This window comes from Zonotrichia leucophrys, chromosome 12, assembly GCF_028769735.1.
Source record: "Zonotrichia leucophrys gambelii isolate GWCS_2022_RI chromosome 12, RI_Zleu_2.0, whole genome shotgun sequence".
NCBI lineage: Eukaryota > Metazoa > Chordata > Aves > Passeriformes > Passerellidae > Zonotrichia > Zonotrichia leucophrys.
Window position 1 is genome coordinate 15,252,536 of NC_088182.1, and position 68,868 is coordinate 15,321,403.

The 68,868-nt window shown below is 47.4% G+C and overlaps 3 protein-coding genes across 5 annotated transcripts; 2 read left to right on the forward strand and 1 right to left on the reverse strand.

Annotated features, from left to right (window-relative positions):
* The first annotated feature begins 1,927 nt into the window (after positions 1-1,927).
* On the forward strand, positions 1,928-10,895 carry LOC135453192 (high mobility group protein HMGI-C-like). The gene is made up of 5 exons (XM_064723981.1): positions 1,928-2,134; positions 2,694-2,810; positions 3,239-3,286; positions 5,054-5,144; positions 8,104-10,895. Exons 1-5 carry the CDS (start codon positions 2,045-2,047, stop codon positions 8,187-8,189), a joined length of 432 nt encoding a protein of 143 aa, XP_064580051.1. The 5' UTR covers positions 1,928-2,044; the 3' UTR covers positions 8,190-10,895.
* An 865-nt stretch (positions 10,896-11,760) lies between these two features.
* Positions 11,761-22,400, reverse strand: C12H3orf18 (chromosome 12 C3orf18 homolog). 2 transcript variants are annotated; one of them, XM_064723637.1, is made up of 5 exons: positions 22,286-22,400; positions 18,580-18,974; positions 17,210-17,235; positions 15,666-15,795; positions 11,761-14,310 (listed from the first exon to the last, which is right to left on the reverse strand). In XM_064723637.1, exons 2-5 carry the CDS (start codon positions 18,811-18,813, stop codon positions 14,230-14,232), a joined length of 471 nt encoding a protein of 156 aa, XP_064579707.1. In that variant the 5' UTR covers positions 18,814-18,974; positions 22,286-22,400; the 3' UTR covers positions 11,761-14,229. The 2 variants fall into 2 exon arrangements, with proteins under 2 accessions (XP_064579707.1, XP_064579708.1); XM_064723638.1 differs by lacking the exon at positions 22,286-22,400 and adding an exon at positions 21,503-21,603.
* Positions 22,401-22,407: 7 nt separating this feature from the next.
* HEMK1 (HemK methyltransferase family member 1) lies at positions 22,408-50,462 on the forward strand. 2 transcript variants are annotated; one of them, XM_064723636.1, is made up of 11 exons: positions 22,408-22,705; positions 25,675-26,101; positions 26,564-26,649; positions 27,672-27,765; positions 39,209-39,358; positions 41,376-41,440; positions 43,304-43,353; positions 44,550-44,655; positions 45,352-45,447; positions 47,168-47,281; positions 47,620-50,462. In XM_064723636.1, exons 2-11 carry the CDS (start codon positions 25,841-25,843, stop codon positions 47,654-47,656), a joined length of 1,059 nt encoding a protein of 352 aa, XP_064579706.1. In that variant the 5' UTR covers positions 22,408-22,705; positions 25,675-25,840; the 3' UTR covers positions 47,657-50,462. The 2 variants fall into 2 exon arrangements, with proteins under 2 accessions (XP_064579706.1, XP_064579705.1); XM_064723635.1 differs by having other exon boundaries at positions 26,558-26,649; positions 47,620-50,459.
* Positions 50,463-68,868: the final 18,406 nt, after the last annotated feature.

Here is a 68,868-nt window from a genome sequence, read left to right on the forward strand (position 1 = left end):
AAGGTCCTCTCTTCTTTGCAGCTTGAACATCTGATCTGACTACAAAACTGTGTCTGTAAAAGCACAGCTCTTCTCTGAGAGAGACTGCAAGTGTTTCATGCTTGTCTCTCAGGGACTTGGTGGCAACTGTGCATGGCTTGCCAGTAGAAAGGAACTTTTTTTTTATTCCCCTAACTGCCTCTCCTCCAGATGCAGCCTGAACTCAGAGACCTGAGCTGTAGTCTTTTCATCACCCTCTAATCAGAGGGTTTGATAGAAAAGCTGAGTGTGCAGCAGCACCTGTGAGCTGGGGCCCAACTGTGTGCACAAAGGGACATCCAGGGAGTTCTCTTGGTAGGGCTGCTCATGCATGAGCTGGAACTGAGCCCAGCTGCTGCCCTCCAGCATTATTTTGAACAAAAAAGTCACACTCTTCTACATGGTGCAGCTGTGCCTTTACTGCTGCCTTTATTGCCTCGGGTAGAGCCTGCTGGAGGGACCTGGGGACTCAGCAGTGCTCAAGGCCAGTGGGGCAAAGAGCTCTTTATGCTTGCTGTTGTTATCTTTCATTTAGCAGGTGGAAAAGAAGTAGTAAAACAGGTAAAGTGAACAGTTGCAAAAAAAAAAAAATTCTCAGGTGATGGTTTAGCAGAGAATGTAGAAATTAGTGATTCATCTAGATACTCCTGCTTTCCTAAGCAATAAATGGTGCTGCTTTTCTAACTGCACTATTCTCAGCTGTGTGTTTTGTGATAACTACTGACAAAGGAGGATTCAGCCAGCACTGCTGGCCTCTGTCCACCTGAGCTCAGCCTCCTCATCCTCTCCCATCTCCTTGAGCCCTCCCTTGTGTGCAAGAAGGAAAGGAAGGCCAGGGTCTGGAAGTGCTGTAAGTGGACTCAGATCCTTGGCTAGGTTTTGACTCCACACACAAGCAAAACTTCAGTGACTCCCACATGTCCTAATGTGCCTGGGATTGAGGTTTCTGCTGAGGTTCTGGTCAAGGTCTCCCTTCCTCTTCCTTCTTTGGGATGTGAGGCTGTCCAGGCTTGCAGTCAGACCTCCACCTTCTCTGGCAGATGTGCTAGAGGAGAAACCTCCAGCAGAAGCAGGGAAGGTCACTGGTTTCCTGTGTACTCTCAACAGCTCAGGATCTTGGTTATTTCTTAGAGCAAACAATTTGGATCAGGGCTCATTCCAGCCACAGCAGGCACTAAGCAGAGCTTGGGGCCAGGGAGGAGGCTGACAAGCCTGCTGATTCAGACTTCCAGCAGATAAGCCAGCGCTCAAATCCTACCAATACCCAGGTCTAGGGGCTTGTGTTGTCCTGTAGAAAACAGTGAGCTTCATGTAAGACCAAGGGCTGAGTGCAGTGAATGGGGTCAGGCCATCTCTCCAGACAGTGCCTGTTCAATCAGTGACTAAGAACAAACTCTTGAGGGGCAGCTCCAGAGCCAGACTTCTTAGAATAGACTTCTTAGAATTTGTACCCTGGGACTTGTTCTCTTAAGCATTCTCATGTAAGGCTCTGTTAGCTGTAGATTTTGGTCTCAGGATTAGCTTTGATATTTGACGGTATAGGAGCTCCAAAGGAAGCTTTGCCCTTGACTGGTGCATTTATAACTCACCACCACTTTATCTCCTACCTCCTTCCTTTTTGGAGGAAGCCTCCAAAGAGTGGAGTTTAGAGAGCTGCAGACATTGTCTCTTTTGATTCAGATTAAACAGGGAAAGGTAGATGCAGGTACCAGCATAGTCCATGCCTGGAGCAATTCAGTTCCTTTGGATAAAAGTCTCAGAAAGCTGAGGAATAGGCTAGGTAAGAGAATGTGCTCTGTAGATATTCTAGAACCAGTTATGCTCCCAGATGTCTGCTGGGTCATGAACTCTTGCAGCTGATGAAAACAATAGCAAGCTTCCATGCCTGATTCTTTCTCATTTCAGCCTTGCAGGTAGAGGAGAATCCATAACAAGATAAAGCAAAAAAGAGGAGACAAGTTTTCTTTCCCAGTCCAGGAAAAAGAACCTGTTGGATTATAATCTGCTAACAGTGGAGAGTGCCAGCATGAGCAGCGAGGGGGCAGAGAATCCCATCTCATCCACACTGACCCAGGGCCTGAAGAGAAAGAGGGGGAGACCAAAGAAGCAGCCACAGGTGAGAGAACATCATCTCAAGAGGATGCCATGGCAGTAGCCCGATGGGATCTGCAGGCAGCCCTGGGAAGCTGCTTGCTCACAAGGACAAGGGGAGGAGAGGTGTTCTGGGGTAAATGCTGGGGCTACCCAGGACAGCAGCAGGATCTGCACCCTGGGAAATCTCAGCTCCTGGCCTCAGAGGCAACTCTGATGTGACAGGCAGTGACAGTTCAGCCAGGACATGTGTGAGAGGGGCTGGCCAGGTCTCTGTTCTAGCCTGGAGACTTTCATGTGTCATCACCCTCTGTTTCTGTGCCAGTAATTGGATAGAACAGGCAAAGCCCCTTGGCCAGAGTTCTTGGAACTTACTCATTTCCCCAGCCCAAAAGACATAAAGAGGTAGGAGTATTGCTGATCATCTTCTAATGCACCTCCCAGCTGGAAAAGCAGAGACAACCAGCTATTTAGGGGTCTGGGTGCTCCTAGTGGTGTAAGACAGTCCAAGACCAACCAGAATGAGAGAAGATAAGCAGGATGATCCCTGAAACAGTTTAAATGGTTTTCTCCTTTTATCCCAGGAGGATGGTGGAAACACAGCTATTATCCCACAGGATGCTGAGGAACCACAGCCAGTGAAGAAACCACGAGGAAGGCCAAAAGGAAGCAAGAAAATGACTGCTCTAACTGGAGGAACGGTGAGAGGAAATGGCTTATACTCATTTACAGAGGAGAGAAGCACTGCCAGAGACCAGCAGGGATGTTTCTCTTAGCTTAAAAATAGTGCAAGTTGCCCCTAATTCAGCTCAGCTTTAATTACCACAGTTGGACTAATCAGTTATTGTGGTTTTAGTCCTCACTCACCTCCCTGCCTTCCTGTGTTGCCACTGCCTGTTCAGCAGTTTCCTCCCAGTGTTTCTCCTCCACCACTGCCCAATAATCACCACCAGTGCAGTCAGACAGGTGTTTCCTCCTCAACTGTCTTCTATCCCCAGCTTTTGCTTTTTCTGCTACTTGTGAGACAAGACCTTTTATACAGAGGTCACCTTGGCCATGTTCAGTGGTTTACTCACAATACCCAGCAAATCTGAGAGCTGACAATATTCCCCCTTTGTTTTCAATAAAGGCAGAACCTCCTGCTGGCAAGAGGCGAAGAGGGAGGCCCCGCAAGTGGGTGAGTACAGTGTTCAGTCCTTTCCCTCTTCTCCAGGCACAGATCCTGGGGAACTTGCTGCTGTGTTTGCCCTTCTCAGACTCTGTGTCTGTCACAACATTCTTTGAGCTTTGGTAGCCTGGAAATAATTAGGGAAGCTCTGACTGTCTTCCTGCTGGCCTCCAAGATTCAGCTACTGAAGAATTCTGAGAGCCCAGGGGAGATGCTGTACTTAATTCAATACATACCAGACTTCCACAGTATAGCACTTTCCTAGGCTTGGAATGTCAGGCCAGAGATTCCGTCCTTTCTTAGAGAGAGGGGTTGTTTTCCCAGGAGACTTGAAAGACTGAAGTGATTGCTTAGCATGTCAATTTGTCTCAAAAGAAGAAACTTGACTTTTAGCTAAAAGAGAAATTTCATGAGTGGAAAAACTTTGAGTCCTGTCAGCAGGAGACTCTTTTATGCAACAAAGGATTAGTAAGAATCATTAGCTAAGAAGAAAACATTTCAGGTGTAAAAACAAGACAAAAGCTTTTAATCAATAAGGATATTCAGTCCTGTGAACTACTCATGGTATGTTACCTGTCATTAGGAGTGATTAAAAACCTCCACAACAGCCACAAACCATTATTTAGTGTGCGTCATAAAAATTGCTAGATCCAAACCCAAGCTGTGCACTTGCTGCAGGAATCCATAGGTTTGTTGTACAGCTGTGGTGGCACAGGGGTGCTCAGGAGGGAAAGGAACACTTCTGGCTCAGCAGAACCAGAGGGACAGAGCAGCCTGAGAGGGCCATGCAGAAGGCTTGGAGGGAAATGTTCACCAGCCAGGAAGTGCCAGGATATGGGAGAGATCACAAGTGTTTTCTGATGTGGCAGTGACCTTGCATGCAGATATTTCCTGGATAGGGGGAAGCTGTTTGCTAACCCTGTGCAGAACGTCCCAGACAAGGGAACTGTTGCATTTGTTCATTCTCTGCAGTCCAGGTGAGAAGGTAACAGTCTAGTTTAGCACACTGCACTTGCTCAAAGCCCATTGCTTTCCCCAAGCCCATTTATCTTATGTAATTTAAATGCACTGATTGGGGAAGCCTGTGTTACCAGTGCTTAAAGCAACCAGCTGTGCAAACTGGGATCCTCAAGCTCTATGGAAAATAATCAGAGGCAGAAGTGGCTGTGTCTTACAGAGCAAAACCTTACCCAGTAAGTTCTGCTGGTGTCATTTGTGGCCTGACAGATCTCAAAGACAAGCAGGAGCTTTTAACATTTCAAAATGTGTCATTTTAACTTTGGTTAGTGAAGGATTCTGATGTTTCAGTTCAGAATTAAACAGCTGAAGAATTTTTGGGGGGCAAAATGAAAGCAGAAGAAATGAACAATAATTTTGGTTTTAACTGTCAATAGAAAAAATGTTTAGCTGGTCAAGACAGGGACAGAACCTGGAATATAGAAAATATTCTTGATGAAAAAAGATCTCCACAACTGCATAATGGGCAGATTTTTTCAAAGTGTTGGGCTGTGTCTCACAAGGCTGATACTGGGGTTGTTTACTGTGGATTCTGACAAGTATTCAGAGACTTGTGAATGTGTGTGGACACTGCATGCCCTGGTGTGTATTCTTGCCTATGGTTGCATGTAGGAGTTGGTGGCAAATGGATGTGCTGTCAGGGCTGCAGAGTCTTGTTTAAATAATAATCCACCTACTTTGCATATTTGCAGTTTTGTCTTTCCATACCTAATTTTGCATGGGGGGGGCTTGTTTATTTTTGGTGTTTTTTCTTTGTAGCCTCAAGCAGTGGTCCAAGAGGGAGAGTCTCAGGAAGGAAATCCTCTGGAAAGCAATGACTTGAATTTGAACTCGGCACCAGCCACACAAGGTTTGAAATTAGATAATCGTAATTACATGAGACTAAACAGTAGAGCCATGCTCTGGCAAACCATGCACTTACCCACAAAGCTCTGGCTGTAGTCTTCCTGGTAAATCCTATAAACAGAGGAGCAGTTGGAAGGCTTCCAGGCACATTCCTTCCATCTAATTCAGTTGTGACTAATTCAGCAGAAGTGGAGGTAGAAGAAAAGGAAGGGAAGAAAATCTGTCTGTCTTTCCAAGAACTCACATATCTGAGGTTCTGATCACTGCTACAGGTACAGCTCAGTGAAATTGTCTGGTTGGTGTGTAAAAAGTGAAAATAGTTTATTGTTCATGTCTTGCTTTGCTTGAGAAACTTTATGAATAGAAGATTCCTTGGTATTTGGGACATTTTAGTACCCTGGATTAACTCCAGAATGTTTCCTGGATGTTCTTTCTCTCCTTCCTGGCTTGTACTGTAAGGCAGAGCTCTCTGGCAGTGGCTGGCACTGGCAGAGGTGCCTCAGCAGCACAGACAGTGATGGCACCGGCCAGTTTCTGTGGAAGGCTCCAGTTTATCTCATCTCTGAGATGAGATGCCAGATAACTGTTATTGCTGTTGTAAGAATGTACAGATGCACCACCCAGAGCCCAAACCGCACTTGAGCCCTGCAAAAATACAAAATCTGACTCTATACCATTCAGGACTGTTTCTGAGGTAGATTCCAGGAAAACTTGAGTGCATCTGTGTCCTGCCTTCAGAGAGCCTTGTAGGAAGCTCTTGATGAAATGTTTTCCCTGGGGGGAGAAGGGGCCAGGAGCCCAGGGGAGGCAGATGTTGCCTGCTTTGCCATGTGGCAGCACAGCTGCTCCCTCCTGCCTTTGGTGTGCAGCCCAGCCCAGCCCGGGTTCTTAGAAAGTCCCTGGAAATGCCGCATGCTGAAATGCCAGAGGAGTTAACCTCAGTTGCTCAATTCAGTTTCCTCTGGGGCTCTGTTCCCGTATCGCTTCCTGCCACGGAGCCGAGCGCTGACATCAGCGGGGCCGCAGCTCAGGGGGATGAGCTCACCTCCGGCGGGCCCGGCCGCCTCTGGGACAGTGAAACCTCGCCCCAAACCGCAGCCGGCGGGGCCGTTCCTGCTGCTGCCGGTGCGAGCGGGGCCCGCGGCAGCGCAGGAGAATCCGCTTCCCTGCTGCGGCAGGGAGGCAGCGGCAGCTGGGACAGGAGCAGCGGATGCTGCGGTCGCTGGAGGGGCCGTGCAGGGATGATAGTGCAGCCCAGCCGACAGGGGACTTCTGCTCGTGGGGAGCGTCTGCACTTCTGGGAGAACAAAAACGGCCAGGAAATCACTGAGGATAAGCGTGTACAGTATGAAACCAGGCAATCCTCTGGAAAAGGTCTTAAGTTGTTATTTGCTCAGGAGCTTGAGATGGAGTGGTAATCCTGGCTTAAAACTTCTGACTGGAAAGGAGAATGCTGTTCTGGCTTACTGGAAACTGTGGATCCTGGGGCTTGTGTGCAAGCACAGTGCAGCTGTAGCAGCAGCTTACACACAGGTAGCTTCTGGATTAACCCATTCTGTGGGGTATTATATCCCTGCAAGATTTTGTGCTACTCATGCAGGAGGCTACTGCTCTGAGACTTGTTAGCAGCAGCCTGTGATCTCATAATGATCTTCTATAGACACAGCCAGAGCTTTGGCCACTGAGGGCTTTGGTGGGGTTTTCTTTTCCCCCTTCTAGGTGAGGATTTTTGAGGTGCTGCACCAGGGAGGGGATGGGAGGGTCCAAGTGCTTGCCCATCCTGCAGGTTGTACACTGCACAAAACTCCATATGGGAAAGAGATCTGCCCTGAGCTTTGTGTCTGCTGCATTCATCTGAATTGCTGAAATAAACACTGACTCTGTCTCTCAGTCTGTTATGGAGAAAATCAAGATATGCAGCAAGAGGTGCATTAGAAATATGCAAGCTTTGCAAGCCTCCACTGGGGCAGAGAACTGCTTTAAAGCCTGCTGGTTTTTATTCCCATGGCTTTTGCCTGGGGATCTAGCTCTGCTTTTCCCAAGGCACTGCTTTATGGGGCGCTCCAGGTTATCCAAGAGCAGGCAGGGGTTTGTTCATGGATCAGGCTCAGTTGTGTTGCTGCCTGTAGATGCTGCCAGTCACAACTCCAGCATAAACATTTCTGTTTTTCTGGGTCAAGAAGCATTTGGGTTTTTTTCTGTGAGTACCATTACTGAAGGATTGATGAATCTCATTTCATAGGCTCCTAAGCCACAGTGGCAGATGTGGTTTGTCTTAATAACTTGTTCTTGGCTAATGGACTCTAGGTGTGAGGGAAAAAGAGGTTGCTTTATGGTAGAATTTCCAGGAGCCAGTGCAAAGCCCAGAAGCAGCCTTGGAATCTTGCTCCTTTTTGTATATTTTGCTATCCCTGCTTTTTTTTTCACACAAGCTTTGTCTCCTTTGTTTCCTCTGTTGCCCCAGTGGTCAGCTCAGGTCTCCTGAAAGCCAGGGGTGAGGCACAGATCACAGCAAGCCTGTGTAGCCAAAAATACTCCCCACTCACACCATTTCCAGACATTGTGCACATCTACTTCCCTGGTGTTTATACTGGGTAGGGCACTTGGGTACTTGGTGTCTCATGAGGATTCAAGGAAATACATAATTGCTGTCAGCAGAGGTGGTTGATGAGTGTTTGCAGAGCAGAAACCAGACCATTTGACACAGACTGTCACTTCTGGGCCCTCAGTAGCCTCATGCTGAGCTCTGCTGCCAGGGAAGCCATTTGTGTCAGGAGCTCCATTCAGCCTGGAGCTGGTACAAGAGCAATGGGAATGTTGTTGTGAAAACTTCTGGTTGTTGGGGAGTGGGTCCTTGTCACCTCTCAGCCTTGTAAGAGGCACCAAATCTGTAAGGGGCACTGGGCAGCAGGGCTCCTGGACCCAAAGCTCTAACCCTCTGTCTCCTGTGATCTTTCCTTTAGACATCACTGGAAAAGACGGCTCCAGGCCTGGCAAAACCACTGGTCTCAGGAGATGTCTGAGTAACATCCCTGCTGCAGCTCAGTAGTGTCCCACCTGTTTGTGTCTTGCTGAAGCCAGAGGAGTGGAAAGCAAACAGGACTTTTAATGTTGTATTTCAGATTCTTCATTTGTGATAATTGTAGCCAAGCTCTCTCCTGTTGCCTGTGGACTTGCTTACCCCAAACATCCAAACAAGGATTTAGGGGAAGAAATGGCAAATTGCCTTGTTGGAGAGATGCCTTTTAGAGTTTGTAGTGTATCTTCTGCGAGTATAATAATTTCTCTTTTAAATACTTGGATAACCCTGTGCCTTGCCCTGCCACAGAGAACAGTACTTCAACAGAAGTTGACTCAGCAATTCAGATACAGGAAAGGAAATCTATTTACACAGCTAATGGCTGAGCTTGTCTGCCATATCACCTCTGGCAGGCTGATGGAGCAGTGCCAGGAGTTAAGTTTTGCTGTGTTTCCCATAGGGACTGTATCTGAAAGACAGCCTTTGAGTCCTTTCTTGACTATTTCAGAACAAAAAACCTTCATGGCATTTCCAGCTTGCCCTGCACTGCTGTTCCAGTGGCCATACATTCCATGCTTTAGAGGAAAGTTTGCACCCTGATATCTTGGGGATTGATTCTGAAATTTTTATCTTAAAGTGATCAGCTCAGGGCCTTCTCCTATAACTTCTTCTGGCCTGGTGGCTCTCCCCCCATGTTTGATAGCAGCTCCAAGTGCACAGTGCTTACAAGCTTAGTCACAGCCACTGGATTTCATCTCTTCAAAGGAGTGTCTGTAAAGAGCCAGTTAAAAAGTTGCTTCCTTGCAGAGCCTGGGGATTCAATTTAAATTAGTTTAAATTCAGTCCCTAACATGCGTGTGTGGGGTCCTCTAGTGTCACAACTATGCAAATAAAAGCTGCTGATAGTTCAGTTTTGGGAGACAGCAGTAGCCAGTTGGTTTGAGATTGTTACTGGCTGCTCTGTTTCACACTGTTTGCAGATTTGTGCTTTTGGTGTCAGAGCTGTTAAATTCTGAGGAATTGAGGGTATTTCCAATATCCAGTTGCAAATAGTGAAATCCCGGTGGTATTTTCCATCTCCTGGATGTTCTGCCTGCCTATTAAAGGGACAAAGTGGGTATTTCAATTATCTCTGACAGGATGTAAAATTGGCTAGCTTTACAGTGTTAAATATTTAAACAGAACATAATTGGCTTTAAATTTATGGTGGTGCATAGCAGAAGCCCATGAAATGGCTGTATATATTGAACTCATTTATTATCTTTTCATCAGAGTTCTGTTCCCTTGGCAAGTATTTATTTAACACCAGAAAATGTATGCAGAATTAAGAAGGGCTGATTGCAGAGATAATAGGGGAAAAGTGGGGTTTTTTTCCTTTTGGGTCATTTTGTCCTGTCCATCCAGTTTAGCACTGATGAATCCCGATCCCATTAATTCTGCTTAGTAGTGATGAGAGTCCTAGTCCTAATTCTCTGTGGTATCTGCTTTGCCCTAAGGGTACTCTCTTGTGGATGGAGCTTGGTGGTCACAGCACAGAACTGCATCACAGATAATCTTTGTGCCTCCACTAGCAAATAGCAGAGAAATCTAGGACTAAATGGATTAGATCACAGGGACTGACCTAAATCCTGTGCTGTAGGATGAGCTGTGCTGCCAGATACAGGGAGTTTGACCCCCAGCTCCTGCTGTGGGGATAACTCTGGGTGGGACATGACACAAGTGAATCCGTACTGTTGATGGGGACATGAGAAGGTGCAGCTCCCCTGAATTCTGCTGCTCTTCAGTGCACTCCCAAGTTCAGCTGCAGTTCATATCTGCATTCAAAGGCTACTCCAGTAGCGGACCAATATATTTTACCAACTTCTGTGCCTGATTTTCAGTTGAATTGGCAGGTTCAGTACTCTGTTTGCAGGCTGTACTGCCTGTTTAATTAACCCCTGCTACCTGACAGCAGTAGCTGTTGCAGTGTGAGACTGTAACTTCAGCTTCTAAATGGATTAGGGATTACATCTGTAAGAGACTCAAGCTCTTCCTGTGACATCAGTCAGTCCTTTCTCAGCTGGTGGCATGGAATAGGGGTGCACACTGCCTTGGCCAGACAGTAAATCCATCTGCTTTAGGTCAGCAGTATTCTGCTGGGAAGTGCATGCTAAGTACTTCATAAAATTTAAAAAAAAAAATTAAAATCTAGTCTTTGCTACTTCTTACCAGTCTGCTGAAAAACCCCAGAAAAGAACTTGTTTCCATAAAAATGCAAGTGCTGGAGGAGAACAAACAGAATTCCACTCTTTTAGGAGCTCTTCTGTGTGTAGTTGAAACCCCAGTTCATAAATTCAGCTTCCATGTTTACACAGAGAATTAGAATGGAAGTCATTGCCTATGAAAGGTGGGCAGAATTCCAGACATCTGCAGGGAACTGGGATTTCACACTGGATCACTTGGATTGTCTTTTTTGAAATTATAAATGTTTTTATTTCCCAATTAAATACCTTTTCTGTGTAGACAAACCTACCTCTAAGCAAGTGCATGTCAAGTGTTTTTAAGCTCAGCCAGTTTTGGTCTGACTTGGCCAAAAATAAGAGGTCATTACAGTTGGTAAACCACAGGAGGTGACTGAGGTTTGTTGTCTAGCAAAGTTTGGAAGTTTCCCATAAATGGTTTTGGTGAAGGCATAGAGAGTGTTGGCAACTTGCAAATTAGCCTTGAAGTTTAAATAAAGGTCTTAAACAAATGCCCCTCAGGCTCCTGCTTTGCCTCCTCCTTGTGCAGCACCCTCAGCACACACATGGCTGGATAAGGTGAGTGTCTCTTGACCTGGACTTTTGGGGATTATAAACAAAAATTTGGTCATTCAGGAGCAGCCCCAGATTGATGTGAAAACCAGAAATAATAAGCATGAGGAATTACACATGGAGAAAATCAGACAGCCCCTCCTAAGCCCAAGTGTGGGGCCCTGATTCCATTCTTTTGTGTGTCTTGGAGGCTTGATTGGAACACAAGCCAGTTTTGCTTCACATGTACACCCAGAAGTCTCCACAGTCAAGTCTGTTTCTCCCCCACATGGTTCTGTGGGCTATACAGCTATTTAGCTTTAAATACAATTAATTCTCTGCCTGTGCGCTGCCTCTTGAGTTCATCTGACAGCTTTCCTAACTAGTCCCAAGTTTTGGGGCTGTGGGCCAGATGAGGATGGAGCAAATCTGAAATATATCAACAATGTCATCATATTCTGTTCCCCTCAGTGTGGGCAGAGTTGCAGGTGAGCTGATGAACCCCTGGTTTGTACAGGAATTCATCTTAAGGGTAAGTTGGGATTTCTTTTTGTGCTCTGGATGCCCAGGACTGGCAGCTGGAAGCTCCTGCCCTCCTGACTTCTCCAGCAAGCCTTTCTGAAGGGATCTGAGTTTCTGTGCTGTAGAACACTAAACTTTGACCCCCACAGAGCTTCCCCTTCCAAGTTTTTCACATGGAGTTCAGTTTTTGAAAGAGCAAGGGAATTCACTGCACACAAATTACCAGCAGATACTGGGGTAACACTCCAGCAGTTCCTGTGGGAAACTGCAAATTACAGGAGAAAAAGACAATCACACTAGACTTTCATGTAAATAGTTTAATTATATTTCAATGCTTTAAAACACAGAAACACTTGAATTAAATTACATCATAATGCTTCTGCTAAATTATACATCTGAGAACTGTGAGAGGAGGCGCTATGGAACTAAAAGAATATGAGCCCAGCAATTACCCATAATATTCTTTTAGTCTTATTATCTGCACTTCTTTACTCTTAAGGGCAGTCATCACAGGACAAAGCCTGCCATCACAGGGAGAGTGGTTCAGGAGCAGTCCTGTGTAGGTGTGTTTGTTGTTGCACTGCAGCGCACAGAGCTGGGAGAAGGGCACACACACTGGGCTGAGGCATTGAGGAAACAGCTCAGCTCACACTTGCTTTTTGTTGAGTTTAAAACAACCATTCAAATTCCAATCCTAAGAGTTCTGGGGAAAATGCTGCAATTTAAGACAGCTGGACACCCCTACTACCACATGCATTCGTGTCTGCTGCAGAGCCTGGAAGGGGGACAGGCAGGAAGGGAGAAATCAGCTGTGGCTGCTCTCAGTGAGCATTTGCAGGAGCTGCAAAGTGTGTGTCTGTGTTGGGAGGTATTTGTCTCTCAGCTGATGGCTGGGAATAGCCACAGACAGACTCCAAATTCTAAGGACCTAATGTGCATTACTCTGAGTTTTGTACCCATGCACCTTCCTTCCAGCAGCATCCCTGGGGTCAAACAGCAGCAGCCTGGGAGTGCCTCCTGCCACGAGGACTGGGCTGTTTTTCACATCCCAACCCCTAAAATACCCCCAGAAATCCCTAGTTCTAAAAAGACAGCTGGACACTGAAAAACTAAAGCAATTTAGCCCTGCAAAGCTGCCCTGAGGGAAGCTGGAAGAGGGAAGGCTGGTAAGGAGCTGTGCCCTGCAGGGGTCAGGGGCACAGGCCCAGGAAAGAGTTTGCATTTAATGAATATGGAAAAATCACACAGGGGAAGAACAAAAAGTAACTGGCAGGTCCAGACTTGCAACAAAGCACATGGTACCTGAATTGCCACTCTGAAACAACTCCTTGCATAAAGCTTTAGATCTGCATTCAAATTTTGGCTTGCCCTGATTCCCTTTTAACTGGTGCTGTGGATGGAATAAAATCTGATTGACAATGCCTGTAACCACCCAAAGATGAGGAGGTGATCAGGGCACAGCTGGGCACTGATGCTGCTCCCTGGCTGCTCTGCAGCACTCGGGGCCAGTGCCCACCAAAAGCTTTCAGCCAACAGACCCCCACACTGCTCTGCCACGTGCCAAGGTGGCCAGAGACCCCTTGGCACTCTCTTCCTCCTGCAGCCCTGAAGGATGCACAGGCAGAGATTCTTCAGGGCTACAGGAAACCCCTGGCTTACCTGTCTAGTCCCACCTACCTGTTCCTAGCAGGTAACTCGAGCAGAGGCTAAGGCAAAGCTCTGTGTTCCCTTCAGCAGGAAGAAGAGAAGGCTCTGACTGCAGGTCCTGGCAGGTAAGGAAGTACAAACCAGCTGTTAGTCATCTCTGGGGGCAAACACTGGGTTGTTGTTGAGCCAATACATGTTTTTCCTTTTTTAAAAGAAAGTATTTTGAAGCTTACTGTGTTTTCCTGGATAACACTCTGCACTGTAGAAACTTCCCTGAGCCAAAGCAGGAAGGGATAAATGGTATTGGAGCCCTAGTTCTGCTCAAGTCCTCTTTGTGGCCCAAGCTCTTATTCCTAGCTCAGCAGCAGGGCTCACACAGCCAGACAGTGATAGTCCCTGGCTCTAGCTGTGGGAAATCCCCCTCTGTCTGTACAGTAGCTCTAATTTAGGATATTCAGCCACTTGCTCAGATTAAGATGTTATCAGCCAAATCTTCACTGTTTCACTTTTTCAAGCCAGTGAATTCCCCATGCTACCACACCACTGTGGTGCACGTTTACCAGCAGCCACAGGCCTGGGAGGGGATAATCCCCTGCTTGTTCTCCTTGCTGTGCCCCAGGTCACCCCTCAGCTGGGGCAGGCAGCTCTCCTGGCTCAGAGAGGCTTTGCCACCAGTCCCCAGGGCTGGCCAGGGCTGTGGTCACTGCACAGAGAGGCTCATCCATCACCTTCCTTGCGGCCTGGGCACACAAAGCCGGTGCAGAAGTTCTCTGAGATGTGCCCCTCTCTCCCTCCCTGACCCAGAGAGCACAGCTCTGTGCTCAGACAGGTTAATCTACACAAAGCAGGCACTGTTCCTGAACTCAAAGCTTGGTAGGTGGTGTCAGGCAGTGCCAGCCCAGAAACTGGAGCTCAGGAGCTTTTGATGGTAACACACACACCAGAGAATCACCACTGCCCTCACAAAGGGTTTATTTCCCAGAGTGGTGGCACCTCCTGTGCCCGTGTGTAACACAAACCAACAGGTGGCCAGCTGGGCTCAGTGGATCAGCCATGCTTGAGGAAGTCACTGCTTTGCTGGTTTCATCCTCCTCGTTGTCAGCAGGATCCGGGGGCAGGGCAGGGCCCGGTCATGCATTGATGGCGTTGGCCACGTCCGTGAACACCAGGCGGCTCGGTCTCTGCAGGGCTCCCTGGCTCGGCAGCAGCACCTGGGGGGAGCAGGAGAGCTCAGAGCCAGCACGGCTGCCCGGGCTCAGGGCTGCACCTGGAACGGCACTCACCCCTCCCAGGGGCGGCTGCCTGGCTAACAAGGCGTTAACAAGGCTGTGACAGGAAAATACAGCAGCCTGGAGAGTTAGTCAGCACATCCCTGCCAGTTTAAAATCCCCACATCATTGGATTACTGGGTCTCATTATTTATATCTACAAGGCAGCATGAAAAGCTTGAGATATCAAGGCCTGGAAATGTGCCTTTGCATGAACTTGAGCTGTTGTTTTAGACTCTCCCTCTCTTTTTATATTGAATCTTCAAACTCTTGTACTTCCCAAGTATTAGCAAGAGGGACCTGAGGCATCCTGCCGGCCAGTCTGTCCCTGGACAGGATGATTCTGGTTTTACTGGGCTAAGGTTAACTCTGGCCTTACAATTTTCCCCCTCTACTACCTCCAGGTAAGCCTCCTATGTGGAGAGTTATCCTCTATTATATCCTCTATTCTGTACCCTCTATTATAGAGGGATGTGATGTTGTCCTAGTATGTGCTACTCAGAGAACAAGATTCTTTGCTTTAATACACCACGTTTCCTGCTTTCCAAACTAGTATATTTCATGTTGGTTATCTTTTATATTCCAATGTGAAATTTGAGCTTTTCAGCAGGTTAAGAATGTCTCAAGGTAAGTATTTTATAAATACAATTGTATTTATTATTTCCTTTTTCCTTTTCTGCCTACACCAAGCTTGCTACAGATTTTCTGAAGGTGTAAAGTGTGTGGCAACTGAGAACTGTTTGGGAGAACTCCTGCTCCTGGACAGGAAAAGCAGGGGATGGGCAACACAGAGCAGCTGGAAAGGAATGCATGAAAGGAAAGGTATGTCTGCTCCAAGGACATGCTGTGTCACTGGGTAAGGGACACCTGTTCCAACCATCCCTGCTGGCTCTTTTAAAAAGGCTTTTTGTGTAGTAGTGGTGACAAAGGGAACAGTCAACACTGAAGCTGGACCCAAACAGTGGTGAGAAGCCCTTCTTTCCAATTTCTCCTACCTCTTGTTACAGTGGGCAGGAGAGAGCCTCCTGTCAAACACTGCCTGACTCCTCAGTCCACCCTAAGCACTCCAAAACACCCAAGTCCCTACCTCCAGGGCTGGCAAAGATGGGGAAGTCCTCCTGAGGTCTAACATGGCTTCCCCACCCTGCAGCCCTATAAAATCTCCCTGGCCCTGTTGGAAAGCAGTGCAGGGAGCAGTGCTGCAGTGAGCCTGGGGTGGTTGCTGCCTGCCTTGCTGTGTGATGCCTGGGGTGTTTTTGCCTGCCTTGCTGTGTGATGCCTGGGGTGTTTTTGCCTACCTTGCTGTGTGATGCCTGGGAAGAAGCTGCATCTCGCCCATGTTCCAGCAGCTCCTGCTCCAGCTCATCCTGTTCCTCGGTGGGATCGAAGTTGTACATGGGCATGAGCTGGTGCCGCAGCTTCTCCAATCTGCCCCAGGGAGGGAAAGGCTTGGTGAGAAGGACAGGGCTCAGGCTGCTCCCCCACCCCACTGCTGAGGCTTTCTGCAGCCTGCTTCTCCTGCTGCACAGGGATTCTGCTCCTGTGGCTCTTGCTGAATGAGGCTGAGAACCCACTACACACAGCTGGCAGGAGTGCAAGACACCCAGAGTGCAGTTACAGGGATTAATTGCCATCACTAATCTATGTTGGCAGGCATTTACACACAGAGGAATCAGGATTTAAGTTCTTGCAGACCTTAAAAGATTAGGCTTTATGTGGAGGGACAAAAGAAACAGTGGAACATAGTGGCTTGGCATGTTGTGACTTCTCCCCCTGTCCCTCTGCCCACACCGCACTTCACTTCAAGCTCCAGTGGCCTGAGAGTACTTTAACTCTGGGGCTGAAGTACATAAAATTAAACAGAAAATAATAAACAATAAATAGAAAATAGGAAAGAGAGATTCTCACAGGGAGCTGATGCCTGTGGACACTGTTCCTACTCTTGTATCATTGCTCCAAGAGACAGAGCTATGAATTATTACTCAAAGGGTCTCCTCAGAGCTGGATGATGGATGGGGTGGCTCCTGGGAGAACACTGAGTCCTGCCTTTGGCTATAGCTGAGTTTTGAAGTAGAGGGAAACACACAAGCAGTTACTGGCAGTGTCACCACAAGTATCTATTTTGGCAAGTGTTAGGATGACACATTCTTCCCCTGCTTCTCTATGGGCTTACCAGCACAACCATTATCTCCAGCAGTGCTACTTTCACAGGCCAAGCACTGACTACTCCTGCAGCAGCACCCAGACCTGGGCTTTGGGGCTGGGCTAGGAAATTTTACAGTGGGCAGCAGCACTTTCTGGTAGTCTGTGCATGGCCAGAGTCCCTGCTGTGAGACAGAACCAAGATGTGATTCTCCCTGTGTGCTGCTCTCCTCTCTATTTTCAGCCAGGAGCTTAGCAAGGAAATTAAGATATTAACTCCTGGGCTGAGGCTGCGTCTCTGCACTGTGCTGCTGCCAGTTGCTGTCCCTGCCTAGGCTGCTAGAAAACACAGGAATCTGGGAATGGCTGAAACCTGAGATCTAAACCTGTCATGATGGAGTTCCCAGCTTCTTTATACACCCATAACCCTCTCCTCTGTTTTGATGCATCTCATAGGTGAAGTGTGATGAGTTTGTAGGATCCCTGACCTCCTCCTGCTCAGCCTTATTCTCCTTCCAAAGCTGTGGAGGAGTCTTTGACACTCTGGTGTCAGAGGGATGCCCAGTCCCAGGAGTGCAGTGTGCCAGCCTCAGTCACACCATGTTCTCCCACAGCCATCACTTGCACTCTCCCCCTCTCCTCCTGAGCTCGTTCTGCATTTTGAAGCACTGAGTTCCCTTCAGCCAATAACAGATCTTACCTCTTCCTCTTCCTGATATACAGAACCTGCAGGAGAAAAAGAAGCATCATTACAGCAGTCCCAGTAGGACGGGGAATAGCTGAGAAGAGCAATTTTGGGCACACAGGAAAGAGGTAGAGAAGGTTGGTGTCACTGTGCACCAAAGTGGGGGAAGGCAGAAGTGACAATAAAAGTGACATTTCATATGCATCACTGTGAGCTTGGCAGCACATCATGTCTGACACTAAGTGCTCAGTGGCCTGTTATTAGGTGTGTTAGTAGGAGTAGGAGTGTTAGGTGTATTACCAGGTGTAGCTCAGCACATTTCTGAGGCTGCAGGACATATATGGCAATTTAAGAGTGGATGAAAAAACTTCCCTTTGTGATTTTCATGTGCAGATTTCCTACAGCACAGAAGTGCTGCTACCCCCTCCCCAGTAGAAAGGGAAGAAGCAAAGAGGGAGGGCATGCTCAGGGACTTGCCTCTGTCAGCCTGTGCAGGGAAGAAAGGAGGCTTTGGGCCTCCACAGCCTTGTCCTGAGAACTACAGACGCTGGATGCTGCTCTTGGGAACTTTTGACTGTTTCCAGGTTTTCTTAGGGGCTTTTGGAAAAATTCCTCCTGGGGCCTGCAATGAAATTTTGCAGTAGGCTCCTCTGATGGCTGTATTAGTGAAGCCCTTCCTTGCACAAGGAAAGGGAGCTTGCTGCTACCTTCTGTTCTCTGTTGGCAGGGAAATGATCTGGTTACATAAAAGGAGAGCTGCAGCCCTTGTACTGCCCGTGCTGGGCCCAGAACTGGGGTACCTGAAAGCTTCTGCCCACAGCATTAATGGCAAGGTTAGTGACACACCAAACCCTCAAGGACTGATACCCAGCATGCAGAACCTTGGAAATGCAGTCCAGGGTGAGTCTTGCTAAGATGGATTCAGGCCACTTTAATTCAAAAATATTTACCCCATGTCCACAGGGGGACTTACATGGTTTCAGTAGTCTGGTTGAAAAGTTAATATGGATAAACTTTCTTGTGGGGCCCAAGAGAATATTTAAATCAATGCAGCTGTTCCAGGTAACAAGTCAGAACAGAATATGCTTTTTTCCCTTTTACTTGAACTTCCTATTGCTATTAAAAACAAATACTGATACTCCATATGGCTGCTCCTAGGCCTGCTGAGCATCCCATTTGGATCAGACCTCAGGGAGACTGCAGAAATACTGGAACATTTGATAAAGGCCTTAAAAAAGAAAGGAATCTCAGGAACTATCAGTTCCCAGCAGTTCTGGGTGAGACTTGAATAGAATGCAAATAAATTATTCAGTGCAAACCAGTCCTAGAACCTTTAGCCACCCTCCACCCTCAAGAAACAGGAATGTTTAGCTGGGCTCTCTTACCATTGCTACAGCCAAGCCAATCACAGTAATGATCCCAAAGGAAAGCAGCATGGTGCTCATGCCAGGTCCCGTGCTGGCCATGTCTGGGATTTTGGTGCTGTTGAAAGTGGCAGTCTCAGGGCTTATGGTGGCTGTTTGTGGTACAGTCACATCCAGAGCTGTCCCTGGCTCTGGCTTGGCTGTGCTGGGGGTGCTGTGATGCAGGTCATGCACAGAGGGTGAGCTGTAACTCATCCTGCCAGCTCTTGGTAGCTCCTGTTACTGGGCTGTTGTCCTCTCCCATCAGCTACAGGAGTGCAGAGCTGCCTTTCCAATCCAGGGCCCCACGTGAGACCTCTCCTGCAGCATCACCACTGATGGGTTTTCTTCAGGGTAGGAACCACACTGGACTTGGCCTAGGACAGAATGAGAACAAATGAGCAGTGCAGAGCTCTTGGAGACAGGCACAACCTTTCCCACAGTTCCCCAATTCACCAGCACAGTTTCTGAATGCCGGCTCAAAATAAGAAAAATGTTTTTTAAGCTTACTGAGAGTCCCCAAAGTCATGCCTGATTCACTTGGGAGTTGGAGATAACTCTCCTATCACTACTCCAGCTCTGCCTCCTTGCAGTCACCTAGAAATCTGTGTGGGACAACCTCAGAACCCTTGTTTCTGGTAGCCCCAGGCTGAACCAGGTGGTCTCCATCTGCCCCAGGATAGAGCATCTTCCTGCTTCTGTCTGTTGCTTTTAATTTTTGAAAAGTTATATTGATCCCCTTATCAGTGGGAACATACCCAGTGAAATGACACTCAGCTGTGAGGCATCCATATCTCAAGATGCTTTTTACTGAATCCAAAGTAGGAGTTCCCTGTTGTGGTGAATCCCTGCACTCCATTGTCCCACTGCTGCTCATGCCAGCGCTCTGGAAAGGGTGGGTTGCATCAGTCCTCCATCTAAAGACACCAACTATTTCTCAATCCCTCATGAAAGCACCCACTCAAGCTTAGTCATGCACTGGCAATTATCAATATTAATTTTAAAATTAGCCCAATTTTGGATTGGAGTTGTGAAATTTGATAGATCTGTTCATGCTGAGAACATGAAAGGCTTTAATTGCTTCATACTTCTATTGTGCAAATGATCAAGAGTTGCAAAACACCATGGGATGAGCCATGGGAAGTATTTGCACACTTTGTTTATAAAAACACTGTATGTAACTTTAGATCATCAGTTCTTCCCTGAAAACACAGCTACCTCTGGAGCTGAGCTGACCTGAGAACTTCTGTAGCAGTTCTCTGGTAATTTCCCTGCAATTCAGCAGACATTGCATCTCTGGGCTGGAATGCAGCTGGGATAGAGGGGTTAGTGAGCTCTGAATAGAAAAAGATGTGCCTGCAAAGAGAAACGAGCCATTGTTCTGCCCCTCTCTGTTCCATTCCAGGCAAGGTTACTGTGCAGTTCCCATACTGTGGTGCCTTACTGCTGTCCACAACTGCAGGAAGCAGCGTGATCAACATCTGCCACAAACAGCTGGAGCAGGAAAGCACCCCAGGCAAGCAGCACCAGCCTGTGCTGTGCTCAGTCAGCAGCTGGAGCACTCACCTCCACTTGTCCTGCAGCTCCCTGAGCAGGTAAAAGCTTTGCCACTCATGCAGGGTCTGTCTCAGTCCCCTGGAAACAACTTTGTGAAGCACAGGGGAATTCTGAAGTGCCTGGGAGACACTGTCAACTCCCTGGAGTTTCCAGAGAAATGTGAATAATAACAGTTCTGGTCTGGTCCCTCCTAACATTGTAAGTCATTGCAGCTGAAGGGGATTGTGCCCTTCACTGGCCATCAAGCCCTGCACTCTGCTCAAACCACAGGCACCTTGACTTCTCCAGCTATTCCTCTCAGCACAGCACAGCTCAGGTGCAGTGCACACTTGGGCACAAAGATGGAAAACTTGAAATCAGTGCCACAGCAACTGCGGCAGCAGCAGTGACAGCCCAGCAGGAAAAGGGAAGGAATTATTGAGCAGATCGAGCAGCTGCTCAGGCAGGATCCATCAATTTGTGCTATTCAGGGAAACTTTCCATAATGATAATACCCATTTTTTAAAAAGCCACTACCAAGGAAATAAAGAGTGGAAAAATAGCCTAAATGAAAGGAGTGAAGCAGGCCCAAGGGCTTTGCAGAGTATGGCTCTAGATCTTAAACAGCTCCTAAATTTTGGAAACAAAATGGGTTAGGCCTTCAGCTGAATGTAGTGTCAGTTCTGAAAAACTAAAAAAGGCTGGGTTGAAATAAGCCAGCTGAAACTCTGGTCAAGGGAGAATGGGGACTCTGTTGCTCTTGGCATCCTGTTCATGCTGAAGGATTCCCATACCCACAGACCTAGCTCTAAAAGCAGTCCTGTGTCTGAGGTTTTTGACCTGGCTTACATGACCACTCCCAGGTTCAGCTAGGGCTGTTTCTGCTCCCCAGCTCCTCCTGGTCCAGGCTCCAGACAGACAGACAGGGAGGCTGAGTGCAAGGATGGCCCAGGGCCCACAGCTTACACAGCAGAGCTGGGGAGGGGGGAGGATCATCTTTCCCCACCACCTTCCTTTCCCAGTTGTCATCCTGGTGCTGAAGTTTGATCTGCAGGCTGGGCACACTCCAAGCCTCTGATGGCAGCTGTAGGGCCAGGAACAGCTACTACCTATCAGTGGCAGGTTCCAGCACAGTCCATGCACAAATAGAACAGAAGAGGAACCAGATCCTCAGCTGCTGCCAGCTGGCATTGTTCCACTGCCTGCACCAAGAGAGCTCCTTGCACAGCCAGGAGTGCTCTGTGCTGGGCTCTGCTGGGTCTGCACATAAGGAGAACACGTTTATTTCTCTCCCAAGCCAGCATTTCCAAACTGATCTCTGATAGCTGCTGCTCACTTCTGAGATGCAGAAAATTGTTCTGGGCCCCACCTTGTGCCTTTTCTGAAGAATTGGTTTTAATCTCTGTGCTGCTGTTTCATTTTGGGTGTGACTTGAGCAGAGATTTGTGTCACTGGGATGAAGATGGGTCGGAGGGTCTCTGTATGAAGAATAATAACAAGTACAGTTTCTTCATTACTTCACCAAGATGAAGTATGTGTAGTAACTCAGCAATACAAGCGGCACTGTGTTGCTGCTGGCAACGGGACGTGGCTTCCCAGTGGATGAACTTTTGGCTTCCCTCACCTCTCCAGAGCTGACCAGGCTCCAGGGAAACGGGAAAGCCCCGACCGTGTGTGCCCGCTGCCCCGCAGCTCCCCGGCTGTCACCGTCCCGCTGCCCGAGAAGGGCACGGTCTCGTCCCACCCTGGCCCAGGCGCGGGGCCCGTCCCCAGCAATGTCACCGCTCCCGTGACCCGCTCTGACACACACACCGGATCGGCAGCGACCGCCCCGGCCCCGTGCGCTGCCCCGCTGCCCGCACTCCATCCCTGCGGGAAGTCCCTCCTTCCCCATCCCGAGAAGTTTCCGGGCGGATAACGGGTTCCGGGGCCCTTCCCGCTGCCCAGGCGGGCTCACAGCCGGCTCTCCGCTCCGCCGGACCCGCCCGAGACACGACCGGGACCGGACCCCGAGAGGCCGCGGCAGCCCCGCAGTGCCCGCGGGAGGGACGGGACGGCGCAGCCGGACACCCCCACAGCGCGGCCCGGCCCGGCCCACCCCGCCCGTCCCTGGAAGCGCCCCCCGCGCCGGGGCGGCCGGGCCGGCACTTACTGCGCGCTGCCGCCGAGGCGTCCGGTCCCCCCGGGGCGCGGGCGGAGCGGCCGCCGGGGGCCGCGCCCGGGGCCGCGGGGGCCGGGCCGGGCCGCGCCACTCGGCTCCGCGCGCGCCGCCGCTGGCCCCGCCCCGCCGCACGCCACCCCAGGCCCATTGGTTGGCGTACGCGAGGCTCGGTTCGCGATTGGTCTGCGCGGCTGTCACTCACGCGCGCGGCGGCGGCGGGTCGGCGGTGCGCTTGGGAGCGGCTTCGTGCGCGGCTGCTCCTTCACGGCCCTGCCTCGGGACGGGAGGCGGTTGCCCACAGCGCCGGCCCCTGCCCCGGCTCCGGTCCCGGTCCCCGTTCCCGAAGCAGGCGGTTGTGCCCCCAGCCCCACTGGGAGCCGGCGGTGCCCCGGCCGCGCCGGGAGCCCTGAGGTGAGGCGTCGCTGTGCGCGCGCTCCCCTCAGAGCAGCCCCGGGCCCACTGTCGCCCCTCAGGCGAAGGGAGCTATGGCCGTGCTCGTAGTGTTTCATGTGCAGGGAGAGCTGAGAGGCTGCACATGGAAGAGGAGCCGCCTCTGCTACCGGCGCTGCTCATAAGGCTCGTTCACCGCCGCGGGTCGGCAGCCTCCTGGCTGCCCTCCCCGATGTGGCCGTGGGGCTGTTCGGTGCCGGCTCAGCCGGACACTGCGAGCAGCTGGAACGGGACTAGGACAGTGCCAGCTCCTGCCCTTGCTCGAGCCTGTGAGTGGGGCACGGCCAAGAGTGCGAGTGGCCGGGCCTTCCCACAGCCGCCTGTGCACGTGTGAGGCTACAGGGAGAGGGAGCCGGGGCTGAAAAGACCAAACCACGGAACTGCAGAGGGGAAAGGGAAATTGCTTCCTCCCTGTGTGCAGACTGGTATTTGTACCAAGAAGTAGCATGAAGTGATTTTACATAAGTAGCTGGTCTCCTTTATTAAGGGAGACAAAACAAGGAGCCACTGGAGAGGGTCCAGCAGAGGGCAACAAAGATGAAAGGTCTGAAGTACGTGTCTTATGTGGAGAGACCGCAGGAGTTGGGCCTGTTTAGTCCAGAGAAAAGTGAGAGGGGATCTTATTAATGTATATAAGTACCTCAAAGGAGTTTGTCAAGAGGGTGATGCTCAGCAACAGGATGAGGAGTACTGGCCATAAAGTAAAACAAGTTTCACCTCAACATTAGGAAGAGCTTTATCCTGAGGGTGGCAGGGCACTGGAATAGGCTGCTCAGGGGGCTCATGCAGTCTCCTTCTCTGGAGATACACTAAACCCACCTGGCCGTGTTCCTGTGTCACCTTCCTTGGTTGGGAAATTGAACTGGATCTCCAAAGGTCCCTTCTAACCCCAGCAGTTCTGTGTTTCTGTGCAAATTGTTTCAGCCTCGGCCAATTAAAGTCTTCTCTGCCTCCCTTAGAACGGTAATGGTTGGTAATGTTTTATTCTTTTAGTGTTTCTCTTGTAGCAGTAAATAGAGCCTTGCAGTGGTGTTGTGGTGTGTTGCAATGTCCGGTTTTAAACGTCCGGGGCCCTTCCCATGTGTACCTATCCCTTCTCCCTTCCCCCTCGCCCCTCGCTGAGTGTGCCCTGTCAATCAGGCTAACATACCAGCAAGGCGTCGTGTGATAGGTGTCCCTAGTACCTTGAGACCCTGCCCCTTCACCTGGTTGGTGACTCACCTGTCCCCTCCCCTTCCCCTGTCCTGAGCTTAAAATGTGAATGAGACCATGCGGCTTCATTCTGTTACCAGCAGTGGCCCAGTGCAGACGTATCTGTACTCATGGAATAAACATCTGGCTACCTTCTAGCAGAATCCATTCCCTTTCTCTCCACCATCGCCAGAAGCTCTCTCCTGAGGAGAACGGAGTCCTGTCTTGTGCCCCGCTGCACTCTGCCGCCAGCCAAGGTATCTCTGGGGTTAAACACCACAGTGCTGCCTCTGGCCAAGCAGCGAAGGTCAGAACTGGCCTAGGCACCATCTAACTGGTTATATTGGGATACATATTCCAATACAGTGGGAAGCTTCCCAAATAGATACTGTAGCTGACAGACCTCACATAAAGGCACGTTTTCATGGGGGCTGTTTGTCTGCCTGCTGAATGTAACACAGATGGTAAAAATGGGATCCTTGGGCTCTTAGAGCATCCATCCCTTTGCCAGGAGGGAGCAGGTAAGACAATCTGGAGATCTTCGCTGCAGGGTATTCCTTCTGCTGCTTCCCTGGGCTGTGTTTGATTTTACAGAGGAGGGCAGTGGAGGCCTGACTGTTCCAGGGTTTCCCTGTGCAACAGGAGCAGGACTGTGGTGCCAGTGCCTGCCAGGCTGGAGCCAAGTTGGTCTCCCCAGCTCTCCCTGCAGCAGCATTCCTAGGGGACAGCTGCCAGCTGCTCATTAGTTGTTTGTGTGGTGATTTTTGGGAGAAATTGGAGTAGAGGAGGTTGTGGCCTCTCTGAGACAGTGTTGAAAAGCAGCCATCAATAGAGGAATGGCAATGAGCGCTCAGGGAAAGCCATAGTTGCTCCAGGGACTGTGAGTCAGAAAAGAGAGGGGCCCTCATTTCTCATGGATCACAGCAGGAAAATGTGGTTGTTGTTCTGTTTGTCTCGAACAGTTCCAAGTGTGATATGCAGCAGCTGTTTTGTAAGGTTTCATTTCCTTTGTCTCCTGCAGTCATCTTGTTTGTTTTTATTCCCCCTCTGTCTGGCTCTGCCTCTTCTCTCCTTTAGGAGACCGACTTCCCTCTAGCAGGGTTTGCCCCTTCTGACCTTTCTATCTTTCAAGTGTTTCTCTTCCCTCTATTATGTTGTGACGTTTTCTCCTTCCTCTGCTCTTCGCTCTGGCTCTGTCCCCGTTGTTTGCCCTCTGGGGATGGTAACAGTGTGAAACACCCTTGACCCACGAAGTCCAGGTCTTCTGTGAGCATCTCTGCCAACCTCTGACTTGTGGTTTATGAAGAGAGAGAGGAATAAAAGAAATAATCTAGGAGAGACTGAAGGTCTTCCTGCAGGGAAACCAGGGTGACCCACCTGTGGGGTGGAGAGCCAGGGACTGGAGCTGAAGGTTGGTGTGTCAGTGGCTTTCTGGGACCCAGGACAGGCAGCAGAGCTGTGCCTGTGTGTGGGCAGCTCACTTCTGCCCTGCCATGGGCACAGACTGGCCTCTGACCTCTGGAGGTGGCAGCTCTGGGAAGGAGCAGGTTGCAGGGCTTAGCTGGTTGGCTGGCACAAGAGTCCTTTTTGGGCATAGTCCTTTGTTACTGTTATGGTGTGAGTAACTGGTTTTGTGCTTGTGGGCTGGGATTAGGGCTAGCAATCTGCATTCTGTCAGAGGGGAACCTGTTATTTAGTATCCCAAGGAACTCACACTCTTCTCTTGCCTTGTTTTTTAGCCCAGAAGAGCTGCAAATGCTGTCCTGTGGAGAACCCACGGACTGTGGTCAGCTGGTGCTTAGCCAGTGACCTGTGGTAGCACCAGGTGAATCTCAGCACTGACAGATCAGTAGGTGGCAACGAGGAACAGGTGTGGAAGCCAGAAACTTCAGAAACTTCACCACAATGAGATGCCTCACCCATCCACTGCTCAGGAAGTTGTTGAGCCTCCCAGCCCAGTGTGTGCCAGGACTGGGGACTCCAAGGAAAGGTGCTGTGCTCAGTCCAAAGCAGTTGTTTCTGAGGCAGAGCTGCAGTGCAGGACCTGGGCTCGTGACTGCCACTGATATGGTCAACTATTGGCAGAAGGTGTTCGAGACAAATGGAATCCCTGAAGCACGAGAATCCAGTCAATATATTGTGTCATTTGTCCTGGGAGCAAAAACAGTTAAGTAATAGGAAAAGAGTAATATCTGTGTGTGCTTCTCACTTCTTCATTTTGACTGAATCTCTTTTTTATCTCATTTAGAGGGAGTAGAACAACTTATCCTCCCTTAGATGGCAGAGGGGGTGAGGGGTAGTGTATTATTGCCAGTAGAATACTCAGGGGTCTCTTAAAATCTCTTTTGCAGACTCTGAAGTGTAACATAAACATCCACCCTCACTTGCCTGATGAAGTGATTCTTAATTTTAATTGTTCTTGTCAACCCCAAAAAGTAGCAGTACAGTAGTAAAGGTTTGTTTCTAAACACGCAGATAAGTTCTTCTGATGGCTGTCCAGCTGGTTTCTAGCAGTCCCAGGCAATTGTGTTTGCCAGCATCCTGTGACACTCTGGAGGATGCCTGTGGCAGAGGACCCTCCAGTGGCACAGGTGGGCAGGTTTAAAGTGACTTTGTCTTCAGTTTCAGAGTCTGGATTCCAAAAGCCTCCACACTCCACTTACAGCACTGCAGCAGGAGCAAATCCAGCAGCTGAGCCACAAGCGGCTCCAAAGGTAGGAGCATCCTCCTGTACCTGTTCCTTTGGAGGGCTTTCCTTCAGCCTGAAGCAGCCAGGAGAATGGCAGCAGAGGGAGGCAGCTCACATGTCAGCTGTGCTCTGGTGGTCTCTCATGGGGATTCAAATGAGGGGCACAGCTTATCCACCTGCAAGCCACTGTCCAGTTGGTCAGGCCCCAGCCTGTACTGGTGCATGGGGTTATTTCTCCCCAGTTTATATGATTTCATATTACTCCTTGCTGATTTTTATGAGATTCCTGTCACCCCATTTCTCCAGTGGTCTCTCTGAAAATTTGCACACCCATCTGGCCTGTTAGCTACTCCTCCCAATTAATTCTGTCACTGCAGGCTTGCCAAGGGGGCTCTGTCCCTTCAGCCAGACCAGTAAGGTGGGGTATTGATCCTGGGGTACTCCACTAGAAATCAGCCTTCAGTTGAGCTTGTGCTGCTGAAATCAGCCTTCCAAGCCTGACTATTCTGTTTCCAGCCCACCTCATTTATCCAGTCTGTGCTGCATCAGCTTGTACATGAGGATGTTATGGGAGACAGTGTCAGAACCCCAGGGAAGGTCAAGATCTGGTTTTGATACATCAGACTGGTCATTGTGTCATGGGTGACTATCAGCTCACTCAGGAGTGATTTCCCCTTTGTGCATCTGTGCTGACCAGTCTCAGTCACCTCCCTGCCCTTGGCATGTTTGGACACAACCTTGAGGACTCCCTATTCCATCACCTTCCCCAGTACCAAGGTGAGGCTGACTGACCTGTAGTTCCCAGTTCCAGTGCTTGATATCAGACTGGGCTGTGGGCAGGGAGCTGCCCTGCTCCCTCAGTGTGACAGACTGGGCTGTGGGCAGGGAGCTGCCCTGCTCCCTCGGTGTGCACATGCACGTTGCTGATGCAGTTGCTGTCCCTGGGCAGGGGCTGCAGTGAGCAGGGAGGAAAGCAGGGTGCCATGAGAGCGCCTCCGGTCACCCAGCGCAGCCCCTGAGCGCTCACGCTCCCCTTGCCCACCGCAGGATGCCAGTGCAGTACGTGCTTGGAGAGTGGGACTTCCAGGAGCTGACCCTGCAGATGAGACCCCCAGTGTTTATTCCACGGCCTGAAACAGAGGTATGGATGTGGGGAATGTGGTGGGGGCGGGATTGGATGTGTGAGGTACGTGGCACGATACAATCAGGGCATTGCTGTGAAGGCATCCTGTGTGCTGTGAGGCTGCAGTGGTGGGGAAATCACATCACTCCACTTCTTTTAGAATGGGGGCGGTTCAAAGCTTGTGATCTGGAGCTGATGCTAGTAACCTTTGCCTCCTGCCTCAGAGCAAGGGATGCTGCAAGCTGATGTATCTCTTAATTACACAGAAATCAATTGCCATTGATGGAAGGATGTGGCTTTGCTTTCCTTAGTTCTGCTATAGTAAGGACTCCTGAGAAGTTCAAAACATCTACTGCTATATCCCAGTGGCTTAGAGCATACAGGAACCTAAACATTGTCCAGAGGTTGCCAGCAGAACCCTGCAGTAGCAGGAAAACAGTAATGCAATCCAGAGAGCCTGAGTGTCCATGTGCTGGCTGGTAGGAAGTGGCACCTACTGTCTGTCTCATGGCTCCATAGTTGTTTCTGGACAAATACAGGAAACTGAAAGCTAAGTTCTGAGCTGGGCTGGAACTAAATGTGACAGTCATAAGAGTGCAAAGGAGAGCCATACATGACCAAGTTAAAACTCTGTGTTCCCCAGCATTCCTACTGCTATGGAAGAGCTTAAGATCTACATGGTGACACTTGCCCTGACAGTTGCCTAGTTTCACTTTCAGCACATGGGCCATCCTAGCAAGGAAACCTTTTTGTTCACTAGTCCTCAGGAAGCTTAGAATTTACAGGGTGGGTTTTTGTTTGGTTTTATTTTGGATTGGTTTGGGGTTTTTTTACCTTCTGAGAATTTGTTTTCTTTTGGAGATGAAGTGGAGATGAGTCCCAGAAACTTAAACCTGTTTCGGTCTAGTAGTCATTTCTTCAATTATTTGCCTGTTGTAATCTGCAAAAGTTAAACAGAAATTTAAGGACAAAGACAACCTGAGCTTCTGTTGTGCCCTTTAAAGAAAAGGATGCTATTGAAATCCATGAGGAGGTTCCAGAGCATTTAGTGGGAATCAGCACAGCTACAGCATAGACATCCTCTCAAATCACAGAGAGGAAGAATATTTAGAACCAGAGTCTTGGTTTGGTGTGGGGCATCAGCAGCACTTCATGGAGAATCTTCTGGGCCCTAAATCATAATGCTGACACTTGTGTCCAGAGAAGCTGGGAGCTCTCTGCCTGGATGGGGTTCATCATTCTGTAGTGATTGAGTTTGGAGATGGAGCTCCAAGGAATAATTTTGCCAGTTGGAGCCAGCAATGGTTGCCTTTGTTATTGTCAACAGTATTTCTGCTCTGGATGATCCAAGAGAGTATTTCCAACCTCCAAATCCCAATTAGTTCATGGATGCAAAGGGAGCATTGAAATCAGGGAAAACTTGTATGTTCTGCAAGTCAAAATATCTTCTGGTGAGGCTTCCTTTGGAGCTGTGCTCTGGTTCTTCACCCCATGCAGTGCCAGGCTCAAAACAAAGGCCTATTGTGTGGGGTGGAAGCTGGGCTGGCCAATGCTTGAGAATGTTGTTAATTGAGCCCAGATGCCTGATTTTTGTAAAAGCATCTCTGCTGGCCCAAACTGGAGTACAGTGCTGTGTTTGAAACCACTGAACATATCCTGGTGCAAAAATGGACTGTAAACAGCTTAACCCAGACTTGTCTCTGGCAAAACTTTATTTGTTGTGTCACTTAACTTGCTATGAAGGCACATTTTTAGCACATTTATTGCAGAAGACCAGAAGCTTATGATAATGATTCAGGAGTGGAGCTCTGTGGGCAGTGGAGAGTTTGCTTGTGATGTGCTGGGAAGGTTCCTGTGACAGGAGAGCCATGGGGACAAAATCCAACTATTGAGCAGCACCTGGCAGGACATGGCTGTAGACTGGTGCTGCTTCCAGGAGCTGTGTCCTGTGTGTAACCTGTGCACAAAGGGGTGTCCAGATCCTTTCCTTCTGCTGGAAGAAAGGCTGGTAATTTCTGACTTTGTGTGATGGGTTTGGGTTGGGCTTTGTCTATGTTTTGTTTCATCAGAGTAATTTTTTTCAGCCTTCGCTGGACTTGAAAACTGCAGTGCAAGTACCTGCTTTCAGAAATGTTAAAGTTCTTTGCATCTGTTGCTTACCTTTTGTTTAGAATTTGTCTGCAGTGTTATTAAAAGCAGCAGTGCTGAAACTTTTCACCAGATAATTTCTGTTCTTTAGGAAGCAGTTAATTGTTATCCCAGGTTCAAGTTTATCTGAGACTGCACAAGCCACGTGTCTTGTTTCTGGCTGAGAAAATGTGACTCCCTAACCTGACTCAGTGCAGATACACAGGCAGCTTCAAAATTTTCTTCCTAATTTTCTGTATGTAGCTTCTGCAGGTGCCTCCTGTGTGTTGGTTTGAGTCTGAGGAGAAGGGAAGCCATGTTTATGACACACATGTTGTTCTCTGTTTGCAACAGAAGGGTTATGACTCTTGCTCCAGGGCCTTGGTAATGGCATGAAATTAAACACAGCATGACCCAAACCACGGGCATTGTTTCAGGCCTGGGGACAGAGACACACGCAGAGAGAGAAGCTCCCTTGTCTGCCTCATTCTGTCCTGTGTGAAATTTGCCCCCGTGTGATCTGTTTGGTTCTCTCTGGTAGCTGAGCCCTCTCCTGTTCTCCCCCTGCGGGAATGTTTGTGCAGCACATGTGGCTTTGTTCTGCTGCTCCATGGGAATCTGGCTGGAAGGGGACAGGCAGCCAGAAGCAGGGAAAAAGCAGGTCCTAGTCAGGGAGGAAAGCTTTGGACTGGCTGCTGTGAGTGCTGGGAGGGTTTTGGGAGGGCCTTGGAACTCAGCATCCTCCCACCTTTCCTCCCGTGGCACCAGAGCCAGGCTCCTGCCCTGGGGAAGTTTGAACCAAAGTTATGGGGGGTGCACAATGAGTTATCTTTGTTAGGTGGTTATTGTAATGTCAAGGCATCCCTCTCTCAACACTGCTTCCTCACTAGTAATGGAGAAGAAAGACCTTTTCCCAAAGCAAGTATTTTTTTGAACTTCTAAAATTTTAGAAGTTCAAAATTTTGTTTTTTTGCAAGAAGTTCAAGTTTTTGCTTTGGGAGAAACAGGACAAAGAGGAGGAGTATTCACCCAGCCGTGGATATGTCATTCCTCTTTTGCGCGGGTGACTGCAGCTCTCTGGGGCTGCTTTGGCTCGGTCCAGGCCGCCTCCAGGGAGGGGTGTGGGATCCGCGGCGCGCCCGCCTCGTACCCCCAGAGGGCGCTCCAGGCTCACGCTCTGCGAGTTCCTGACGCTTCCATTTCCCAGCCGTTATCCCGGGGTTTCTCATGGTTCTGAGAAGGCTTCATTGCTCAGTGGGGAAAAAATGGCCATCGTTTGTGCTTTGCAGCTATTGATAGCTCCTATAGCAGATGGTGGGAACGAAATGCCAAGAGAAAAGGTGGGTGGGAAAGGGTCCCTTCTTCTCTTGACAGTCAGCAGTTAAGGAGTGTTCTCAGCCAAAGCTGGATTTGGGGCCATCCTGCTTCGTAATTGCTAATGGATCTGTCCCCCACTGATTGTTTAATCCTCTTTAGAGTCTGTCTGTGTCTAACCTCCCTGGCATCATGTGACAGCAAATCTTGTGTTGTAGGTTGGAAAAGTATATTCTTTGCTTCTGTGCTGCCTGCTTGTTTAAGCATAAAGGAAAACCTTCAGGTTTTACTGTATAACACTTAAATAATTCACTACAACATTTGTAATTTTTAGTTATGTCTCTGTCTATTCTTTTTCCACCTGTGATTTTTAAGCTCTTTTGCTTGTTTCCCAAAATAGGTTGTTTCTTTCCCATGATAACATGCTTGAAAGCTGAAGTCAATGCTGTTTACTTGCACCTGCCCGTGGAATGGCATTCATTGTGTGGGGTGTTCTGTGAACACACTTGAGTCAAAGATTGGCTCAGAGAAACCTTTAATGGAGTTTAACTTCTAGATAAACATAATCATTAAACTTTCAAGAAGGTCCAGCACACAGAGAAGGGAGAGTTTTCTTTTCCTGACCTGTATATGCAAATAAACAGATTGCAAGGTGGGCCCTTTCTCTCTCCAGTGTTTTATGTCAAAGCAGTGACACATTTGCTGTTCCAATCAGTGCTGAAAGGAAGCCTTTGATTCAGAAATGTCCTTTCATTTCTGTAATTTCTTTACCACAGATGGATACTTCTTGGAAAGGTCTGAAGGTCACACTGTCTAGTGAGTACAGCCATTAATCAAAAGTCAGAAGATTGGCTTTTTTCGTAGTTTTGCCTCTGAGCAGTTGTCTCTTCCAGGGAAGGCTGCATCCCCTTTCTGTGTAATGGGCTTCCCAGTCTGGGAAGTGAAAAGGCTAACAGTGCCCTGCCTTGACATAGCTTAAGTCCCTTTCTTGAGATATGTGTAGACTTGTATAAGGCATATTAAACATAAATACACTAAAGCATTATTTAATAAATCAAAAATTATCTGCTATCTGTCAAAATAGAGCTGTAAGCAAATGTGCTAAAGATTTGGGGTTGCTGTTGAGGCCTCACAGATCAGATTTTGCCCATATGATAGACAACACTTCATGTGTTGGAGGAGAAAAATATTTTCTGCAGGTGGGCTGTGGTACAGAGGCTGGGGAATGGAGGTCACAAAGGGAGCAGAGCAATTGGAATTGGCCTTTGAGCTAGGCACAAAGATCATATAGAGAGAGACAAATAAGGCAGCCTGTGCCTTGTGCCTGAGGCACTTGTGCTGCCAGAAGGGCTTGGAGAAAGATTTGGGATTGCCAGTGTCTCAGGGATATTGGCTGACCAGGAGCACCCACTTTTTGCTGCCCAGTGGGCTGATGGGATCCTTGCATGTGGGACAGGGGAGTGCCACGTGCACGTAGCAGCATCAAATAATGAGTATTGCAGTAATGGAATAGCTGCAGAACTATTATGTCCAGTTATGTTACTGGCTGCTTGAGGAAGAAGTGGAAAATTAGATTTGGAGAAAAAACACTGTGTGGATTAATAGGTTGAAAAAGTCTGCCTTGTTGTTGAAGAGTGTGTAGCTCATCAGAGACAAGCTTAGGGGTAAATTATCTGGCACAGAGAGCAGGAATTTGAAAACTGAAGTCTCTCTGGTTTGCAGACAAGTGTATAATAAGCACTATAAATGCAGGGCAGAAGACAAAGGTGCACATCTCAGCAGAGAGTGTAATTAAATGCTGAAACAGCATAGCAAGAGTCTATTGCTGGCCACTTGAAAATCAGGACAGAATGTTTTCCCCGGACAGATTTCTTCTTGTTCAAAAGGAAATGATGGAAGAAACAGGGTTGTTCCTGGCTGACTGGCCAAGATGAACTGTGGTGGTAGTTTCTGCTGGCTTCCTATGAAGAAAACAAGACTCTGCTAGTGCAGAGAATTTCTTCCAAGCTGGTGATTTTCAGGATAGACAAAAAATGGAAATTTAAAGCTAAAATTTGTTCTGAAGACAAGGAAAGCAGCAGCTGTTCTTTTAAGTCATGCACAAGGCTGTCCCCCAGGTTAACTTATATAGACTTTTCTAATACGTTCTCTCAGAGCTCCCTGTTGTTAATGCCTGTATTTTTGGGGGGGTTTAAGCTCCCTATTGTGATTGAAAGAGCCTCCTGTTTCCATGCATTTCCAGTGAGTCCTGTAGCTCATCAGCAGTGAAAGCAGGAAGTAGGACTAATACTGGAGAAAAACAAGCTTTAAAATGGCTGTGACAGATGGGACTCGAGCAGATTCCCTCATGAGGGGGAGAAAAATCCTTTTCCTCCCCCAAGCTCTTTTCAAACATCCAAGTAACTAGAGCTAGAGATTAGCAAGCTAGACTTGTGCTTCTGTCCAGATGCTGTGTCTGGCAGTGGTCAATACCTGTATCTGCAGAGAAAGCAAAAGAAACCTCCTTTGATCTGGAGAGGTGTGCCTGGCTAGAGCTCAGTGCTGGACACCTGAGGTATGGGCAGTACACAGCAACTTGGATCCACTCTTGCCCCCAGGCATGGCTAAATTTAGATGTGACAGCTGTGGTGATTTCTCTTGGGCACGAGCACAGATGGGTTGCTGCCTGTTGGTAAAGTCATTCCTGGGTGCTGTCACAGCCTCTGCTGCGGCAGATGAAGCAGCACGTGGCATGTGCCCTGACATCAGGAGCAGCTGCTGTGTGACCAAAGGCAAACCCCTTCCTCAGTACTGGGTGTGCTGGGACATGCTTGTGTGTCATTGCCAATGCCTAAAGCCACCCTTTCTCTCAGGATCAGTGGCTCCTCTGGAGCTACTCAGGTGCTTTGATTCCCATCCATTTATAGTGGGACTTCCATGGGTTTGATCCCCACATGGGCCATTCTCTTCAGAGCTGGACTCAATGCTCCACGTGGGTCCCTTCCAGCTCAGAATATTCTGTGATTTTTCTCTTTCCTGCTATAGTGCCAGGCAGAAGAGCCCAGGACAAAAGCCCTGCCTGCCATGAAGCAGTGGGCTGGTTTGATGGCTTGGTTTTGGAAGTGGGACACTGGCAGGGCTTTTCTAGGGCCATTGCCATGGAGTTGGGTTTCCAGCTTGGTTTCCTGGTGTTTGTCATGTGCTGATTGGGAGCCAAGTGGGCAAACAAGATGGGAGAGGTGATTGGGTTAATATCAGATCAGGTTCTATGGAAAGTCCTGGATTCTGAGAATAGAAGTTTCTGGAAAGCACACAGATAAGTGAAACATTCCCAGGAAGTGAGAGAGAACAGAGAGAAGGTTATCAGGGTTTTCCTGGGGTTTTTTTGCTTTCCTTCTTCAGTTTAGTGACCACGGAATTTAGAGTCTCCTGCCACCCTGGCTCTTACCCCTGGAACTTTGGCTTCCCTGCTTTCCCCTGGAGCACGGAAAAAGGGTGCTTGTAGGGAATGCAGTAGCAGTTTGTGACTTCCACCCTTGCCTTTCCCGTTCCTCACTTCCTCTTGTTTTATTTAGTTTGTCCTTTTTGATGGCAAAAACATCTGATGGGCCCTTCCCAGGTGCTGGGCTGGAGCAGAGGATCCCCTCAGCTCTGTCCCTGTGCTCGGCTCTGCAGCCAGCCTTGAGCCCAGGAGCCTCTGCTGCCTCCTCCTGACTGTCTCAGGGCTGGAGCCCAGCTGAGCCTGTGCTGGTTCTGCCTGGGCTGCAGCTGTGCAGCCTCTGTGCTTTGGGTGCTGGCAGCCCCTGGCCTCTCACTGCTTTGTGCAGCTGCAGTTCCAAGAAATGCAGTGAACCAGAGCCCTGGCCGCAGGGCAGAGGTGACACCAAGAGCCTGTGAGAGCAGAGAGGGTGCTGGGGGCCTTGGGGAACCACACTTGTGGGTGGAAGGGTGAGGCAGAGGCTCAGGGGAAGCTGGAGGTGTTCACAAAGTTTTGCATTTGTTGCACTCAAAGAGAAGGTGGGGGGTGGAGCCCAAATAAAGGACAGTTTGAACTTAGGGTGAATCTGGCAGTGAAGCAAGATTTCCTGGAACCACAAGGTGAGAACAGCATTTGAGTGGTTTGGCTAAGGGACAAAAACTTGAGAGCCTCTTGAGTGCTGGAAGTTAGGTAGCATGAGAAGCAAATATTTGTGTCCCCTGTACATGTAAGCACAGGGTAATCACAGAATGACAGAACAATTGGGGTTGGAAGGAACCTCTGCAGATCATCCAGCCCAATCCCCCTGCCAAGGCAGGGTCACCTGCTGCAGGTGACACAGGAATGTGTCCAGGTGGGGTTGGAGCATCTCCAAAGGGGAGACTTTGTGCCTTCCCTGGGCAGCTGTTCCAGTGCTCTGTCACCATCAATGTAAAGAAGTTTTTCCTCATGTTGAGCTGAAACTTCTTGTGTTTTAGTTTATGGCCATATAGATAAGATTTGCTTCAAGGAAAAAGTTCAAGGAGCTACTGAATCCACTTTTCCATGTGACTTCTGTCTCTTTCTCCTGGCTGTTTCAACACCTCTGCTCACCTGTGTATGGAATGAAATGTGCAGGTGTCACCAGCTCCATCATGGGGCTGCCCAAACCATGTAGGGGACCTTCCTTCCCTTTCACCTTGCTGCCATTGCTAGCAAAAGCAGGCAGAGGATTTTAGGTTCTTTCTGGTTCTGTCTGTTTGCCATTCAGTCCCTTCACTCCTTCCAAAACTGACTTTTGCTGCAGGAAGGAGCTTCTTGCAAAGACTAGAGGAGAGAAATTCTTCAAAATGTTCATTTCCCCATTCTGACACAATTATCACACTGATACCCACGTGTCTGATACCAGGCTCCAGGATGAAAGTAGTTCTGCAGTACCTGTAGTACTGGTTAGCAGAATTTTTTTTGTTGTAGGTTGGGTTGTAACTGACAATAAGGACTCACACTGTAAGCAATAATTTGAATGTTAATAACTCCACAATTGAGAGTTCATTCTATCCAGTGATTAGCATGCTGTGAGCAAATATGGAATTGGGTCACAAAGTGGTTTTGTTTATTTCCCACTGGAATTTCTCTAACTTCATATCTCAGCCTTCAAAGCTGGTGATGAAACTGATGGTTAAAATGGCTTTTTGGTAATGTTGGCATTGCATTAGCAGGTGTTTGTGCTCTGAATCTGTTCAGTCTGAGAAGACATGGGGTATCCTACTCAGTCAAGATCCCAGCCTTTGGCCAGTTGCAGTTGTCCCAGTCCCAGTTTCTCTGTGCCACTCCCAGGCACCTCTTTTTAGCACCATCAGCCTCTTTGTTGCTTTTCCCTCACTGTGGTTCCAGTAGGATTCTTGTGCAAAGGCTGGGAATGTCTGACTTGTCTATTTTGTAGTCTTTGTATGAACACTGTAATACTCAGCCAGAAATACTTCATCTCCCAAGATGAGACTTGAAAGGGGCTCTGCTGTGTTCTGCAAAGTGCTGTAATTTATCAATTTCCAGTGGTGATATTTTGGAGGTGATGGTGTGATTGGAGAAGTTCAGATTTTGGCTGGATCATTTGCTAAAAGGTGAAAAATACTGAGAAGAATGATGAATATGGTTTCAAAGCAATTTTTGATAATTTAATCATTCCTGAAACCTAGTGGCAATGGGAGTGGGATGACTGGACATACTCTGTGTCATGATTGCTGGATTTTCCTGATTGCCAGTTAGAATACATCTTCTTTGCTAGTCAATCAGGTTGAAAATAATTATTCAGCCTTTTATTGTAGTGAGGTACTAATGTCTGGAAAATGATGCCATTCCTTTAGGTTGTCCCATTATTTTTTATGTCTTTTACTTTTGCACTATTATAGTAAATGTGTATTATGAGAAAACCAGCCTTTGCCTCAGTAAGAATTGAAAAGAAATAACCAAGACAATGAGGTAAGGCAGTCAGAAAGCAGAACTCAAAGCCTAAGTAATATCAATGTCTCATTTTATTTGTATTTTATGTGGTAAAACCTGAAATCAGTCATGTTTAAATGGGAGCTTTGGCAAGCACACTAAAATGCTTTCACTGAGGAATGTGTAAAGTAGGCATTCCATTCAAACCCATCAAGCTTGAAATTACTAATGAGAAACCTTAAGGAAGTTAATAAATGGTTAGAATAGTCCTAGTGTATGGAAGTCATATTTGGACATTTGTAATCAGTAACTTGTGCTACTCTGGGAACAGATGGTTCTGAGTTACTGTGGAGATTTCCAGGAAATGTTTGTAAGTGTCCAGAAATGGCTGGTATTTAAAGAAGTGATTTAATAGCCAAGCGGAATTTTTTGTGTGCCTTTTCTTCTGTGGTCTTGGAATGCTCAGCACCCCACCTGCTCTGCCAAAGGAAGCTGTGGCTGCAGTCTCTGGCTGTCTGCAGTGCCTGAGTCTTTTCAGGCTGATTCATCTGGAGCTGTTTGAATGGCCAAAGCCTCTTCTCATAAGTGGGGAGCTCAGGTGTTTATTTTTCCCTTTTGCTGTCTGAGTCCTGTAATAGTTTCCTCCAGCTTGGGAGCCTGTGAGACTGTTTTCATCCATAATTGTCTAGGGAAGGAATCCCAGAGCAGCAGTGAGGAATTTGGGATTTTGGAGGCTCTTGGAAAAACTCCCATATGAGGGCAATGCCAGTAATGACATGGTGACCAGGGCAGGGCATGTGGCTCCTCATACCTGGCTGAATATATTCAGATATCGGTCCCCAAACTTGCCTGCTCCAGGGATGGTTCAACAAAGCTCATCTACCTGAATGCTTCATTTTTGTACCTGTTTGCATCTCCCTTCTCACTTACTGCACATGTGGAGTGGCCTGTCCTGAAGGATGTGTGAATCTCTTCAGAGGTACTGCAGCTTTGCACAAGGCATCTCTTTTTCTTGCACCCCAGTAAGGATGAGAGATCCAAGGAGAGGCTTCTGCCCTTATGCACAAGCCTGTCCAGTTCAGGCTCCTGACAAAAGCCATTGTAAACTAACAGAGAAGCTGACCTGCCTGCCAGGACTTGTTCCTTTTAAACTTTCCAGCTTATGCCAGTTATTTTTTGTAAATGTTGTTAAACTTTCTGGATTTACAGGAGTGATCCAAGAGCAGCCCTCTCAAGTAGAGAATCCTAGGGAACACCTAGGCCAGAAGGCCTGTGTGTGCTGTTGTGCCCTGGAAGCCCAAGGATGGGAGGGAGCTGAGGGCACTGCTGAGCTGTTGATGCACTCAGTGTTCATAAGGTTTCCATCTTACAGTTTTCTCCAGTGAATAACAAAGGAAGTTCATGCTGCAGTCAGAGGGAGGCACATGTGTGCTTTCTGTTTTATCTTATTTTCACAAACCTTAGAAATCTTTGAGACCTCTCCTGCTGTACTGGATTTTATATAACATGGCAAAGGGATTTAAAAAAGAAAAGATTGGCGTGAGGGAGGAGGCAGACATGGCAGAACATACAGATCCAGGGGCATGGATAAAAATCTTTTCCATGTGACTTTATAGCAACAAAATATAGTAGGAGTCCACAATCTGAAATCCATGCAGGGAGCTGCTCATTGGGTCATTTAGTAACTCATTGCCTTGACTTTTCATCTGCAGGTTGGATTGCTTCAGATGCTATCAGGAGCTGTGCAACTGCCTCCTGGTCACCTACTGTACTGAGACTGTGTAGCAATCTTGAGTTTTGAAGCTTACAAATTCTGAAAGCCAAAATCTTGGAGTAAATGGTGTTGCAGAAGATAATGTGCTCCAGCTGTCTGGTTATTGTTTTTCCCAACAGTGCTAGAAGATTTCAGAGGATCTGTGGGAGATTGTATCCTGAGGATTTGGTCACTAATCAAAGCACCCTGTGGGGCAGATGGAGCTGAAGTGACTTCTGGCATGTCAGTTCCATTACTACCATCTGTGTTTTTAAAATTAGCAACAAAAATACATTGGGTACAGAGTCAAGAAATTTAAACTTCAGTCTTCAGATCACAAAGGTGTGAGTCAAAACAGTTCCCTTAGCAATTTTGTTTGTTTGTTTTCTTAGGACCTTGTCTCTCTAGTTGTGGAGGAAGAACTTCAGAAATGTGAGAATTCCGCCCTCTGTTTCCCAGTTCCTGTTCCTCATCCTGTGATCCTGGAAATTGGCTGTGGCTCTGGAGCAATTGCTCTGAGTCTGCTCTGTAAACTGCCACAGGTGAGCTCCCTTCAGTGCTCCTGGTGCAATAGATGCCTGTGTTAGAGGACAGTCCCACTCTGCTGATCTTCACTGAGATGTCACAAACTTCTCTGAAGGCACTTTGGCAGCTCACAAGGTCTCTGACAGGCTCTGTAAGTTCCTGCTAGGTAGAGGAGGGATATTTGGGAATTTCTCCCTCTCCCCATCTGTCTGCAGGAATAGCAAAGGCATAATCAGAATGAAAGAAGTGAAGTGCTCATTCTTGAGCTGCTGCAGCTCACTAATAATCACCTTACCTTGAAGCATGGTGGGTGTTGGTTTAAGATACTAACCTGGACTGAGACATGGGCACACACTCTATTTGTTGAATTTATGGGGCAGTCATCTCTAAAAACCACCTTGCTGTGAATCAGAAGATCTGGTCTCTAGGAAACTGAAGACTAAATGATACAGGAAAGGGATTTACCATAGCAGTGTCAGTACTTGGGATCAAAAAGACAAGCAAATCTCACTGCCACAACTGCCAAACCACATTTTTGTAGACTTCTGTTCCCTAGTAACAACCCACAGCTTCTAAACAGAGTCAAAAAAGCAGGAGGGGACTGAAATCTGGGTGCCCAAAGCCCTTCTTGCCGTGATTCTTGTGGTGTGTCACAGGTTTATGGAGATACTCTTGGTCAAGAAAATGAGAAAGGAATCCAAGATCTCATTGCCTGTGGTCAAGGGAAAAATATTCCCCTCTCCTGAGAACTGCAGACCAGGCAGTTCCTTCTCAAGAATGAGAATTGCTGTGGCCAGCCCCTCCTCTTGTAGCAGTATAAGCCCTGCTGTGGAAGAATTAGAGCTTGATGCCTCTAATGGAAGGGGTGTTCCTCCTCCCAGTGACCTGAGAAGGTTAATATTTGAGCTTCATGACTTCAGAGTATAATTGCTCTGATTTCCTGAGCTGGGAGAAGAGCTTCATGCTCTTTTCCTTGCTTGTTAATTTAAAGAGCTGTGTCAGTCTGTCTCTGTAATTCTTCATGACAGTCCTTTCCCAGCCCAAACTGCTGTACCCAGGGAAATAAGGAGCCTTGACTGATTAGAATTAGTGGTAGCCACACTGACAGCTAAGTGGAGTTACACTCTGGGTAATCTCCTTAGTGTTTGAGGCAGAATTTGGCACTAAGGTACTGAGAAAACAGCAGCAGTTTTTCATTTATGGTCTCAGCTGTGCCCTTCACCTTAAGGGTGAGCTTCATGTGTGTGGGTGCTGGCCTAGGACCACGAAATTAATCCCCTTAGGAGTGATGGCAAATCACTCCATCATCTCCAAATGCCAAGCAGGTTCTTCAAGCATGTGTCCTCTGTGTAAATCCTACCAACATCTGTGCTTAAAAAAACATCAAGCACAGCAAAACCAAGTTAGGCCTTTGTCTGTGGTCTTCCCAAGGTGGAATTGAAGGTCAAACAAATCTCTCTTTGTGAAGCCTTGTCTCTTACCATTATGCTGGAGAACTTTTAAATGCCTGACACACTGTCAAGTACGTGCAGTCAATACAGGCAGTGAATCTGTTTAAGGACTGCTGTTGAGTAACTGGGTAAAAGGTGTCTGCATAACAGATGGAAGATGCCAGAACCTGTGTCCAAGTGGTTGTGCTAGTGTCAGGAGGGATCCTGTCTGTGCTAGGAAGGATAAATCCACCAACATGACTTCCAGCAGGCTGTGCCTTGCCCAGACTGGCCAGAGTGCTGAGTCTCACCCTGCCAGGAGCAGTGAGGGGTCAGTGAGGTGACTCACTGGGGCTCTGTTGTTGTCTCTTCTGGTGGGCTGCTGGCTGTGCTGCAGAGAGCTCCAGTCACCTTAGTGCTTTACACACATCACTGTGATCCCAGCTATGCCCTGCATGCATTCCTCAGGAGCTGTTCCTGTCAGGAGCCAAGACTGAGCAGTCTCTTGGCAGTTTTGATCTTGCATGTTTGGCAGAGCATGTCTGCTCAGGAATCTTGATGTTATAACACCTGCTTGGTGGATTTGTTGTTTTTTCTGTTCCAGAGCAGAGTCATAGCCATGGACAAAGAGGAGGCTGCTGTGGATCTCACCAGGGAGAATGCACATAGGTACAAGAACACATATTACTCATTTTTTTAATAATTGTTGCTTGAGAAAGACCAACAGTTGTCAATACTTGTACGTGTGTTTCATGTTTATCACCACTGGGAACCAGAGACTGTTTAATTGTTGAGCTCTCAAAGTGTGTAACAATTTAGGAAAAAAGAAAGCTTGTGTTTACCCAGAGACTGTTTAATTGTTGAGCTCTCAAAGTGTGTAACAATTTAGGAAAAAAGAAAGCTCGTGTTTACCAGAGTGTATTTCTTTGGTTTGTGAACATGCTTTGCAAAGACAGCAGCCTAAATAATGCAGTGGTACTCACGTGCTGTTTGTCAAGGGTTTTCACAGTGTTTTTTGGTAGCTATTCTTACCCCTGTCTGTGAACTCAGGAAGCTCAGGACTGAAGTAGGAATGTTTATGTCACTTAGGAGGTTAAGGACAAGTGTATCCTGAGCCTTTCTCTCTCTGGCTCCCTCAATTGTTATTGTTGTGCTTGTTTCTGTCCTTGCTCCTCCAGAAATGCTTGCACAGTCAAGTAGCACTTTTCCTCTGATGTGCTGCCTGGTGTCCCTCAGCATCCTCCCTGCAGTCCTGGTTTGGTGGGAATGGTGCTGCTGGATCCCATGCAGTTCAGACACCTGTGCTGTGGCAGGATGGATGTTCAGAGCTGCTGGCTCAAACACCTTGTGCTGAAGTCAGAGAGATGTCTGTCAGGTTGTCCTTGTCCTTCCTAGAGCTCCACTTCCTCAGCTGGTTCTTCTGTCAGGTTGTTCTGGATGTAACTAGCACAGGGACCCCCAGAACTGGAATCCCACTATGCTTCTGAGTCTCTGTAGGCTTTGTCAAATGAGCTCCAGATTGCATTCACATCCTCAGTAACTGCTGGGCCCTAGGCATTCATTAGAGCCATCTCAGAAAAAATTCCTGTTGCTATTTCTCATGGAGTCCAGTACAGCTGTGAGTCTCAAGAGGTGCTCATTAACTGGGATTTCTGTCCACAGACCCACAAACCCCTCTTTTCCCAAGCTGCTCCAGCACTCGGGGGGGCTGCTTCTGGTGCTGGCTGCACTGGGCTGCATTTCTTCACTTCTTGCAAGTCCCAGCTTGTGTGTGAGTCTGAAGAGCTGAGTAAGAACAAGCCCTTCCCAAACTGGTACCTCACTGTTACCCTTTGCCTCCTAGCCCAGTTACAGAGAATGGGGAGCAGAGGTTTCTTCCTAATGTGTCAGTGTCAAACCAAATTCTGTTGCAATTTTTCATAGATATAATAAAAGCTGGCCAGATCTTTGTCTCCTTGATAAACTATAACTCTGGCCTCTGGGGAAAATTGCCTTGCTTATTAACATTGCTTCTTGGCTCAAGAGTGGATGAGGGAGTATAAATGCCATGTCAGAGAGCTAAATATTTCTCCATGGATATTTTCGTTGTGTCTTTGTGATCTTGTCCCTGGCATGGTGCCCTGTAGCTCTTGGGAGAGAAGCTAGCAGGATAAGCTGTGTTACTGCTTGACTGAACCCAGCTTAGATCCTACCTGCTTTTCAGAGCTCCCTCATCCCAGCTGTGCTCTCTGGATGCTTAGATGAGTCTTACTGGATCAATCCCAGTGCCAGGTCCATCTGGGCACATGGCACACAGTGCAGGAATCCCTCCCTTTCCTGATGCCCTCAGCAAAGGGAGTAGAACTTGGGTGTGAGGCCACTGTGGTGGGAGGAGAGAATATGCTGGGAGGATCTTGGCAGCTGTGAATGTATGTGTACCAGATAAGAGGTGCAATATTTAATGATCTCTTTGTAGAATGTATTGCTCATGAACAATACACCTCCTAATCTTTCTTCTTTCTGTTGTTGCATCTTGCATCTGGAATTTTACAGGTTGCAACTCCAAGAAAGGATTCACATCATCCACCAAGATATTTCACACAGTAACTCTTTTCACTCTTATAATCCCTTTTGTCTTTGATGGGTGGAGGGAGGCATGAGAGGCAGCCAAAGAATCATTCTGGGATGCAGGCAGCAGAAGAGTGTTGAAGTTAATAGAGAAAAAGGTCAATAAGAAGTGAGCCAGTGAAGCTTTTCCCTGCAGAGATTTCCAGGGCAGATGATCAGCTGACAGAAGTCCCTAATTGTATCAGAAAGTGAATTGTTCCTGGTTTAGGTGTCCCAAGGTTGTATCTGAGCTGGGAGTCCAGGTGCTCTTTACTGTTGCTGGGGAGAGGCAAATATATAAAGAGTGTAATTCATTCCATGCTGACATGGAGGCTTTAGATAAACATCTGCATGTCTGTTTCTCCATTGATGGTAGAGGGAGCCCATATATTTAGCTTAGATTAAATGCCCAACCATATTAACCTGAAATTAGGCTAGTTGGACCAGGAAAGGATGCTTTTCTTCCCCAGAACCAGCTGAAACCAGTTAAAACTGGCATTTGGTGGGGCCTGTCCAGTTAGGTGGATAGTGCTTGGCTGTTAGTCAGCAGCTGTGGAGGCAGGAGCTGCAGCACTGTGGGTTCATTAGCACACCTTTGTGCACTTGTTTGTGGCACTGCTGCCTCTTAGAGCTGAAAGCCCTGTGCCAAGAGGCTGCCCAAGGACAGTGCCACACTCACATGGTTCCATCAGCTCTGATTCAGGGCTGGCCTGTGTCAGACAGAGCAGGAGTGTAGGGAGCTGCTCCTGGTCTGCATGAGAGCAGCCCTTTGCTGGTTTTGCTGAGGGGCCCTGGCTCTGCAGCTCGCTGCAGCTCTGTAAGAGGAGGGATGTTCACCTGGACAGGCAGTCTAAGCTCCCACTTAGGCCTTTGTGGGCTCTTTAGATCCCAGTGGGCACAGAGCTCCAGGGCATCAAGCTCCTGTGCTTTTTAACATGTTTTGTTAAGCAGGCTCTTGATATGAAAAAATGATACTTCATCTGTGCTTTCCTTTGTATCACTCTTGCACTCCTGAGACAGGGAGCAAGGCACACCATTGCAGAAAGAAATAGGATAAAATTTTATGATCACAAAGCAGAGTCAAACACATATCCATGTGCCTGGAGACAGTTTCCTGGGGAGAATCTTTACACTGAGCTTATAGGGAAGATGCTGTGGTTGAGAGCTGCTTGTGATTCTTTTTCTTTCCTAGGTTCTGCCAAACAGCTGTTGCTCTGGGGCCCCATAGATGTCATAGTCAGTAACCCCCCATATGTTTTCCATGAAGACATGGCTTCCTTGGATGCAGAAATCCTCTGGTAATCAAACAAGGAGATTTTTCCTCTCCTGTTCCTTGAAGCAAGGTTTTCTGTCTGCTTCCTATACTACACACAGTTGCACACAAAACATGCAAATGTAATATACACATGCAAAATATAGGTGTGTTTATTTGGGATATAATAACACAGGCTTGCTTTGATACTGCTTACATGCCTGAAGCAACATGGAAGATTTCTTAAAATAGAAAAAGTACACAGTTTGAAATTAGCAAGTTCCCAATCCAAAACTGATTGTCATGCATGTGAGAAGAAAGTCCTGTCCCCACCTCTGTACAAGATGTGCACCAGAGCAGGTTCTGGCAGCTGAGCTTTCTGCATCCCAGCTGGCTCTGCTGGGCCAGCCACAGCCTGAGCTGCTGTCTGGCATGGATCAGTCAAGCCCTTGCTGCACAACACCCTTGCTCTCTGGCCAGCTTAGAGAGAACAGACCTATGTGCTGGATCCCAGCTACAGTTGGCTCCTAACTTTCAGAAATACTTCAGGGGATGTTTTCTCCTTGTGCTGAATGTGGGGTTTCTCAGCCCAGTGGTAGCTGCTTCTCCCTCCCTGTGTTCCCCACTGAAGTGAGTGAATCCCTGCTTTGGGGGTGCTGGAGTTCAGGTGTGGCAGGTGCACCTTTCTTTGTGAGGTGATGCAGGAATTGCTGTCAAATGTCTTTTTCTTCCCACACTCCAGCTATGAGGACCTTGATGCCCTGGATGGGGGAGATGATGGCATGAGAGTCATCAAAACAATTCTGGCTTTGGCTCCTTCTCTTCTCAAGGTTTCTGGGTAAGCACTATCATCTTTTGAATTTCACGTCTTTTATCCATCCATTCTGTAAATTCTGTACTTCCTGTATGAAAACAAAACAGAGAAAATAGTTGCCAATTGTCCCCTCATTGCCCCAGTTAGTAATAGTTTTTAAAATGTCATGTGTGCAAGCAAAATTAGCTTGAAATTGGTGTTAGCCTTTCCTTGGCTGTTGGTGGCATTTCCTGGTCATTAGTGAAGGGAGAATCTTTGAAGGTGAAAGCAACAACAAAAAGATCATGGAAGAGAGCAGCCAAGAAAGAGAGTGCAGAAAGCAGGGGAGCTTTCTAAAATGAGTAACTGATGGAAGGAGAAGCAATGGACATCTCTTTGAGGGTGGATGTAGATCCCCACTTCCCTCCCACCCTTTCATTAGGGGGAATTTCTTTGTTGTGCCAGTATAGAATGCTGAATATCCCAGGAAAATGAAGATCAGTCAGGGATAGTTTCTTAAATGTTAAATTTCTCCATGATTAATATTCAAGACCGATTGTTCCTATTCTCTGTCACGTGGGATCCATTTTGAAGATCACCATGCTGATACCCAAAAGTCTGGGTGTAGTGTTCATGTGCCAAGGCATTCACACATCCCATTGAATGTTCCTGACATTTGGCCACCATAAGAGAGGTCATTGAAAATCTGCTCTTTAGAGAAGAAGAATGGGAATATTGAGAGGCACAGTGCATGCAGAATTCATTCCTCATGCTTTGCATGACCACAAGAGAAGAAGATGCTCCTCAGAATTTCCCAGCATTAGAGACTGGTCCTGTGGGGTTGTTTCTCAAGACTATTTCTTTTCTTTCTCTTTTTGCTTGTTTAATCAGGTCAAGCCCTCATTGAGAAGTGGAAGTTTTTAAGGGTCAGAAATGAGATCCACACCCAGCTTGTAGTTAGCCTGGTGAATTTGTAGGGAGTATTCAGTGTGGGATGTTTTAAGTGTTCTCAGGAGAGCATTTGATGGGGTTTGGCTTGTGTCCTTAGCCTGCTGAAAGTGTCTCTTGCTGTGTCCCAGGCCATAACCAGCTCCATCACTCCCTGTGCCTGTGAGCTGGGGTGGTTCTGCTTTGTCACAGGAGGGAACATGGGGAATGAGCCAGTCATAAAGCCTGGCAGAGATGGAAATTGCCCTGCAGTGCCCAGGCCTGGTACTGGTGCCCTAACTGGGGTTATTTTGTCAGTTCTATGTAGGCCTAAATGCTGGTGTTGTTTTCATAACTGATTTATGGAGACATTTGCTGTGGAAGAATGTGTGTTCTGACTTGTACTTCATGTCTCTTGCTGCTCATACACAGAGGGACTTCAGGCTGCCAGGCCAGTGCTCAGTGCTCCTGCAGCATAAAAAAAATGCTGCCTTTAAATCTTTGGGGGTTTCAGCAGCAGATGGCTGGTGGAATCTCTGGGTGAGCTTCAGAAGGGCTCATTACATCTTGATACAAGACTTTAACTCCTCACACACAGTACCATGAGAATTCCCCCCAGGATCAACACTTTCTCCCCTGAAGGAGGCAGCTGGAATCTGCATCTTATGTGGACAGCTATGATCTATCTGGTTTGGGGTTGTTGGACTGCACTGTGTTTACTGACCTTTTCATTTCCTGCACTGGTCAGAGTCACACAGAAAGAAAGACCTTAATTTTCATCAGTTTAGCAACCTAAATGTGCATCTCTCCAATTCTGCTCCCAAATGTGCCTTTTCAGGAGTGTGTTTCTGGAAGTAGATCCCAGGCATCCAGATATGGTGGAGCACTGGCTACAGGCACACCCAGAATTACTGCTCACCCTCCATGCCATTCACAAGGACTTTTGTGGCAAGTAAGTCTTGTTTTGCCTTTGCATTTTTGGAGGTTTTGTGTCCTTTGAAGAATATGTCCCTGCACCTTTAGGTATTGAGTGAACCCAGAGCAGCTTCACAGCTGAAGCCAGTCTTTGACAAAATAGGGGCTCCACTGGTTGTATCTCAGCTTTCTGATATTCTGAAACAGCCTGACAAGTGTTTGAGTCAGAAATTCTGACCCAGGTGAGCATTTCTGATGGGGTGATTGGCTCTGGTGGGGTTATTGCCATTGGAAAATTACTGCTCTTATAGGATGGAGGTAGAGGCACATTGTCCCTAGTGAGACTTATAGCTCTGGTCTTTCTTCTTTCCACAGGCCTAGGTTTCTGCACATCCAGAAACAAAGCAGCTGACAACTGTCAGACATAACTCTCCTTGCAGGATGCTTTTTGCTCTTGAGCCCAGCGGAGCAGCTGGTTGAAAACTCCTCCTGCCTTGTGAGAGGAATCTCCATTCCCTGGACTGTTGGACTTTTCATGCAGTGACAGACCCCTCATATCCTGACACAGGCCTCATCCAGAGATGCAGAAGTTCAGCTGAGCATGTGGAAGTGTTCCACCTTCCTCAGGGAACTGCATGAAACATTTTAGTCTGCTCTGCTAAAGTGACTCAATCATCTCAGGACCTAAGATAGAAGAGTTCACAGCTCCAGATTAAAAATATAACTTCTCAACGTGCCAGATCACCCATTTGGCCTAGAAAGAATTTAATTATATTTTTTTTAATTGGCCTTGAGATGCATTTATATAAAATGTGACCAGATGGGGTGATAAGCTCAAATCCTGGCTTATACTGGCACATGGATTTGCAGGTATAACAGGACATAACTGTTGTGCACATTTCAGATGCAGTTCTGTTTCAGGATCCTGATGCTCCAATAGCAAAGCAGCCTTTGTGTCCCACTCCTGCTGAGTGATTGTCTCTGAAGGATCTTACAGCACCTGAATTTACAGCCTTTGACATTTGGTGGATGCTGCCAGAAATGGTCAACACATTATAATAAAGACAGTGCTTCAGACCAGGGTCCTTACAAGAATTTCACTGCAGCTATTCAGAGATGCTGGCAGGCCTGAATAAACATCTGGCACCCACACATTGCTCTGATAGTAATAGAAATGCCTAAATTCCACATGAGGCATTTAATTGCAACATTTTAAAGAGAAGGCCACAGTCACTACTCCACTTTTGCAGATGGAGAAGTTGAAAAACAGGAGGTGAAGTGACCTGCAGAAAGTTTGGCAAGCTGAGTTTGGAGTAGGACCCAGGCTCTTGACAGGCGTGGGAGTAGCTGAGGTCTGTCTCTCTGGGAAGGATGACTCAGCCCAGGCCAGCCTGAAACAGCTCTGAGAGAAGTCCCCAAAGTGGACAGTCAACATCATGTCAGTGTAAATAATGGCAGGGTGAAATTCAAGCTGCTGCTGCTGTTTGCAGTGGTGCAGGTTCCCTTCTGGAGCACAGCTAGCCAGGGAAGGAAGGAAAGGAGCCAAGGAAAGGGTCTGCTCTGCCAGGCCAGATGGAAGCAGTTGCTGGGCCAGTGGAGGTGAGCACTCCAGAGGGGTGGGAGCATCCAGCCAGGGCCCTGCTGTGTGTGCCAGGGGGGAGCTCCCAGGCTCTGTCCAGGCTGGCTGGGGCTGCACAGCCAGGAGCGTCAGGCAGGACATGCAGCAGCAAGCTGAGTCTGTTGGAAGGCTGCAGCAGGGTCACAGGGTGTTACATGAGCCCTGATACATCTGTTCCCTTTCCCCTCTGCCTCTCCCACACTCTCACTCCTCAGATGAGTTTTCTCCATCCCCTTCACTGCTGAACATCAGCCCTGCTTTCCCACAGACACCTGAGCTCTCTCTGATGAACCAGCACTTGGGTCCCAGCTGGAACCTTTCCCTACTCACAGCTCTGTTCACAGGCTTGCCTTTCACCCACTGTACATCTCACATTACATTTATCCACTCCAGTAGTTTACCGTGTTCTGTACACTCTTCACTTGAATTTTTGAGTCTTCTCTGGCCTGCAGTACCTGCCCTGGTTAAACACAGTAGAAGAAAGCTAGGGAAGGAGAGAACAAAAATAGGTCAGTTAAAGTGCACTTGAGCAAAGGTTTGAAAATACCACTTCAGTACAGCTCATTTCTGGCCTCCCAGAGCCATGAGTACAAAGTACAGTCAAAGGGTATTTTGTGTGGTTGTGGCCTTTTTCCTAGCAGTAATTTAGGGGTATTCAGTTTGTCAGATTTTGTTTAAAAATTAAATTTAAAGAAATGAGTTCTTAGATTTCTTCTGGGTGTTAGCAGTGTTTGTGTATGAAACAGAGCATTCTGCACAGCCTGCTTCTGCAGGAGGTCTTAAAAGCTGGGAAGCCCATGGGCTGATGGGGGTGTTAAACAGCATCATGCTGCATTCTTTAGAGGGTGGGCTGGTTCCCTGCAGCAGACAGGTGCTAGGTGGCTCTACAAGAGTGTCAGTGGCTGGGCTGCAGAAGGCAGTGTGCTTTTTCTTGGAAGCACCAGTGAATCCCTTGTCCGAGCCCTGAGCAGGACTAATCCCCTGCAAGACAGACTATTGGTCTAATCCAGTAGGGCAAGTGTTAAATTCCTATTCTTACCACTAAAACACTTGCATTTCTATGTCTTTACATTGCATAGTGATTATATATCTTGGAAAATCACATGGTGCTGCTGACCTTTTCATAAAAGGAAAAATTGCTGTTCTCCCAAGAGGCTGGATGTTCCTGTCAGACTCGCATCCGAGGGAATGTGCTGCTGTAGTACAGTGTGTTCCTGGTGCTTTACACACATTGGCCTGGGCTCCTTTTGGTACAGAAGCACTGCAAAGCTCTTTGGAGGCCTGGCTGTGGAGCCCTGGGCCGTGTGTGTGCTGCCTGAGGGCAGGAGGCCGAGCTGGCACCGGCAGAGCCCTGGGCACGTGAGCTGCTCCTGGAGCCACAGAGGCTGAGGCTTCCCTCAGCATTCTGCACCATCCAGTATCTAACATACACTGAATTTTCTGGGAATTTACTGGGTCTTGGGAACTGTATCAAAATGGTGATTTGATTCCTGAGGTGATGCTGTCAGAGGGGGGCTTTGTGTGCTTTCAGGAGCCCGAGGAGCGTGGTTGTGTTTGTGCTCACATCTGTGTTTTGGGGGTTGCCGGGTGTGCGGTATCTGCTGGGGTGACGCTGCCCTTCCCCGAGGAGGAGCGGCTTTGGCAGAGCCCTGCAGGTGGAGCTGCGGTCCCAGTTTAGCTGTGTCCATGCTGGAGACGCTCCTGCCTCAGCCTTCCCACTTCGGGCAAGGTGCAGGCCCAGGGAGAGCCAGACCTGGGCTTGGCAGAGTGTAGGTGCAGCTGCAAATGGGGCTGTTCCTGTGCTGGGGAAACAGAACTTCCACAATGGGCTTGTGAGGCTGGAAAGGGACTCAGCTGAGACAGGAGTGGGGTTGTACCTCCTGCTGTGAATGGCAGGCCCAACGTCCCCCTAGGGCTGGAGGTCAGAGATAGATCCCATTCTTCTTCAGGTGTAATGTTCCTGTGAGCACCCCAATGTGCAAGCACTGACCGTGCTCTCAGTCTCCACCTGAGATATGGGGGCAAAGGGATCTTACAGGGACCTTAGAGACAAACATTTCTCCTCACAGTGTTCTCTGCTGAGCCTGTGCTCTTGTAGGGCTGAGGCAGCTTTCCATGGGAGGAGCTGACAGACACAGAGGGACTGCATTAGGGTGACACAGGGCATCTCTGGGATCCCACATGACCCTGTGTGTGTGGATTACTGGCCAGCACTCAATTCCTCAGTGTAGGACCATAGATCAAAATGGCTTGGAAGGGAACTTGACTGTCATCTAGCCCAATTTCCCCATCCAAGTAAGCATCAACTTGCCTTACATCATTCCTGACAAATGTTTGCCCAGCCTGACCCAGAGGCTCCCATTGCTGGTTAGGACTTTAGCACGCAATCTGTCCTCATGCTTTGTGGTTCTGTCTGCTAGAAAGTTTTCTTTTGTCATGGCAGCTCTGCTGTGTCTAAACTGAGCACTTCTGAGGTGGAGAACAGCTGTCTCTCTCCTTAGAGCACCTCCCATGTAGTAGTCTGTTCCCATATTTCCTCACAGTCTTCATTTCTGGGACAAAAAACTCCAGCACTTCTTTCTGTAGGGAACTTGCACATCCTTCCTTCCCTGCTTGTGAAATGTAAGAGGGACCATGTGTGCTTCAGACTTGCTAGAGGCAGTACTTGTGCCTCTGCTGAGTGGGATAATAAAGCTGCTAGAGCCCACCCTGTTATAGAGCAGTCATTTCCCAAGTGAAGACCATGCCAAAACTTGAATTGACTCTTTTTTTTTTTTGGTCTGGGAAAGTTACTAAAAAGTGTATTTAAATATTATTAAACTACAGTCCTGATGCACAAATAAGAAGGTTTCTCTCTCACACTCAAGAAGATAATGAGGTACCAAGAGAGGTTTAATCCAGTTTCCAGGCTATTTCCTCTTCCATACATGTTTTGAGATGCTTTGAGTTCAGTGTCAGAAGTTTCAGATGTTGTCCTGTGGAGGATCATGTCACAGTCCTTCTCTGTTTCTTTTCCTTGGCAGCTGCTGGCCAATCTCATTGCGGTCCATCCAGTCTCTGGTGAGCACAGGGGCACTTTTATGACATTCATCTCATCTGCTGCTTGGTGACAGGACTCAGCACCCTGCTGCAGTGTGATAAACCAGACTGGCTGTGCTGCTTTCCCCTGCAAACCCAGACAGTGAGCAGAGCACCAGCAGTCACTTCTCTGCAGCAAGTGCCTCTCTGAGCACAATGAGAGTGGGCCAGGGGCTGCTGCAAGGGCTGGGAAGGTGCATCCTGTGCACAGCAGCCACTGCTGCTCTGACAGTGCACGAGTCAAATGCGCTGTGCTGTGCTGCAGACAGGTGCAGAGAAGTGCTGCCACATATTGTGGTCTCTGTGGTTTGTCTCCTTAGTGTGGCTGATGTCAGAACTGTAGCTTTGTTTCAGTGGCAGCTTCTAGCTCTAGAGATCTGCTCCCTTCACCAGCACACCTATATGGTCACCATTCCATGTTTTGTGTGCTCATCTCAGCATTTTGGGCAGAGTGGGCATGGATGTGTGATTTCAGTGGCAGCTGTCCTGTCAGCATTACAGAGATAACCATGAGCAAGGTTACTCCAGGGTGGAAGGCCTTGGAACCACTGCACGTGAGCAAACTGCTGCCTGGGGAGGAAGGAGCCTTGCCCCTATTTAATGTTTACTCTGGGTTCAGCCTGCTTCAAAGGTCTACATAAGTAGTTTCACACTTCATCCTTTCTTTTGTGACAGCTGGGATGTTCTGAAATCATCCTCTCTGTGGCTGGGTATCACTATAAGAGATGAAATAACCCAATGTGGACACGCTGCTGTTTTTAAGGTAAAAAAGGAAAGTTTGTTTTCTGACTTCAGCTTTTATAGATTTTTTACAGTGACAGTGGATTAGAGGGTGAAAGTTCCACCTCTCCAATGACACTGGACAAACCAACAGTTCATCAAATTTTCCTTCCTCCATAAAAGAATGCAAAACAATAAGTTATTTACAGAAAGTGTGTGAGAAAGTTCGTTACAAGAATGTAAACATCAGAAGGCTTAGAAAATCTTAAAAAATCAGAGTGACAGCAGGGATTCTCAGGTCCTGAGCTGAAATTTGCAACATGGCAAAGAAGAGTTTGCCATCCAAATATCCAGTGGCAACAGGTGTGGTGAGAAGCTGAGGCACAGCAAAAGAAGAGCCATGGCAGAGTCACAGCTAGAGCTCAATGCTCTTAGTGGCATTTCAGGCAAACCCAGCTGTAGCTGTACTTCTTCCTCCTTTTACTGGTATTTTAAAGGGTGTCCATCCCAGCTGTTCCTTGGAAGGATGACGGTGCCTCGAGAGCAGAAAGCAGAGATTGTTATTCCTTGATATGGAGAGTGTTACCAAGAAATGTTTGATTTTGAGAGCCATGGTGTTGGGATGTGACAGGAGGGTCATTTTCCCAGTGTGTTACTGGCACAGCCATTGCTAAATGCTGCACAACCTGGAGGCACACAAATAGCAGATTGTTTGGAGGAAGGGGGAGGTGAAGAAAACATAACAAGAAGTTCATCTAGGGAAGACAAGATTCTTGGGAATGGGTGTGTTAAAATGAAGCTGAGGCTTTATCATCAAAGGGGTTTCTGGGACACACAAAGGTGATACAGAGACTCCATCATCAGAAGACATGAAAAGGCACTTGATTATTAGAAATCCACAGTTCTTATAGAAACAATGGTGGACCTAAGACCTGACTGGCCTTTAGGAATCTTCTCTCACCTATTGGTCAAGAAGGGAAAACTTCTTCTTGTAAACATCTTTGACAAACAGATTGCCTGCCAGGTGCAGAGATTGAGATAGTAATTGTTTTAATTCTTTCTCTGAGCTTTTCACAGCTTCTTAGGAAAATCCTGGGAGAGCTATGTCTCTGTTCAGAGGATATGTGATTACCACAAGATTTTAGTAGGGAAGGCCTGTGCTGCCATATTCCTGCTTTGCCACTCTGAAATCCTAAGTAGAAGTGTGGGACTGAGTCTCTGTAAAGTTAATATAGGAGGCACACTGAGCATTTCTGCTTGCTGCCTGCACTTCAACAGGTGAGTGCAGCCCCTTCTGCAGTGTGGGTGGATTCCTGGTGGACCACAGGTGATGACAAGCAACAGTGGACAGAGCACAGCACTCTTGTTCATCTAGAGCAGAGCACTCTGAGTGTGTCACAAAGATGCCACTGGCCTGAGTTTCTATAAACACAGTTTCTGTGGAAGTTGCCAGGTTGGGTGTGAGTATAGGGGAGGCAGAGCTCTGCTTCTCAAGGCATGTGCTCAGCAGTGGGAGATTTTTGATTCCCACTTTACATTAGTTGCTACCTACAGTTTTAGCTCCCTACCTGCTGCTTCTCCCTTTCTTGGTGGTCACTTGTCTCCCATGTTTTGTACGTACACAGCAGCATGCTCACAGTGGGACATGTCCACCAGCTTGGTAGCACAGTGCCTGTGCCCATGGAATCCTTCCCTTGGCAGCCTGAGCTGCTGCAGGAGCTGCAGTACCCAGCAGTGCTGGTGGGAGAGTGGCTTCTGCCATCCTCTCTCTTCCTACTGGAATACTCATGTGAGACTGACTGGAATGTGAGCACAGTTGCTTGGGTTGTTGAAAAAGGCTTGAATTATTATAAAATTCCTGGCCTGGCATTTGGCTGATGATTAATTCCTTGGGTTTGCATGGTACTTTGATGTTTCAGATGTAAACCCAGAACAGGCTGTTACAACTGTGTTGACCTCAGTGGAGTCATCAAAGTCATTCCAGTTGGCACACCTGGTGCTGTGTGGTATTTGTATTCTGTGAAACCAGCATCCAGTCATCGATTTAAGTCTTTCCAGGGACTGGAGCCTCTTAAGCTGTTAATCTTTTTTTCTCTCCTGTATTGATTGCTGTGCCACTTACCAGGAGTGACCTTCTCACCACACCTTTTGACTTTGAGCTTGCTGCCTCTCTGGAATCCTTCTCTGAGCTTTTGCAGTTCATGCTGTTTGTATTGCCACAGTGCTTAGAAACTCCTCACAGGTTGCTCCATTTCTCTCTTAAGTTTTCTCTTCTCTTCTCTACTCCCCCGCCAGTATCTCGCTGTGTAACTCTCCCCTAGCCAGTGCTGTTGGCTTGCATAGATAAATTTCTTGATGCTGGATAATTTGGACTAACCTTATGACAGAAAAATCCCCCTCCAAAATGCAGTTGAGTCTTGCATTGTCCTTCAGTGATTTGGCAGCTGAGGGGTTTGCTGGGTGGAGTCCTGGTGCTGGCATGTGCTCTCTCTGCTTGAGAAGAGCAGATTAAGCTCATACTTCATTCAAACAAGGCTTCTTCATTTAATGTGGATGGGCAGCAGGCACTCAGGCTGAAAGTAGATTTTGTACTTTACCTTCCAGGTCAGTGGGTTTTTTGTGCTGTTTGTGTCAGCAGACAGTGGCCCTTTGTTCACCAGCTCAACTTTTTCCACCTCAGCAACGCACACAAGGCACGTGATACAGGTCCTGAGTTGTGCAATAAACTCCAGCAAATATATTGCCTATTCCACTTCAGGGCTTGATTGTGTGCCCTATTGACAAGCAATAAAGCCAGCAGTATAGAGGTAATTACTCACTCGTTTACTTCAGCTTTTTCATCCATGGTTGTTGCCTATGTGGGGGAAAAAACCCCGTAAGTACTATGAGAGGGAAAATTTTGTCTTTGGAGAGGTGGTCCTGGTAACTTGTGAAAGCTGGATAACTTACTAGCATTAGTCAAGTATTAAATTAAATATTTAATTTAGTAATGATGTAATTTTGTTGCTAAGGAGGGACAGGGTTACGGTCAGGGTAGTCATGAGCACAAAGATTAAAAGATGAAGGTGGCTAGATGAATGTCCTGTAGCCTGTTGGAGTCGTGATCACAAAACAGCTGCTTGGAATCCCATCCTTGCAGGGGTTGGTGCTTACTGGCACCTTCCTCTGCAGAGTCTGGGAAGGCAGGAGGGGAGGCCCCATCCCTCACTCACGCTGGGCCCTTTCCTGAGCCCCTCTGGAAGTTGTGGGCACGTGCCAGTAGAGCTGTGAGCATTCCCACGTGGATGGGGTGGGACATCCCACACAGAGCCCCACAGTGCTCCCTGCCCAGCTGCTCTGTGCAGCCACTGGGCAGAGGGGTGAAGGGAACCCCAGCCCCCCTTCCTTCTCCAGTCTGGCAGTGCCTCACTGCTCCAGAGATGCTCTGCCCAGCCTGGGGCCAGCTGTGCCTGCCCTGCTGTAACCTCCCTATTTGTGCTGTGGGTCCCTGCAGAATTCCCTCCATCCAGATCCTCTTGGACTTTGTTCCCAGCAGAATATCCTGCTCGGGCTTCTTGGAATTAAGGCACACGAGTCTAACTCAGAATTGCTGTTTCCTGGGAAGTTCTGACGCTGTAAAGATTGTTTGGCTCTTTTTTTTTCCCTGTAATCTGAATGAAATAATGTTTAAAATTTCCTATGAGGACACTGTGTCCCAGATTTTGAGTTTTAGAAGTGTTTTGCTCTGGGATTTCTGAATTCTTGTTTTGAGCTATATCCATTTTAAGTTGTTGTACTGCTTATGCTTCCTGTTGATTTGCCAAGTAAAGCATTGTAGCAGGTCACAGTACGTGTATTATATAAAAAATGGTAGTTACTTTTTTTTTAATCAATAACAACAGCAGCTGCTTAATATGATTGAAACATCTCATTTCCTAGAACAAGAAATGCCTTGTTTGAAATGTCATGAGAATCTGGCACTGCTTTTACAACACCCAGCAATGGTTTAATCTAGAACGCTGGGTAACATTGTATTATGGAGCAAAGAGAAATCCATCTTTATGATATGAAAAGTAATCAAATACTTCACTGTTTTTATCATGTTAGGACAAGGTAATAATGATGCATGTGGGATAAAGACCTCTTTAAGATAAAATTTGGAAGTTATGGAATGGAGCTTCTGAGCTGCCAGAAGCAAGGCTGTTCCAAGGAGCTTTGGCAGGAACCTTTATCAATGTTCTTTCAGAAAACAAATCAAAGAAAAGGTCTGTTCTTTAAGAAGTTCTTCCCAAGAAGTTGTTTTGCTGGAGTTTTTCTGCTGTCCTCTCCCAGCAAAGACCTCTTCATTGCACTCCTGAGTGCTGTCAGTAGAGAAGTCTTGGATGTTCTCATTTAAACCCAAGACTCCATAGTGCAAGTCCTGAAAATCCCCTCACTGCACCAGCTGCCCTTCCCTGGCTCTGCACTGCTTGTGGCACATCATGTGTGAGGGGATTCAGGAATCTTTCCTCTCCTGAGGCAGCAATGTGCTGCTCAGCTGCTGTCCCTGCTGCCCCTCACAGGGGACAGGACAGCCTGCTGTCCCTGCTGGACTTCTTCATGGAGCCTCCTCCACCTGCAGGAAATGCCAAATGTCACCATGCCTGTTTCTCTTCTCCAGAGTGCTGCCCAAACATTCAGCACAAATAAGTTCCAAGAAACCCCAGGATGTCCTGAGCAGGGAAGATGTAGGCACACAATTTGGGGTGATTGGGAGTGGGGCTGGGGCTCAGCCTCACCCCAATGGGCACAGCTGTGAGCAGCATTGAAGGTAACGAGCCAGGGGCACTGCCCAACCACCAAAGGGAGCAGAGGGCACACAGGTGCAGGGTATCAACAGGAGGGGATAAAAGGTTGGGCTAAGAACAAGGAGGGCAGATGCTTGTAGCCATCTAAAGTGGAGTGATGTCACTGTTTGTGGGCAGATGTCTGAAGCCTTCTGATGAGGTAAGGTGTTACTGTTTGAAGCCTTCTGGAATTGTATGGGGACACTCTGTATCGTGGCCTTCTCAGCTGTGACATGTGCTGGGGCAGGAAGACGGCTTGCATGACTGGGAGGCCACAAAATTAATGGAGCCAGAGTTTTCTTTCCTGCCCTGCTTTGAAATCCCACTGAAATGGGATGTCTGGTGGGTGGGCCTTGGCTGCTCTTCTGGAGGAAAGTGTTTCTGTGGTTACCTTGCAGCCTTTGTCACTGCAGACGCTGCTGGGAACCCAATTCCAGTGTGGATCTCAGCACAGGTGAAGGGTGTATCAGCCTTAAATTCATGCAGCTATTACACTGTGTTGTTAAAATACAATGAACTGATACTGCAGAAACAGCTTGTTTGTTACAAACAAATATGTTCTTTTCACAGTAGAGGAGCAGATCTGGGCTATGGAAGAATTTGTTTCCTAGGCTAACATCTGGGCCTAGCTATGTCCAAACTGGTTCTTTAGGCATGTATGAAAATGCCTTTACTTCTTCTTAACTGGTGTTTCATATGCCATTGTTTCTAGCTTGGTTTATACTGAAAGTGGATCTTGCAAAGCCTGGGATCTGGGAGACAGCACAGCTACGTGCATGAGATTAAAAACTGCAGGGAACCCCCAGTGAAATGCAGGCAGCAGGGAGTTTGCCCATGAGTAGAGAGTAGATGTATCATTTGCAGGGAAACCCAAGGGAAACTGAGTCTTGTTAGGAGAAGGATGTTCCCATTGTTCATGGCAGCAGGGAGGGCTCAGTGGATGTGTGTGTTCAGCTGCATTTTAGAACTTGCAGAGCCCAGGTAAAGGCTGTAAACTTCTGACTAGGACAGATCTTATTAGACCTTCTGAGATTTGAGGGTCTAATAAGAGACTCTGTTCTTCTACCACCACTGTCTGAGCCAGAAAAGCTCCTGATTTAGAAGGAATGTATAGTGGAGAGGAGTCAGAGCTTACATGGCTGTAGGATGGTTTCAGGGAGACAGCCCTGCTGCAAACAGGGAGTTTAAATAGAGTGCAGGGGTGTGCCAAGAACTCTGAAAAATGGGCAGGTGCAGAAGGGGCTGGGAGGAGGAATGAGGATCAGAGAGCCTGGCAAATGAGAGAAAACCAAAAGAAGAGAGTTTGTTTTGCCTATAAAACAAAGACTGGGAAGGAATGGGTTGTCTCTCTGTAAACCCTTCATTGCCAAGCAAATACTAGAGGGGACGAAAAGTCCTTTGTAATAAAGATCAATGCTGGTACAAGGACAAAGTGGAACAAATTTGCTATTAATAAACTTAGCCTGGAAATTAGATTTTCAACCACTGGAGTGAGATTCTGGAGCAGTGTCTCAAAGGGAGAAATGGAAACCAAGGGAGCTTTATAAAGGAGCCTGAGGAGTCTGCAGTCACAAGTTTTCTCTCTGACAGTCTCATTTTATGGCATGCATGCAGATGCCTTAGACAGCCTGGCCCAGCAGTCCAGCCAGGAGGGTGACTTGCAGGAGCAGGTGAAGCAGCTGTAGTCAGGAATCAATAGCCAAGGTACACATCAGCTTCAGGAGAGGAACGTTTCAGAGTAGCTGAGCTCTGCAGACATCCAGTTTTGATTGTGCCTAGTGGTTGGATTTTGTGAGTCCTACATCTGTAGTCTGCAGGGAGAAGGGATTTTCTTTCACTTTTCTTTTTCTGCAGTAATTGAAAAATGGAGTTAGAGACTTATCATTCTATTGAGACAAAAGTTTTCTCCTCAGTTGTCCAAACAATGCCTGTTCAGCTATGACAAGAATATCTTTGTTCTGAGCTGTTGTAGGATGTTTGCCTTAGCAACAGAGAGGCATTTGGAGAAGCTGCCTACATACAGTCTTCTCTCTTAGCAAATAGAAGAGGGGAATACAACAAATGCTCCTCCCTAAGAAGTTGAAAGCATAGAGAAATCACAATTAAGATGGATCTGTCTCCTTCTGAGGCTTCCCCCAAATTCTTTTGTATTTCTGTCACTTTAACATAGAGAATAATCTGTATAGGGGACAGTCAATGCAAATTTCTGTATTTCTTTCCATGGTGTTTTTTTTTCCTTCCTCTGCCACTCCATTGTTTCTCTTCTTTCCCTCACATATTAAATGAAACCAATGAAAGTGCTTTTGTTGTGCTGGTTTAATGCCTTTTCTTTGTAATGCTCTTAGTTAATGTAAGAAACTTTTGCCCATTGAGGGGCTATTTTTATTATATTAGTTTAAACAAACACCAGTAATAGAAACAAAGGGCTCAAATCTCATTTGCTTTCCTTTTTTTGTTACTGTTCACTCCAAACTGGAGCAGTGGATGTAATCAATTGTAGTGGATGTAAAGAGAGGACTGAAAGAATTCTGAAAAATTAGTAGTTGTAAACTTGGAGTTTTGCCCGGAGTACACACTCAGTTTGAAACTTCCAGGGGTTTGCAGATGTTTGAGCTGAGAACAGTGGATCCTCAAGAGTTTGTGTGTTTCTGTTCATCCTGTTGAGAATCCCTCACCTATGGATATTCCAGAATAGCAGCACTCACGGAATAATGGAAGATGTTTGGAAAATGTTTTCTGTGTCTCTTTATGTTGTGTCACTGCCACATCTCTCTGCTGCCTGTAGGACTGAGCCACAAATCCTGTTTAGCCTGGTTTACACAACCACAGGGCTGCCCCAGAGATCTGGGAGCTTGTGAAAGCCACCAGTGGGTGTCAGACCCCACCCTCAGCTGGATGGAGAGGCAGCCAGGGAGCAACCCAGGCAGACTTCTCCAGTAAGAGAGGGAAGGTGAATGGTGTTTGCTGGTTTGTACCCATTACTGGGATGGAAGAAATGTCAAGGTGTTTTTTCCCAATTAAGGGATCATTTTACCACAGTTCCTGCTTATCCTGTCAGAATGACCCGCTCAGCTCCTCCCTCAAGCTGAGTTTCATTCTTTCCACTGGTGAGAGGGGTGAGGGTCGTTGCAGTGAGATTCTCCTCCTCTGGTTGCATCAGCCTCAGCTGGACAGTAAATAATGCAGGGTGGAGTAAATGAATGCCCAAAGGTGTGTTCATAAATCCCATTGAAGGGACTCAGAACAAACAGAGTTTGGAGTGTGTGGCACAGGATGAATTGAAAAACACCACTATTGTCCTGTAATCTGAATGCTCCTACCCATGACTGTCAAGATGTTTCCATTAAAGGGATAAAATCCCTGCACTGGATAATGAAAGGCCTTTATCCCAGAAGTTATGTCACCCATTTGTGTCTCAGATAGGACATAGTGCAGCTCTGGTGCAGAGGACACCCCATCTCCTGTCCTGTGCTCCCACCAGCTGTTCCTGTCTCCACACTCAGCTTGGCAGCTGGGTTGTTCTTTGTGTCAGTGTGGTTGGTCACTTCTGCTGAGATGGTTTCTTCCTGCTCTGAAGGAAAGGTGAAGAAGTAAAATGAGCTGTGCCATTATCCATAAGACATTAGGAGCCTGGTGCCTCTTGTGCAGTGCACAATTCCAACACCCAATGGACTGGACCTCGGCACTTTCTCTGAAAGCAAAGCCAGCTATGGGGATTTATAAGCACCCTTCCATGTGGCAGGAGGGAACTTGGCACAGCCCTTTGCCTTGGTTCAGATTCAAGTGAAGTGAGTCTGTTCTTGAAATATGTCAATTATATATAACCAGTGCCACACCATTGGATTTTGTACCACTGGGTTGTAAAAGTATCTGAGGGGGCAAATCTTGGTCATTTTGGATGTTGAGGGTTTCTCATGCTCACTTCAATCACTGCTTGCAGTCTCTGTGAGGATGCAACAGATCAAAAGAAGGAGCAGATGGGCATTAGAGGATGAATTAATGAAATGAGCAAGAAGGCAGCAGGCAGTGGGGATTATCCCCATCTTTCCTTTTCCTGGCTATGCCTGGGATTCTACATCTTGGTAATGCAGAGCTCAGTGCCCAGCTGGGAAGTGTGGCCCAGCTCCTAAGGAGGAGGTAGATTTTAATGTCCACTTCTCTGTCTAGGATTGTGGATACTGAGGCTTCTTTTGTACATCTGACTGCAAGGGAGTCCAGGCAGCAGTCAGCAGGGTGCAGAGGTGGGATTTAAATGTAGCTGAATGGGGAAGGACAAGAAGGAAGGGATCTGTGTGTGATGCTGCAATCTGTGTTCAAGGCAGTGGTGCCAGACCTTGGAGAGGAAATCTGCTCAAGGAAGTGAACTAACATGATGTAACGCCCTGAAAAGAATTGCACAAATCAGGAACTATTGCAGCCTCAGTGTTTTGCCTTTTGTTCTGACTCCTCTGTGCTGCTGCTGACCAGGAGAAGCAGTGCAGTCCCTGCAGGCATTGCCTTTCATTTCAGTGGCTCAGAGTAAGGGATGTCACACAGAGACAGGCCATCATCTGGTAAAAGTTAAGTTCAGCTGCAAATGTAATGGGAGATCACAGTGACAGATGTGTGAGGTGCCTCTAGCCAGTTACAATGAAGGTGCAGTGCTTCTTGTTTTACCCATTTTCTGTAAAGGGCTTTGCACCTTTACAGTTCACTTTGACACCTGGTGCAGCATCTGCAGCACAGCCCCTCAGAGTGCCCAGTTACACAGCCTTGATCTGCAGCACACCTGTAATTTTCCACCCACAGTCCCTGCTGGCCGGGGTTAATGGAAGGTGGCTCCTGCCAAGTGACTCAGGCCAGGACTGGTGCCTGCCCAGCTCTGATAAAATCTCTGCCAAGCTGTTTAGAGGATCCCTTGCTCTGATCACAGCAGCTCATGTGGGTGTTGTCTCTACAGCCCTGGCTCTGCTGGCAGCTCACATCAAGCTCCTGGGCTTTTCAGTGACTTTACCTGAATGAGAGACATCCAAGAGCTGCATTTATGATGTAACACACAGTGTCATGGGTTGTGGAGCATCAAAGAGTTTGGTGGTTTTTTTCATTCTCTTTTAAATGACAACAGAAACTATGACCAGATTATTTGGGTTTTGGTTTATTTGTTTTTGGGCTCTGCCAGTGTTGTGTGCCGAGCTTGGCCCACGCTGGGGATGGGTGACCTCTGTGTGAAGTATTTGGCTGATGTGGTGAGTGGGGACACCAGTGGCCTCTGCCTGGCTGCTGAGGGCTGTTGAGTGCTTGCTCTGGTGCAGGTGCTGGGTGTAGATCAGGAGTTAGTTGCCTGCAAAAGTGTTTGGAGCAGCTTGGGCACAGGTCTGGTTTGCAGAAGTGCTTCTTCACATCTCTCTGGCAGAGTAAAGATGTTTCAAAGCAGTTACTGATTAATTTTTCACCTGTTTGATTTTTCTCCCTGACAGAGTGGTATAAAAACACTGTGCCAGGATCAGTGCTGCTCAGCACAGAGTGGGGATGAGGCTGCAGCACTTTGCAGCAACATGGTTCTGGATTGGCTTCGTGTTGATTCATTCCAAATATTTATTCCTCAATAGCACTGTTTGTTTCTCTGTGAGCAGGGAAAGAAGAAGTGGAGAATTGTGCTTAATATTAATTTTTAGTGGTACAGTTATTTGTAGACTTCTCTGAAAAGTGAACATATTTCTTTTCTAGTGTTCCTTCCCCCATTAACCTAAGCATAGGTGAAAGCTTTGATTTGACAGGGTTGTTACTGTTTTGTCTCTTAGTTCCATGTGTAGGGAAAGGAAACAAATCCAGCCTTGCCTGTGTTGGGTAACATAAGGGTTGGTCAGAAGGGAACAAGGAAGTGGGACAGAAGCTCCTTGATTTCCTCAAAGCTGTTTCCCATTATGCCAAGCACTCTCACTCCTCCAAGTTCCCTCTGCATGGAAGGGAGAGCATGGAATTTCAGTGCCTTTCTCCTGGATGGAGGGTCAGGGTGCTGATCTGGAAAAGCTTACCCACAAAGACACCTTTTAACTCTGGGCATCAGCACAGAATTCCCTGGTCACTGTCAGCAGTGAACTGAAGACCTCTGTCACCTCCACCAGGCATGGCCAGTGTGGGGAATGGAAGGTGCCTTGTGAGTTTGTGGTGGAAGTGGGGAAGGGTGGAAGCCCTGCACCCCTTCCAGAGTGACAGCATGGCATGGCTGAGGTGGCAGACAGCTGAACTGACCTCAGTGGTGGCTGCTTGCTAAAGCCAGGCTGTCACCAGAGTCTCAGAGATGAGGGGAGCTGCTTTTGAAGGCTTTGGGAAAGACTTTTCTCAGATAAGAGGGGCTAAGTGAGACCCAAAGGACGGAAGCCCCAAAGGACTCATCCCTGAGTACCTCTGTTCCTGTTCATTTGTAGCCAGAAGCACATTTAGATGTTTTCATAGAATGAGTATTGCCACAGCTGCCCAGCTCTGGTCTTTCCTCTGCAAGGCTTTGATTGTGGGACCCCACACTGCAATTGCTCTGAAAATGAAACCAGCCCTGAGTAAGAGCTGCTGGTTAAGCACTGAGTCATGGAGGGAACATGTGGCAGCAGTTTCTCAGAACTCCTCCTGGCTTAAGTGGTAACAAAGAGGAATTCTGTCTGTGGTTGTAACTTTGCCAGGGGTTCCTAGATTTGTGCTGCTCTAGTGCACAGGCAGCAGGAACAGTCACCACAGGTATTGGTGAGAGCTCTCATCAGTCCTGCAGTCAAGGGCAGAGCTGCAGAGGGGCTGTTCCATACCTCTAGGAAGGGAAGCTGTGCCTTTAGTGTCATGTGCTTCCTCCCATTTTGACCTTTTCTAATCCTGATGGGCCTAAGAGCAGCCTGCTGGAAGTGTCTTGTGCAGTTGGCTTTGGCCACCCCAAGGAACTTTGCCTTTGTCTTTGCACAGGATGATTCAGTGAAGGTGCCAGGAGGGAACAGTTTGACCAGACAGAGCAATAATTTCTTGTTGGGTGCCATGAGATAGCCATGGTCCTCGGAGATTAAAGCTTTACAGGACATGCTGTTGTTCATGGGGTCCTTTTCCATTCTTGTGTTTTCTTCTTGCTTCCACCTACAAGGGATTTGTGCCAAAAGAGACCCAAGAAGATTTCTACTCCTTTCAGTGATGATCTCTTCCCTTGCCTTTCCTTTTGTCCTTGCCTCAGTCCCCTGAGGCAGTGGGGTCTCAATCCCCAGCTGCCAGCCTGTGTCAGGATCAGCACCGGGCACAATTCAGGCTCTTACTTTATCCATCTCTTCAATTTCCCAGCCATAATATTTTAATTCTCTTCCTTCACACCCATTTTTGGAGAACACTTGTAAGGTCTAAGTGTAAGTCCAGCAGCTGTGAGGGCAGTGGGAGGATGCTGTGCATGCCAAGGAGAGCAGCAGTGCCCTGACCTGGTGCAGGTACATGTTAGTCCCTCGTGCCACATGGACTCAGGGACAATGGCAGTGCAGGAATGTGCATCCTGAGAACATACATGTCTGGTGGTTGGTTACACAGCTCAGCAGGTGCTGCTTCTTTGAGTGGAAGGATTGATGTGCAGTGTGGACTTGCAAGAAACCATGAAATAGTGTTTTAACACACCCAGCACATCTGTGAGCAAAGGGTTTTAGAGCTGGATTGGGAGCTGGTAGTGGCAGCGTGACTGTGACCTTGTTAAACATAAACCTAAATAAAAAGAAGATTCTCCCAGCTAATACTGTAAAATATAAATTAAGCAAAGTTAAAATACTTACTGAGTTAAACTTGGCAAGTGTTGTGTAAGACAACAACAACAACAAAAAAATTAGAATTGGGTATTCTTTAAAAACAATGCAAAAAGATGTGATTTGCCCTCAGGAAAGAGTTATCTTCATAAAAGCTGAACATTGTTCAGTGGTGAAGACAGCATTAGGAACAAAAACGTGAAAGCAATGTGGAAGGGGAGGGTGAGCTGAGCACAGTTAATATAAATTAGAAATGAAGTGCAGAAAACTAGAAATGAAAAGGAAAATGTAAAATTATCCTTGGCTGCTATCTTCAAGGGCACTAAAGAATTTAAACATTCTGCTTGAAACAGAAAAAGGAATTGTATAAGGTCTCTTTGAAATGGAAATGCTGCAATTGTTAATGATGATGAAAATAAGTAGAAGCATTTAGTAAGTATTTCTGATCTGTGTTTGGATGACAGCAGAATAATACACTAGACTCACAGGAGGACAATGAATTAATTTCTCAATTATTAGGCACCAGGAAAAGAAAATTATTATAAAATACCAACTAGTAATAAGCATTTGAGAAAGCACATGTTGAGATAACGTGCAGGCAAGGGCCCCAGCAGAGGAGTTGAGAGGATAGGTGCTGTGCATGTGGCAGGTCTGAATGGTGGGGAAATCCAGGGCACTGGGGTTTTAGTGGGCCAGAAGGAAAACTGGGTTAGCCAAGCAGAACAATCATGTGGGGAGTTCAGAGTGAGGGGCCCTGTGGTGGCTGAGCAGCAGGACTGCAGAAGCCTCACAAACTGAATTCTGACTTGATCTGGCACAGCTGTAAGAAAGCTGCCAGCCTTTTCTGATAACAGAGCCCTGTAACAGTGCAAACCAGCTGCTCTCCCTGAGAAAGAACTCTTAGCTTGGGACTGTTACTTGCCACCTGCATCAGCTATTCCAAACCATCAAGAAGAATGCAAACAATATCTCAAAACACGTCGGGTGAACTGACCTGTCATTACAGGGTAACAGCTTTACTGACTGTGGTGGTGTTCACAGGGGTCCCAGGATGAGGGAAGAGATGAGAATGTTGACTTCATGTTTCAGAAGGCTTGATTTATTATTTTATGATATATTATATTAAAACTATACTAAAATACTAGAAGAAAGGATTTCATCAGAAGGCTGCTAAGAATAGAAAAAGAAAGAATGATAACAAAGGCTTGTGACTGACTGAGGCAGTCCAGACAGCTGGACTGTGATTGGCCATTAATTAAAAACAACCACATGACACCAATCACAGATGCACCTGTTGCATTCCACAATTGCAGATAACCATTGTTTGCATTTTGTTCTTGAGGCTTCTCAGGAGAAAAAATCCTAAGGAAAGGATTTTTCAGAAAACATGTCTTTGACAACTGACCAGCTGGGGATAGACATGAGATGTTTGTAAAAACTCTGTATAAAGGGATGTGTGAATAAGCCAAAAACATTTTTCACTCCATGAAAAGAATATGTCTCATCTCCCTAAAGCAAGGGCCACAGCAACAGAGCTCCTTCCCTGTCTCCCTCTTTCTCTGTGGGCGTAGGGAGAAGTCCTGAGGGAGATGATCCTTTTGTGTAGCTGCTGCATTTACAGCCTCTCCTGACTCTTACAGGACAGAATGACAAGTCAGCTTCTTTAGGAACAGGTTGTTTGGAGTCATGGAATCAAATAAATAAATTTTTAAAAGGTTCTGGATCAAGCAAAGCCCCAAAGTGCTGCCAACTTGAGACAAGTGGGCTGGCTCAGGTTCCAGGCCACCATTCCCCAAAGCAATGTGGATTTTGGATTCACTGGTAGTGGGGATGGTCTGAGTATTCTGTCCACCAGTGAGTTCAGCTCCTGCTTACATAGGAATTCATTTCCTGTGGAAATATTCTGAATGATGATACAGATGCTGAAAACAGTAATTCTTCCTCTGATGTGTGAGGAAGAGGGGCTTGGAGCCTCCCTCTGAAGAAAAGGTCTGCTTGTAGGGGGGATTTGGGGCTGCCATGGACTGTCCAGCTGCAGGGCTTGGATGCTCAGTGGAGCAGCCTGTGAACTGAGGGAGTTTTCCCACCTTTGCACCTGCTCCAGGACAGGATTTCCAGAAGGTTCTGTGTGCTGGCTGTGTCTCCAGTGGGCACTACCAGGGGCTGCCCTGCTATGGGCTGGAGGCCTGAATGAGATCTGGCAGCCCAGACTGCTCCTGCATAACAAACTGGAGTAGAAATGGGTGAAATGCTGCCCAAGGAGGCTTCAAAGATGCAAGACAGACATTCCTGGGTGCTGCTTGCAAGCCAAGGCCTTTGAGCTCTTCACTGCAAAAGGGTGGAGCAGGAGAGGAAAACCTCATCAAAGGAACAGCCTTTGCCTGCTTGTCTCCCTTGCCAAGAAGGCAAGGCTGAGGATGAAATATTGCACAGTTCATATGCTCATTCTGCTTTCAGTTGTATGATTAAAATGTTTATTGTATTTTTAATATATAAATATATGCATAGTCCCCCACCTCCCATCAGCTTTGTCTCGCTGCTTCTCCTGTGCCTCTGCTTGGATGTGTTCACCACAATGGCAGAGGTGGTAATTCCACTTTGTATTCCTAAAGCTGCCTTGCTAGGAAGGTAATTTGGTTTTCTTAAAAGGCTGGAGTGCTTTTCCATGAATTGTTATTTAATGTGTATTTTTCAGATGTACTGACATCTCCAGTGAGCGTTTCATAATTTAAGGGTAAATTATTTCTTCTCAATCTTCTAGGAAATGCCAGTACCTGTGAGTATCATAGAGAGAGGCCTTTGTGTGCTCAGTTAGCTCTGAGATAGGGGCATTCAGTTTCTGTGCTCTTGCACTTTGCACCTGGTATTATTCATCTCCATTCATTACAAATGAGTTTCTCAGCCTAATCTTTTGTTCCTATTATCAGGCTGCTATCTGTAATGCTGATGTAAAAGCAATATTAATCATTGGATGAATGCTAGGAACTAGAAATTGAATTACAAATGGAATTATTAGTATTTATGGAAGCTTAATTATGCTGTAATGTTTTGTAGATCTGCGCTGGAAAATATCTGCACCACACAAGGAATGCTTTTCCTGGTGCAGCTTTATATAATCAGTTCTCAGTGTCTGGAGTTTTCAGTAGAGGATTTTTAGATGCAGTTTTAGAGCCCAGTGCTGCTTTTTCTGTGCAGGGTGAGGGAGGGGAATGAGCTTGGGGGCCCTGCTTGTCCTTATCTTCTAGGGGTGGGAATGCAGTAAATGAAACCAGTTCAGGGAAACTCTTAATCTTTCTACATTATCTGTCTGATCTAGCAGAGATCCCATGTTATGCAGAAAAAAATTTCCAGGAATTAGTAGCTTCTACATCTGGGAAGTAACTTCAGTCCTAAAACTTCTTTGGCAAAAGCTGCTTGAAGGATGTTTTTAGGGGCATACTATGAGTGTGACAGGCTGTTCCATCTGTTTGCAGAGCAGTTGCAGGCTGTGAGCAGAAGAGATGGGGAGGTTCCACTGACCTCTTCAAGGGTATCACCAAGGCTGGCAAATACAGCTTGGAAATGCATTTTAAAATGCCTCCTTAGGTGTTAGCTCTGCATCAGCCATTGCATGTCCTAACTGGCACTGTGAGGCTTGGGGTGCTGATATTGTAGAAATCCATAAAATGCA

What these genes read in the sequence shown, in the direction of transcription:
- LOC135453192 (XM_064723981.1), top strand. Translation starts at nt 2,045, where the DNA reads ATGAGCAGCGAGGGGGCAGAGAATCCCATCTCATCCACACTGACCCAG. An exon ending in GAGGGAGGCCCCGCAAGTGG is followed by an intron (nt 3,287 to 5,053) that starts GTGAGTACAGTG and finishes TTTTCTTTGTAG; the next exon opens with CCTCAAGCAGTGGTCCAAGA. An exon ending in CTCGGCACCAGCCACACAAG is followed by an intron (nt 5,145 to 8,103) that starts GTTTGAAATTAG and finishes TCTTTCCTTTAG; the next exon opens with ACATCACTGGAAAAGACGGC.
- C12H3orf18 (XM_064723637.1), bottom strand. Translation starts at nt 18,813, where the DNA reads ATGAGTTACAGCTCACCCTCTGTGCATGACCTGCATCACAGCACCCCC. An exon ending in TTGGCTTGGCTGTAGCAATG is followed by an intron (nt 17,236 to 18,579) that starts GTAAGAGAGCCC and finishes TTTCTCCTGCAG; the next exon opens with GTTCTGTATATCAGGAAGAG. An exon ending in TATATCAGGAAGAGGAAGAG is followed by an intron (nt 15,796 to 17,209) that starts GTAAGATCTGTT and finishes TCCCTGGGGCAG; the next exon opens with ATTGGAGAAGCTGCGGCACC.
- HEMK1 (XM_064723635.1), top strand. Translation starts at nt 25,841, where the DNA reads ATGAGATGCCTCACCCATCCACTGCTCAGGAAGTTGTTGAGCCTCCCA. An exon ending in TTGTCCTGGGAGCAAAAACA is followed by an intron (nt 26,102 to 26,557) that starts GTTAAGTAATAG and finishes CTTTGTCTTCAG; the next exon opens with TTTCAGAGTCTGGATTCCAA. An exon ending in TTCCACGGCCTGAAACAGAG is followed by an intron (nt 27,766 to 39,208) that starts GTATGGATGTGG and finishes TTGTTTTCTTAG; the next exon opens with GACCTTGTCTCTCTAGTTGT.